Source organism: Cajanus cajan, chromosome 1, assembly GCF_000230855.2.
Source record: "Cajanus cajan strain Asha chromosome 1, NIPB_CcT2T_4, whole genome shotgun sequence".
Lineage (NCBI taxonomy): Eukaryota > Viridiplantae > Streptophyta > Magnoliopsida > Fabales > Fabaceae > Cajanus > Cajanus cajan.
Window position 1 is genome coordinate 18,455,766 of NC_138517.1, and position 72,089 is coordinate 18,527,854.

At 33.2% G+C, this 72,089-nt stretch overlaps 3 protein-coding genes and 1 long non-coding RNA gene across 14 annotated transcripts in view; 3 read left to right on the forward strand and 1 right to left on the reverse strand.

The window, feature by feature from the left end:
* Nucleotides 1–30,249: 30,249 nt before the first annotated feature.
* On the forward strand, nucleotides 30,250–32,668 carry LOC109791036 (receptor-like protein EIX1). The gene is made up of 3 exons (XM_083063043.1): nucleotides 30,250–30,732; nucleotides 30,929–31,161; nucleotides 31,441–32,668. Exons 1-3 carry the CDS (start codon nucleotides 30,250–30,252, stop codon nucleotides 32,666–32,668), a joined length of 1,944 nt encoding a protein of 647 aa, XP_082919169.1.
* Nucleotides 32,669–45,615: 12,947 nt separating this feature from the next.
* On the forward strand, nucleotides 45,616–48,378 carry LOC114915284 (uncharacterized). Of its 2 annotated transcripts, XM_083076190.1 has the most exons (5): nucleotides 45,616–45,754; nucleotides 46,106–46,217; nucleotides 47,210–47,738; nucleotides 47,832–47,878; nucleotides 48,150–48,378. In XM_083076190.1, exon 3 carries the CDS (start codon nucleotides 47,318–47,320, stop codon nucleotides 47,735–47,737), a length of 420 nt encoding a protein of 139 aa, XP_082932316.1. In that variant the 5' UTR covers nucleotides 45,616–45,754; nucleotides 46,106–46,217; nucleotides 47,210–47,317; the 3' UTR covers nucleotide 47,738; nucleotides 47,832–47,878; nucleotides 48,150–48,378. The 2 variants fall into 2 exon arrangements, with proteins under 2 accessions (XP_082932316.1, XP_082932312.1); XM_083076186.1 differs by having other exon boundaries at nucleotides 45,620–46,217.
* A 3,600-nt stretch (nucleotides 48,379–51,978) lies between these two features.
* Nucleotides 51,979–57,491, reverse strand: LOC109791038 (uncharacterized). 10 transcript variants are annotated; one of them, XR_014434363.1, is made up of 8 exons: nucleotides 57,243–57,472; nucleotides 56,367–56,454; nucleotides 55,000–55,106; nucleotides 54,884–54,926; nucleotides 54,151–54,277; nucleotides 53,458–53,516; nucleotides 53,130–53,239; nucleotides 52,722–53,038 (listed from the first exon to the last, which is right to left on the reverse strand). It is a non-coding gene; the product is annotated as an uncharacterized LOC109791038 (long non-coding RNA). The 10 variants fall into 10 exon arrangements; XR_003803249.2 differs by lacking the exons at nucleotides 54,151–54,277; nucleotides 54,884–54,926 and adding an exon at nucleotides 51,979–52,421 and having other exon boundaries at nucleotides 52,976–53,038; nucleotides 57,243–57,469; XR_003803247.2 differs by lacking the exons at nucleotides 54,151–54,277; nucleotides 54,884–54,926 and adding an exon at nucleotides 51,979–52,421 and having other exon boundaries at nucleotides 52,758–53,038; nucleotides 57,243–57,469.
* A 10,920-nt stretch (nucleotides 57,492–68,411) lies between these two features.
* The window catches only part of LOC109790937 (uncharacterized), a 9,208-nt gene continuing 5,530 nt past the window's right edge, over nucleotides 68,412–72,089 (forward strand). Inside the window, exon 1 of the mRNA XM_083063093.1 lies at nucleotides 68,412–70,171. Coding sequence (XP_082919219.1) covers nucleotides 68,858–70,171 — 1,314 coding nt within the window. The 5' untranslated portion in view covers nucleotides 68,412–68,857. The remainder of the gene's footprint in view (nucleotides 70,172–72,089) is intronic.

The window sequence follows — 72,089 nt, forward strand, 5'->3', positions numbered from 1 at the left end:
TTTATTATAAATATTTTGTTAGTATTTATAAAAGAAATTAAACATAAAAAATAAATTGAGTAAAATACAAAAAAAAAATGTACTAGTGAGAAGAATGTATATAGTTATATGAGGGAGTAGAAATGGGGATAGGTGAAACATTAAATAATAGACATATAATCTGACCTCTTTAAAATTTAATCTGATCTAACTTATTTAATAAAAATGTCAAATTTAAACTTAAAAAAAATTATTTATACAAAAAAGTTAGGATTAATAGGTCACTTTATTTATTTATATAATATAACAAAAAAATTAATTAATATATATTATTAAAATATAAATAAACAAATAAATTCACAAAATAAAAATAAATTATTAATATTTAAAATATTTTTTATACATTTCTTTCATTATAGATTTATAATTGTGTATGAATGTATATCAATATACATGATTACATATGAATTGTCCCTTCAATAAAAAAAAATAATTCAAATTTTCTTCTATATTTTTTAAAATTAAATTTTAATAATATTGAGTAAATTATATTTTAAATATAATTTATTAATTTTTAAAAATTAAATTTATTGATCTAATTCACATTAATAACTTAAATAGACATTTTAAATAAGTTAATAGATTAAATATGACTTTAAAAAGATTAGATCATGCCTATAAAAAGTCTATGATAGATTATAAATCAAATTTAAACTTTAATTTTATAAAATAGATACAACCTATATACTTTAAATTTAGCAAAATTTGACCTATTTCTATCTCTACCAGAGAGTGAGAAATGTAAATTTAAACAGTACAATCTTATATAAATAATTATTAATAAAAGTTACTTAATTTTAATATAACAAGAGATATGCATGGATTTGATGTTTGTGGATGCATGGAGAGAAGAATTTTATGAATTTTTTACGATTACTTTAGGAAATTATGTATTGATAGATGTGACAACCTTGTATATGAAATATTTAGAGGTTGCTCGGATTCCAATTCGCACGTACAACTTCTTGGGATATCTATAATCAGATATATTCTCTTATTAGAATATATAATTTAATTAATCGATTAAATTGAATTATAATATATGATTTTTTTATATTGTTGTATAATTATTATAATTAAATATATTTGTGTATTTTGTGAATTAAAAAAATTATTAAATATTTAGGTAAAAAAATATATAGTGTAGTCATGTGACATTTATCTATGAAATAAGAAAAATACATTTGGTAGATTGTTGCATGTGATATTTTTGTTTATTAGAACAATCTCAAGCTTTAATTGAAAAAAAAATATATAGAGAGAATTTAAATAATAATAATAATAAAAAGTTGTGAGATTTTAATGGAAGAAATTTTTATCAATAAAAATAAAGTTAAAAATTCACATTAAAAAAATCCATTCCAGATTTGTGTAAATGGACAATATATAGATATTATTAAGAAATATATATTCTTTGATTCTTTTAGAAAGATGTAAGAAACAATTAAGTTGGTACGGGTAGAATTGAATTAATCCTTCTTAAATAAAATATTAAATTTAAATGTTGTAATGACCTTTTATAGTCACTATACCCGGTGAAATCACTAATACTAGTAACTGAAGTTAAGTTACTAAAATGTACAAGATTAATAAAAGAAATTATACTATACATATAAGTATCATGAGTATATAAGAAGAAATCAAACAAATATAAACATGATATATATATATAGTCATCCCAAAATAATCCTACATCTTAGTGCTGGTCAAGCACACCTATACATGGTACATCAGTAGTATTGCCATCAAAAAAATCACAATCTCTATTCGCATCAGCTCTTCAAGCCTAGCCCTGATCTGTTCTCATACAACGTATGATCATCGCAGTCCAACCACCATGGAAACAAAAAGGATAAGCTAGAGTTTAAAAATATATCTACATGTAGAAATAAGTCTATCATATACAACAACACACAGATATCTTGTATGAGACTAATCACATCACAACCAAACATGTATCTCACCCAATCATGTCCCAAAAGACATCAAATGCACATGAACACATCTCAACATACATCATATGCAAATATATTGACTAATGCGTCGTCACGCATTCACCTACGGAGATTTCCTAACAACATGAGTAGTCTAAGTGATTTCCACCCTACCGAACCAACCTAATCGTTTTCACGCCCAAAGCGTCGGCTCGATCACAACAAAATGGGATACCAATCCCTCCTCTGATTTCTCGAGTCTCATCACTTACACTAGGAAAGTTCGGTTCCACCGTTAGGTATACCATAGCTGGGTACAGGCTTACCACGACCTTGACATGCATTACCAAGTCACTTATGGAGTTCGTCCACCGAAGGAACCACGCAACCTTTCCAAGTACTTGGTTAAGGGTTGTAGCCCTCAACCTCCTACCTTACTCAACCACTAACTAAGGATTTGGAGGAGACTCAACACACCTCAAAACCTACTCCAAGAGACACACCTACTCAAGGAGGATTTTCCAAATAGTGGCCTACCTGAGCACCACTCCAAGATACCCTATGCGGGATCTTTAATTTTCAAAATAGTTTTCTCTCCTCAAATCCTACGTTAGCTATCATGCTATAATGGCACAATGCATTCTTAGCATCCATACCTTATCAAACATCTACTATATACATTACATCCAGTCAATGCATATAAAGATCAACAACATCAATCATGTACAACATACCAATGCTTAACATCTCAACTAATAACAACATACCAATGCTTAACATCTCAACCAATAACAACATACCAATGCTTAACATCTCAACCAATAACAACATACCAATGCTTAACAATTTATACAATGATAGCATATCAATGCTTAACATATCAACCAAGAACAGCATGCCAATGCTTTCACCATTTGAAATACACTAGGACAGCATTCCAATGCTTATTATCATTTCAAGTACACAAAGATAACATATCAATGTTCATTCTCATCATCCTATAATGCACAACATGCAATAAACACAAGCATTCTATTCACGTTCACCAATTTCACCAATCATACAACATGTACCACATGCAATTTATCAAAATCACATATTTCTACACTAACAACCTTCACCTAAAACAACCCATAGGGAGTTCTACTGCTCCAATCATTCTCATCCTTATCTCATATGAAAGATAAGAAGATTTTATACAACTCTCATGAAGATACCAAGTCCTAATTCCACCATATACCTTGTCAAAAATTGTAAGAACCGCAACCATTTTACTAAATATTGACCACCTGACCTTTTTCTCACTAAAAAGGTCATAACTAGAGTTATAGACCTCCTTTTTGGGTGATTCCAGCGCCATTGGAAAGATAATATCCAAGGCTACAACTTTCATGAAGACCTAGAGACCAAATTCGGTCATCTAAACTCACCGCTGCAGCGCTCAAATCAGCACTTTTGCTTTCGATTTCTGTCAGCTCAGTTCCTTTCCACGGTCATGGCTGCAAATCCACAACCATGGCTACAAGTTTTTGCCACTCCAATTTTTTTTTTCCACAGCTATGGCTGCAAATCCACAGCCATGGCTGCAAGTCTCTGCCATCATGTTTTTCCCTCCCACGGCTATGACTGTTGTAACGACCTTAGTGGAATCGCACCACTACTAGTGAACTAAGAGAAACATTAAGTTGGATAACTCATACATACAGGTATAGATAAGAATAAAAATAACTAAATTTCTTAAATACAAAATAGAATGCCATATATGTACAGTCATCCCAAAAATAATATTCCCTAGTGCCGGTCAAGCACAGACAAAACGTTACCCAAAATGGTAACCCTAACACGAGGATCAAACTCCCCGTCTCGCAGCGGTCACCTCAACTCCAAGCTAGCCCTGACCTGCTGCCATACCAAGTATGATCATCGCAGTTCCACCCACATGGAAATAGAAGGGTAAGCTAGAATTCACAAATCAATCATACAAGTATAGAACAATAATCTATACTACACAATCGTCCAACTATCAATCATATTCATAGAGTCTCACCATACACTCTATCCAACACTACTCATGCATAAAATACAATCCACCAATCATGAAGTCAAACACCACACTTCATCATATTAATAATCATGCAATAAATGCATCTTATGATAGATATCAATGCATATCAATCATCTAATGCGTCGTCATGCATACACCTAAGAGATCTCCATAACAATAGAGTTGTATGAGTGACATTCCATCCTACCGAAACCACCCCAACCGTTTTCACGCCCAATGCGCCCGCTCGGTCACAGCTAAACAGGATATAATCCTCACTCGGGTTTACTCGGATGATGTCACTTACACAATTGGAAGTTCAGATCCACCGTCAAGTATACCATAGCTAGGTACGGGCTTACCACGACCTTGACATGCATAACCAAGTCAATTGTGGAGTTCCCCCACCGACTATCCGCAAGGATCCACGCATCTTCCCGAGTACTTGGTTAAGGGAATAACCCTCGACCTCATACCCTGCTCCAACACTAGTTAAGGACTTAGAGGAGACTCACCCAACCTAGTGGCCTATCTGAGCACCACTCTCCCAAATCTAGTGGCCTCCCTGAGCACCACTCTCATATATCAGTGGCTTATCCAAGCACCACTCTCAAGAGACTCTATGTGAGCTCTTCCAATTCGAAAATATTTTTCCTCTCCTCAAGTCCTAGGCTAGACTCATGCCATAAGGCATCACATGCAATCATGCATCATACATCATACATGGTCTGCCCACCATCATGATCAACAATCATACACATGTCATAAGACATCACATGCAATAATGCATCATACATTATAAATGGTCTACCCACCATTATGATCAACAATCATACTCATATGAACATATACACATGTCATATCATATTCAAACATTCATACGTATCATCACAAAGCATACATATGAATCACACCTCACCATACATCATATATCATACATGCATGATCTAAAACTTTAACTTTAAATATGCATAAGCATCAATTTAAAACAATTATTTATAAACTTATTCACGCTCGGTGCAATCAGCTCGCGCCTAGCCTAACACCAACCCGAGAGCTCTAAGCTCTTCCACGCCCGGCGCGCTCAACCTACGCCCGACCTAAATCCCAAATCAGAGAGTTCAAAAACTCTCGTCCAAACCAACAAATCCAGCCACATGCAAACACAAAACACAATGCATAGGCTTCATACAATTAAATAAACATAGATCTCACATGCATCCAACTTATGCATCAAAATCATCAAAATCCTCCTTTTTCTCAAAATCCCAAAAAATGAGATTTTCTTCAATCCATCTATGGATTCTCAACATTCATACATCAATTGAGTTTCTAAACTCACATGCAACCTAAACAACAAACATTCGAGCTTTCCTCAGCTGAAGATTGGCTCAAAATAGCCAATAACTGAGAAGAATTAGAATTCCCTTCCGAAGCTCAATCCGGAACTTCAATCCTCCCAAATTAAGCTTCCTAATCTGAATTTCAAGGAAAGACAGAAGACATTAGTAATCTAGAGAAGAAAAGGAATCATACAGAGAAATTTGGGAGAGAAAGGAGCTCACAGTCCCAGAGTCCTTCTCTCTAAAACTTCTCTCTAAAAACTCATTCTCCTCAACTGCCCCCAACCCCTATTTATAGAATTTCCAGAGTGGCCAGAACGGCCTGTACTGAAACTAGAAAGGCCCGTTCTACACTCCCTCAACACGTACAAAAACCATATGCAGAACGACCCGTTCTGAAATCAAAACGGCCCGTTCTGGTATTCATCCAGAACGGCCCGTTCTCCATCCAGAACGGCCCGTACTCCCTCCGGAACGACCCGTTTTGGAATTTGGAACGGTCCGTTCTCCTTCCAGAACGACCCGTTCTCAACTACAATTTATAGGTCATTTTAGTAGTTTGGAACGGCCCGTTCCAGTTTGGGAACGGCCCGTTCTGGCTACTAAATCACCCTTTTTTTAACTACTACGTTACAATACTCCCCAACAAACAGGAATTTTCGTCCCCAAAAATATGTCTACCTGAAAAGAGGAATGGATACTATTCCTTGAACTGACTCTCCACCTCCTAGGTAACCTTACCAGTAGCTGCATCCCAAACGATCCTCACCAAGCTGATGGACTTGTCACGAAGCTTCTTCAACTTGTGATTAATCACAGTTACCAGTCTCTTCTCATAGGTCAAGTTCTCTCTAACTTGCACATCATCCATCTCTATCACTTGACTTGGGTCTCTGGTGTAGTTCCTCAACTGTGAAATGTGAAACACATGCTCTCCCTCTTCAAATTCTAGAGGTCTCCTCCTTCTATCAGCATAGGACTTTCATCGACTTTGGGTAGCCCTTAACCTTTCCTGAATCTATCTCACCATCTTCGTAGTCTAAAGAACTAACTTTGGACCAACCACTACTGACTCACCCTCCTGATTCCAACATAATGGAGTCCTACACCTCCTGTCATACAAAGCCTCAAAAGGCACCATGCCAATACTCGAGTGATAACTATTATTATAAGTAAACTCTACCAATGGTAACACCTCCTCCCAGCTACCCAAATGATCCAACACACAAGCTCTCAAGAGATCCTCCAATGACTGAATTGTCCTCTCCGACTAACCATCTGTTTGTGGATGATAAGCGGAGCTCACCTTAACCTCGTCCCCAAAGCCTGATGCAGATTTTGCCAACCTGGGAGTAAACCTTGGATCTCTGTCAAAGATAATACTGGAAAACACTCCATGCAACCGTACTATCTCTCTAATATACAACTGTGCAAGCCTCTCCAAGGACCACCTCTTGACAGGAAGAAAGTACGCACACTTTGTCAAGCTATCAACAATCACCTAGATAGAGTCACTGTTCCTAGTTGTCCTAGGCACCCAACCACAAAGTCCTTAGTGACACTATCACATTTCCACTCGGGAATCTCCATCAGCACTAAGCTCAAAACCAACTGCCCTCTCAGTACCAAGCAATCCCAAAATTCTCAACAACTCTGGAACCTGTAATTGCTTAGTTCCCACCTGTCTCAAGAACTCATTAGTTATGGTGATCATACCACAAATAATGTGATCTTGAACAACCTCCACCTCTAGTCTCAAATCTCTGAACTGCTCAATCAGCTCCAACTCCCTAATCATCATAGGCGACATGTGAATGGATCTCCTAATCAATACATCTACTACCACACTCGCCTTCCCAGGATGATACATCAACTGGAAATCAAAGTCCTTTAGGAATTCCATCCATCTCTTCTGCCTCATATTCAGCTCCTTTTGATCAAACAGGTACTTCAAACTCTTGTGATCATTGAATACACTAAATCTCGCACCATAGATAGTGCCTCCACGACTTCAAGGCAAACACCACAGCTGCAAGCTCCAAATCATGAGTAGGATAATTCCTCTCATGCGTGTTAAGTTGCCTCGAAGCATACGCTACTACTCTCCCTTCCTGCATCAACACACAACCCAACCCCTGGTGAGAAGCATCACAGAACACATCAAAATACTCACCAGTGTCAGGTAACACCAAAACTGGAAAAGTAGTCAATCACCCCTTCAATTCCTAAAAACTCTGCTCACAAGTGTCCATCCAAACAAAAAACTGATCATTCCGAGTCAGTTAAGTCAAAGGAATTACTATTCGAGAGAAACCCTCTATGAATCTCTAATAGTAACCTGTTAACCCAACAAAACTCCTAATCTCCATAACAGTCCTCAGACACTCCCACTGAATCACAGCCTCCACCTTGGCTAGATCCACTACAATCTCCTCTGTCGATATCACATGCCCCAAAAACCTCACCTCAGACAACCAAAACTCACACTTGGATAGCTTGGCATACAACTACCTCTCCCTTAGCACCTCTAAAACCAACCTCAGATGCTCACGGTGATCCTTCAAAGATCTAGAATACACCAATATATCCTCAATGAAGACCATCACAAACCTGTCCAAGAATGACCTGAAAATCCTGTTCATGTAATCCATGAACACTGTTGGAGCATTAGTGACATAGAAATGCATCACTACATACTCACAGCGACCATACCTAGTCCTGAAAGCAGTCTTCAGTATGTCACTCTCCTTCACCCTGATCTGATGGTATATGGATCTCAAATCAATCATCAAAAACATCGAAGTTCCCCTCAGCTGACCGATCAAATCATCAATCCTCGGAAGTGGATACTTATTCCTTTTCGTTAACTTATTCAGTTGCCAATAATCAACACATAAACGAGCTCCACCATCTTTCTCTACTAACAGTACCAGGGCACCCCAAGGAGAAACATTGGACCTCACTATCTATTTTCCAACAAATTCCCAATTTGTTTCTTTAGCTCTACCAACTCAGCTAGAGTCATCCTATAAAGAGCCACTGATATCGGTCTTGCACCTAGTACCAGATCAATGCTAAACACAACATCACGCATAAGTGACAATCCTGGCACATCATCTAGGTACACCTCAGGAAACTCACTGACAATCTCAATCCCAGTGATGGCCCTCTCTGTCTTAACACTCAAAGCGGCAAACAACATGAAGCACTCACCTCTATCCCTCATTAACTGCTCAGCCTGACCCACTGATACCAACACCTCATCCTCCAATTGAGGAAATACCAACTCTCTTCGAGTACAATCTATAAGGATGTGATGGGCAGATAACCAATCCATCCTTAAGATTATGTCAATATTTATCATGAGCAACATAATCAGATTCACTCGGAACCTCCTACCAAACACCACTATCGGGCATCTCACACACATCTTCGATGTCACCAAAGAAATTGAAACCAGAGTAAGTCTTAACACTCAAAGCGGCAAACAACATGAAGCACTCACCTCTATCCCTCATTAACTGCTCAGCCTGACCCACTGATACCAACACCTCATCCTCCAATTGAGGAAATACCAACTCTCTTCGAGTACAATCTATAAGGATGTGATGGGCAGATAACCAATTCATCCTTAAGATTATGTCAATATTTATCATGAGCAACATAATCAGATTCACTCGGAACCTCCTACCAAACACCACTATCGGGCATCTCACACACATCTTCGATGTCACCAAAGAAATTGAAACCAGAGTAAATACATACAAATCAACGTGCCCTGCAGACACCGACAACCCAATCTCCCCACACAATCAAAAAAATAAATAAATGTGTGGCACTAGAATCAAACAGGAACAAAACATCCTCACCTGCTACTTTCCCCTTCCTCTTCACCAAATTTGATGAAGTGGAAGTCTCTACACTTGATAAAGCATACACTCTCCCCGCAATCGTAGGCCTAACTGGCCTCGGGCACTCCCAGATAAAATCGGTGGCATTTGACAATCTCTGGAAATGTGGCCCGACCTACCACATTTGAAAAAAAAATTCCCCGAATGGGTACAATCTCTAACCATGTGGCTTCTCCATATCTGTAACATTGCACCGAATGTGCTCCATTCTAAGGAGTAGTAGGACGAGGTCCCCTACTAACAACACCCCTCTGAGACTGAACAGGCCTGTCATAGGGTCATGGGGTCCTATCTGCTGACCTCTTTTCCTAGATTCTGATGATCCCTCCTGAACTCTGGCAGCCTTACCACTGTTACCACCACTCTCCAATCTCTCAACAGTCTTTGCCTTCTCAACCAAGGCAGGAAACTTTTTTATGGACATAGGGACTATGACCCTCTTCAGCTCATGCTTCAACCCCTCTGCAAACTTTCTACATCTTCTCCAAGCCTTAGATATGGCCTGAGAATAGAAATGAGCCAGATGCTCAAAACTCATAACATAATTCGAAATAGACATGCTCCCCTGCTGCAGTCTCATGAACTCTATCTCCTTAGCATATCTAACGCTATCCGAGAGACACTTCTCTAAGAAAAACTCTCTTGAAGCAATCCCAATCTACAACCACACCTCTGCTCTCTATCATCTGCCTGGTGCCTCTCCACCTGTACACAATCTCGCCGCCAACATGCATACTGCATAAGCCAACTTCCTCTCCTCAGAAAATTCCAAAACAGTGAAGATCTTCTCATCTCACACAACCACAAATCTGTCACATTGGGATCAAAATCCCCCTTGAACTGAGGAGGCTAACATCTCCTGAAATCTACTAAATATCTCTCATCTTGAGAGACCACCGGTCTAGCTGCCTCAATCGCAACTCTATCCGCCTCCATCTGAGCAAAGTGAGCACTTTGCTGCTACATCACCATGGCCATCATCTCCATAGCCCTAGCGATCTGATCAAACTGAGGCCTCACCACACTAAAAGAATTCAAACATTCTTTTACTAACATTTCACCACTACAACTCACCAATACTAACACATATCAGAGATATGACACAACAGAACCCTAGAAGGATCACTCCCCACAGAGTATCATAAAAGACTCGACCAGCTCTGATACCATAAAAGTGTAACGACCTGCCATGATCTCTACACTTAGTAGAATCGCACCACTACTAGTGAACTAAGAGAAATATTAAGTTGGATAACTCATACATACAAGTATAAATAAGAATAAAAATAATTAAATTTCTTAAATACAAAATAGAACGCCATATATGTACAGTCATCCCAAAAATAATATTCCCTAGTGTCGGTCAAGCACAGACAAAACGTTACCCAAAATGGTAACCCTAACACGAGGATCAAACTCCCCATCTCGCAGCAGTCACCTCAACTCCAAGATAGCCCTGACCTGCTCCCATACCAAGTATGATCATCGCAGTTCCACCACATGGAAACAGAAGGGTAAGCTAGAATTCACAAATCAATCATACAAGTATAGAACAATAATCTATACTACACAATCGTCCAACTATCAATCATATTCATAGAGTCTCACCATACACTCTATCCAACACTACTCATGCATAAAATACAATCCAGCAATCATGAAGTCAAACACCACACTTCATCATATTAATAATCATGCAATAAATGCATCTCCTGACATATATCAATGCATATCAATCATCTAATGCGTCGTCACGCATACACCTAGGAGATCTCCATAACAATAGAGCTGTATAAGTGACATTCCATCCTACTGAAATCACCCCAACCGTTTTCACGCCCAATGCGTCCGCTCGGTCATAGCTAAACAGGATATAATCCTCACCCGGGTTTACTCGGATGATGTCACTTACACAATTGGAAGTCCAGATCCACCGTTAGGTATAGTGTAGCTGGGTACGGGCTTACCACGACCTTGACATGCATAACCAAGTCAATTGTGGAGTTTGCCCACCGACTATTTGCAAGGATCCACGCACCTTCCCGAGTACTTGGTTAAGGGAATAACCCTCGACCTCATACCCCGCTCCAACATTAACTAAGGACTTAGAGGAGACTCACCCAACCTAGTGGCGTATCTGAGCACCACTCTCCCAAATCCAGTGGCCTCCCTGAGCACTACTCTCATATATCAGTGGCCTATCCAAGCACCACTCTCAAGAGACTCTATGTGAGCTCTTCCAGTTCAAAAATATTTTTCTTCTCCTCAAGTCCTAGGCTAGACTCATGCCATAAGGCATCACATGCAATCATGCATCATACATCATACATGGTCTGCTCACCATCATGATCAACAATCATACACATGTCATAAGACATCACATGCAATAATGCATCATACATCATAAATGGTCTACCCACCATTATGATCAACAATCATACTTATATGAACATATAGAAACTTGGTGAAGATTTTTCACAAACCTACCACTTGGCAAGTGAACCAAGTTTCGAAGTAGTATCTAAAGATCGTCCTCAAGGATTTGCGTGTTTAGTAATTCTTGCTCTAATGATTTAAAAGAGAATGATTTTAAAATTGCAATTGAATGAAGATAGATTCGAACAACATAATAAAGTAAATGTAGTAAAGACAATGATTAGGAAACAAGGATTGGCTCAGAAGTACTTGCTAACTCATATATCTTCTTAAAATAAATGCGATTCTAATTCCATTATTTTCACGTTCATTAAATAATCCAACAAGATTCCTCAAGGTTGAATCCTAAAGTCATTAAGCTCAAAACATGATTCCTCAATGTTTTGAGTTTAACACTTCGCATTAAGAACAATAACTTGAAATGTGACTAACCAAATCAAGTCTATTCCTAGAACAAGAAGTGATTAGGTGCAAGATTCAGTTCGGGTTTTCGAAAGCGTTTGGATTCAAAAAGCCAAAAATCATACAACGGTTGATCAAGCCGATATAAGCATTAAGTGAAGAATCAATACACAAATAATGAGATCAAAATGCATATATTTAAGAAGAAGAAGAGTTAGTAGTTACATCCAACCAATCCTTTAAGGAGTTTAGCCACACATGGCCATGACAGAATCAAAGAGTGAAAAGAAGAAATTACAAAGCAAGGGATGAAGAAATGGAGTTGATCTTCGTTCCCAACGGATCCAGCTTCCAAGTCTCTGTTCTTCCTTCGTTCTTCCTTCCTCACGAGCTTTTCCCCTGTTTTTCTCTGTCTAATTCGTGTCCCCAGTTTCCTCCTTTTTCCCCTTTTATATGAGCTTTAAAATAGGGGCAAATAGTGATTTTTCCTCCCACGGCTGCAGCTGTAGATCCACAGCTATGGTGTGGAGAGTCCTTCAGGGTGAAGAAACCTCCAAAGCTGCAGCTGTGGTTTCACAGCTATAGTTGTGGCAACTCCTTCAAGCTTAAGGAACCTCCAGCGCTGTAGCTGTGAAGCCACAGCTATGGCTGTGGATCTCTGGAGTTTTTTCTGGGTCCTGGGTGCTCCATGGCTTTAGCTTTGAGTTCACAGCTTTAGCTTCAACTCTCTGGAGCTTCAAATTGTATTTCAGATTTCCATAGCTCGAGCTCCAGATCCACAGCTATAGCTTCAAGTCTTTGGAACCAAAAATGAGCATTCCAGATTTCCACAGCTATAGCTGCAGAACCACAGCTATAGCTGCGAGTTTCTGACCTTCAAAATTTCTCCCCAGATTTCCACAGCTCGAGCTCCAGATCCACAGCTATGGCTGTGGATCTCTGCCTTCCTAAAAAACCTGCAAAAAATAAGGAAATTCCTTAAGATTTTGCTACTACTCCTCTACTCTTTTAGTATAACTTGATTCTTTAAATAAAGGGGGGTAAAATAACATATATAATATCTACAATTACCAAAAAGAGTACCAAAAGTTGAGTGCAAATCAAGCCTAATGATCAACAATCATACTTATATGAACATATACACATGTCATATCATATTCAAACATTCATACGTATCATCACAAAGCATACATATGAATCACACCTCACCATACATCATATATCATACATACATGATCTAAAACTTTAACTTTAAACATGCATAAGCATCAATTTAAAACAATTATTTATAAACTTATTCACGCTCGGCGCAATCAGCTTGCGCCTGGCCTAACACTAAACCGAGAGCTCTAAGCTTTTCCACGCCCGGCGTGCTCAACCTGCGCCCGACCTAAATTCCAAATCAGAGAGTTCAAAAACTCTCGTCCAAACCAACAAATCCAGCCACATGCAAATACAAAACACAATGCATAGGCTCCATACAACTTAAATAAACTTAGATCTCACATGCATCCAACTTATGCATCAAAATCATCAAAATCCTCCTTTTTCTCAAAATCCCGAAAAATGAGATTTTCTTCAATCCATCTATGGATTCTCAACATTCATACATCTGAGTTTCTAAACTCACATGCAACCTAAACAACAAATATTCTAGCTTCCCTCAACTGAAGATTGGCTCAAAATAGCCAATAACTGAGAAGAAGTAGAATTCCCTTCCGAAGCTCAATCCAGAACTTCAATCCTCCCAAATTAAGCTTCCTAATCTGAATTTCAAGGAAAGACAGAAGACATTAGTAATCTAGAGGAGAAAAGGAATCATACAGAGAAATTTGGGAGAGAAAGGAGCTCACATACCTAGAGTTCTTCTCTCTAAAACTTCTCTCTAAAAACTCATTCTCCTCAACTGCCCCCAACCCCTATTTATAGAAGTTCCGGAGTGGGCAGAACGGCCTGTACCGAAATCGGAACAGCCCATTCTGCACTCCCTCAACACGTACAAAAACCATGTAGAACGGCCCGTTCTGAAATCAAAACGGCCCGTTCTGGTATTCATCCAGAACGGCCCGTTCTCCATCCAGAACGACCTGTACTCCCTCTGGAACGACCCGTTCTCCAACCAGAATGACCCGTTTTGGAATTTGGAATGGCCCGTTCTCCCTCTAGAACGGCCCGTTCTCAACTACAATTTATAGGTCATTTCAGTAGTTTGGAACGGCCCGTTCCAGTTTGGGAACGGCCCGTTCTGGCTACTGAATCACCCATTTTTTTTAACTACTACGTTACAACTGTGAATCCACGGCTATGTCTGTGGGTTTCTACAAGTTCATTTTTCCTCCATGGCTATAGCTGTGGGTTTCTGAACTTCTAAAACTTCATGGATTTCACCTTCATTTTCACTCAAATCCTCCATGAACCTGCAATCCAAGGAGATCCAATCCATGCTACAACTCAAACGCACCACTACCAACAACATGCAACCCAAAAACATCAAGAATCACAACATGTATGCATCAAGTTTCATGATCACCCAATTTTTACCCATCTCATTCAAGAACAACCACAAGGTGTCAGCTTTCAACATGCAACCAACCTTAAATCCACCCCCAAAACTCAAATTTTCCAAGAATTCGGTCAATATTATGCTTCGATTCAAACAACATCTCAAGATTCTAGCTTCCTTTACCTTAATCCCAAGATCTACGAGGAAGATGAAGAGAAGAACGAAGGAGAAGAATGGAGAAGGTGAATCTGTGCGACTCCAATGCTCAAAGTCCCCAACTTCCCTTATTGCTCAATACCTTGGTGAATCAAAATGAGAGAATGAGTTTAGCAACAAAGGAATTTCAAGAGTGAAATCGTTTTCCAGCCCAACAAGTGAACGTAAGTGAGTGAAGGAAGAAAATAAGAAAATGAGAAGAGAAAGAAAGAGTAGAAGGATTTGGGTCTCACAAAAAAAAAAAACACTAATAAAAATCAGATTTCAATAATTTTATTTATTTATTTATTTATCAATTTTTATACATAATTTATCTATCAATTGATGTCTATGCTATAGCTAACATTTATTTATGTAAATCTTAAGTTTAATTATAATATATGAGAAAAAACAAGTTAAGATTATTCTTGTAATTTGATCATCGAATTTAGTCAAAATAATGGAAATCATGTTTTCAAAATTTTTAATAAAAAATTCTTCATCCTAATATTCTAAAAATCTCAGTTTTAAAACTCTAATCGATGCAATATAGAGAAATTCCTTTCTCTATATTTTATAATACTTAAAAATTATCATGATTTAGAAAAAAAATGAAACACTCCTAATTTAAAAAGATGCAAAATAAATTAAAATTTAAAATAACAATAATAAAACATAAAAAAAATATCAATCTTACCTTCATAATTAATTTGATATTTGCAACCCATGCTTCTCTAGTGAAAACATCAAGAGAGAAGAAAGAAAAAGAAATTATAGGCTTAACCCAATATTTTTTAGAATATTGTTACATGTACAACAAAAATTATACAACAATTTATATAATATTATTTTTATATCTATTTCTTTTCATCACTTCATTTATTATGAAGAAGGATATTATTAATGGTGGAGAGAGATAAATACCAACTGTTATACAATTTTTTGAGATGGGTTTTTGAGACGAAAATCATATTGTACACTAGTCGTCTTAGGTTCATATTTGATAATAAAGCCACAAGGTTGTTTTCTCTATTAATTGCACCCCTTGTTTTGACACTAGATGAAGTTTCTCCGATGATCAATTTTGGTGGATGAGATGTTGCAAATCTCCAACTTCTTAGCATAACAACTCTTTCATTTGTTACTATTTACAACTCCTATTTCTGAGTTGGTGTTAAAGGTCTTCCTTCTATAGCAACATTAGAAGATTCCTTATCCTTCTAGTGTACCTTTAATTTTTCTAGTTCTTTTTCTAAATCTGTGATATTTTCCAGCTCAAGAGTATTATCTTTTTCATCAAATATAACATGCATACTTTCTCAGTAGATAATGTTTTCAAATTATAGTTCCTATATATATACCATAGATGTTGAAGAATATTCTAGAAATATTTCCTTATTAGATTTTTCATCAAACTTTCCTAGATTGTTTTTGTTATTCAGAATGAAACATGTACATGCAAAACACATGAAAATATAGTATACTAGGCTTCTTGTTTTTCCATAACTCAAAAGGATTTTTAAGGATATTTCTTAGAGTTAATGTGTTTAAGATATAGCAAGTTGTACTCACATCTTCAACCCAAAATTTTGAATTCCTGCGTTCTAACCATTTCTTGAAGTGATCTATTCTTTCTTTCCACAATTCCATTTTGTTATGGTGTTTTAGGACATGAGAAGTTGTGATTGATACCTTTATCTTCACAGAAACTTTTAAATAAAGCATTTTCAAATTCATCACCATGATCACTTCTTACATAGACAAATTTCAAATCCTTTTCATTTTGTACTTTCTTACTAAAAATTTTGAAAGCTTGAAAAGATTCATCTGTGTGTAAGAAACAAAATCCAAGTATACCTTAAGAAATCATCAACAATAACAAAATCATATTTCTTTTTTCCAAGGCTAAATGTTTTTGTTGGACCAAATAAATCAATGTGAAGTAGTTCAAGAGCTCTTTGAGAAGACACATATTTCTTAGGTTGAAAACTTCATTTTGTTTGTTTTCCTTTTGTACAGACTTCACATACTTTATCTTTCTCATATCTAATCTTTGGAAATCTTCTAACAAGGTCTAGATTAGATGACTTTGACAAGGTTTTCTTATTTGTGTCCTACTCTTTTATGCCACAATCATTTATCATTTTCAATCATTGCAAGACATGGATGATCAAGTATATCTTCTAGATATACATTATATAGATATTATTTTCTCTATTTATAGAAAAGAGGACTTTCCATGTAGTTTTTTCTCTAATGAACATGTATTAGGCTCAAACATAACCTCATAACATAGTTGGTTAATACTTAGAAGTTTATGTTTTAAGCCTTTCGTATAATAAATGTTGTCTATCTTAACAGATTTTATGTTACCTATTTTTCTAATGAATTTATTGATACCTTTTTGTTGTCTCTAAATGTGACAAAACTTTTATCTGGCTTATTCTCAAGAGTTAAGAATTATTTGGTTTTATCTCATGTCATATGTTTTAAACATCTATTGTCCAAGTACCATTGCCATCTTTTACTTTTATGCATGAGACATTCTTACATCAAAAATTAAAAGATATTTTATTACTCATACTTTGTTAGGTCTAGGACTATTCACATAAACTGAAAACTATGAACCTACTTATAATTGAACTACAATAAATCACTAATAATTAAACTATTTATAAATAAAACTGCACTAAACTATCTCTTTTAGTTATGTTGTTCACAAAAATTGAACCAATGTAAGAGTCTATTTCACTGAACTGCTGGACCTTAAGGTAATTAGTAACTCAACATAAAGTGAGGAAGTCAAGTAGGTTTATGGATCTAAGGACGTTAATACTTCATTCCCAAGAAGACAAGAATTTTGTTTCGACGTTGATTAATAACAAATTTAGTTTTTTCACTATAAAATAAACTTAAGTAAATTAAACTCAATTTTTTTTAAAGAAAAAATATACGAAGCAAGAATAAAAATAGTATACGCAATACGTTAGCTAGCAATAAATATTAAATGTATCAGTTAATAAAGGAATTATTAATTCCAAATATTCCTATATTCTTTTTTATGAATATTACTTTTTTTACTTTTATTATTTTATTTCTATTAAATTTCTTCTTCCCCACTCACTATCCATTAATTATATTTCTTATTGATTATTAATTATTAATTTTCATAAATAACCAACTGTCAAAATTATCAAATAGGTATTATTTATTTTTATTATGAGTCTTTGTAAAATTATTTCGATAGATAAAAACATATTATAAGTATCTAATTAAAAAATATTTTAATTAAGTTGAGGAAATAGTTTAGTTCAAACTTTTAGTAATAGTTAACTAAATTTAAAAATAGTTTAGTTTAGTTTTCTTAAACTATTTTTATTTCAATTCAATCTAAGTAAACTATTTTTTTTTAGTTTAGTTTAATTATCATATAGTTTAATTTAGTTCAACTCTTTTGAACACCCCTAATTAGGTCCTCTCATGTTAGTAACCTTTCTTCTGACCATATTCCTTCTCTAATAACAATTAGAAACACCATGTCCCCATCTATTACAATTGGAACATCTTTTCTCGGCATTTTTCTGAATTTAGGATGATAATAGGCAACCTTCTTTTGATTTTCTACCTTGAATCCTAACCTTGTTTATCTTGGAAATGCTTTTGATCATCAATTAGCTTATCCAAACTTCTTTTGCTCAAAATTTCATTATCTAGAGAGACTTTCTCGTTTTCCTTTTAAGCAATTAAAAGTTTCCCTTTAAGAGAGATAGATTTATGAGCTAGTATAGGCTTGAATGTTTCAAAAGATTATCAAAAGCAAATAACGTTCTTTGTTGTAACGTAGTAGGTTAGGTGATTCAGTAGCCCAGAACGGGCCATTCCCAAATTGGAACGGGTCGTTCCAAACTACTGAATTGACTTATAAATTGTAGTTAAGTTGTGAAGTTATTTACAAGTTGTGTTGATCTATGATATTGTTGAAGCTAGTTAAAATTAAGTTGATAAAGTTGCTATATGTTATGTGTGGACATGTATAAGTTGTGAGGTGCATGATGATAATATTTTTAAGTTGTTAGAAAAAAGTTGCATAGTTGTATAATTGAATAAGAAGTTGTATAATTACATGGAGATGCATGTTGAGTATAGAGTTGTATGTTGCTATAAAGTTGTATGTTGTGCCATGTGTTGAAATTATATTATTTTATGATGATTAAGTTGTAAATTATGAGTTGAGCTAATAAACTGTTTAGTTGATTGTGTTGTTTAAAGTTGAAATGAGATGTTTTGTTGTTAAAATGTGTTGTTAAATAATTTGTGATGAGTTGTTGTGCTGATAAACTATGTTGTTCAAGTTGAATGTTGATTTAGATGATGAGTTGAAAAGTTGTATGTTGTTTAAGTTGTTAAGTTGATTAAGTTGTGATGATAAGTTGTTGATCACTAGGACTAGAGGAGATGTTTTCGAAGTTGCTCATCTCATTGTGCGGATTGAGATAGTTGTGGTGCTCTGAGAGCCCAATTTGTTGAAAATCCTCCTTGGGAAGTTTTCCCTTGGAGTGGACATTGTGTTGTTCTTCTTTAGGACTTAGTTGATCCTGTGTGTGGGCAAGGTCGAGGCACACGTGTATAAAGTGACCACGGTATAGGGGTCAGGTTGAGCTATACCGATTACAAGCAGCCAGATGTTTATTGTTTTAAAGTTGAAAAGTTGGGGACATATGGTGAAGATATATGTCCTATGTTGAGATACATAGTACTAAGGTGATAAGTTGAAAGTTGTTTTAAAGTTGAATCCCTTAGTACTATGTGGGCGACATGGAAATAGTCGATCAATGTCATGGTTGAATGACCAATTTGAGTAAGGTATCTAGTTAGATATGTAGTCTTTGACTAGGTACTGGAGGGTGCGTGGTACTTGGAGGACAGTGGGTGGGCTAACTCCATATGTGGATTGGTGATGCTAGCCAAGGCCGTGGTAGGCTCATACCCAAACCCTTCTATCCTGACAGTAGTACTGGACCTCCGAATCTAAGTGGCACACTTGAGCAATCAACTATTATTGTCTATACCTGGTTCTCTTCGGAGTTCCTAACGTTGTTCTATACCTGACCTGGTTGAGATAGGTCAAACGTTGGATTCGGTAGGGTTTATGACACCTAGACTACTCAACCTCAGTTATTGGAGATCTCCGAGTTGAAATGCGTGACGATGCATAAGTTGTTGATGAGTTGATTTGTTGTTGATAAAAGTTGTATCTATGTTGTTATGTTTTTAAGTTGTGATTGTGTTGTGTGTTGATCCTGTTGAGGATGATGATAGTGTTGTTATGTTGTAAGTTGTTTTAAACATGTGTTGTTGAAAGATGTGTAATATATGTGTTGTTTATCTTTTGTATTGGATGTGAAGATGATTATATAGTTGTGTTTCTTATTTGATATTTATGAGTTGTTTATTGTCTCTAACTTATCCTTGCGTGTTTTCATGTGGTTTGGACTGCGATGATCATACGTTGGTATGGGAGCAGGGCAGGGATAGGCTGGGAGATAGCTACAAGAGGCCACAGGAGGTGCCTGGAGAGGGATATTTTTTTTGTAGGCTACCTTATAGTAGCATATTTTGTTGTATATAATTGGTTGTCGTTAGTTGCTCGATGAGTAACTTGTGTTGTAAATATTTTATTATACTATTTTAGTATATATATTTCAGTAGTGTGTAATATTGTTCGTAGTGTGACGGCCATGGCGGGTCGTTACATTTTTCATTTTCAAACATCTCAAAATTTGATTCACGTACCTACTCTTTGTTTGAGTTTGCCATTAGACAAAGATTTTTTGTTTGTTCTTTTTCACCATCAAAAGATGATTCTTTTGAGTTATTCCAAGTGACCATCATGACTTTCTTCTTTTGTTTTCTCTCATATTTCTTGAGTAGAGGACATTCTGTTTTGTAATGTCCTAGTTTATTATGTTCATAACATTTTACACCATTTTTTAATGTCTCTCCACTTGGTGATTCTTTTATAAATGAGATTCTCTTCATTCCCTTTCTTTTTCTAAGTAGTCTTTGGACTCTCCTTGTCAGAAGTACTAACTCATTATCTTCTAAGTTTTCATCAAAATCTTCTGAATTTGAATCTTCTTTAGTTTTCAAGGCCTTATATATTTTACTAGCTTTAAGTGCTATTGTTTTCCCTTTAGGTTAAAGCTCTTCTTACAGTTCTCACTCATGTACCTTGAGTGATCCAATTAGTTCATCCATCTATAACATCTTCAAGTCTTTGGCTTCTTGGATAATTATAATGTTTGATCTCCATATTTTTGGTAAACTTCTCAAGATCCTTTTTTTCTTTTGATGTGTGGTAGAATTTTCTGCCATATCATTTAGCTCGTTCATCATAACAGTAAACCTATTATACATGTTATTTATGGATTTTTGTTCCCACATTTTAAACATTTCAAATTGATGAGTCAAAATATTTACTTTGGAATCCTTTACATGATCTATTCCTTCATGTGCTACTTTGAGATTTTCCTAGATTTCCTTTGTTGTAGTGTAATCTTTCACTTTATCATACTTAAATTTGCTGAGTGCACATGTGAGATAGAATTTGACTTTAGCATTTAGCTCGCATCTAGATTTTTCTTCAACATTCCATTCTTATTTTGGTTTGCTATACTTCGAAGTTTTCTTTGGTACATATAACCATCCTATGAATCTAGGAATAACTTTATTCAATCCCTCCAACAATAATAGTCCTTTCCACCAAAGCCTAGAGGTTTGTTTGTTGAAGCACCTATTGGAATGAACATTGTTGGATGTTAAATAACCATTTACTTCTTCAAGATCTTTTCTCCTCCATTATTAAGTGAGCTCAACTCTAGGAGTCAAGCTTTGATACCAAATGAAGAAAATGTTAGCTAACAAGAAGGAAGGTTTTTATTGTGTTTCTTAAAAATCAAGTCTTTATAAAATTTTGATACTTAGATGCAAGTGCTTCTGAAGGATTTTACCAACTTAGTTTTGCCAAGGTATGTTTTGAATGATTTTCTATTAAATAGTTCTTCAAAAGTTGATGTTTTTGATTCTACAAACTTGGTTCTTTCTTTATAAAGTCCTTTAACATATTTTTACACAACAATTGAATATGCAACATAGATATAATTAATAATAAACAATTGAAATAAGTAAAAGAGATAAGGTAAGAGAGATTGTAAATATAGATTTATACTCGTTCACCCAACCATGGGCTACACCTAGTACTCACACACATTGTGAGTTTTTTCACTATGATCAATATCAATTGCTCTTATTATAAACACCATCCACTTGTTGGATTTACCCTACACAAACTAGCTACCTGTTGTTTTTATAGAACCCTTTGCCACCTGTTAAGTTACTTCCTTCTATAGGCTCCAAAAATAGGTTCATTGGAGTTGTTTTAACTTTTAAGCAATGTTGACATCATCTTGTATTTTTATTTTGGTATTGTAAGCATATCCTTCAGAAGCAGTCTACTTCTAAAGCTTCCTTCTAAGTGAGCTTCTAACTAACCTTTTAAATAAGGTCAGCAGTATCGGTCTTTTAAGAAGTCAAGTTTGAATGGAGACTTGTTACTTGGAGGCTCTACCAGAGATGCTAATGTACTAGAATTTCAAGGCATCTTCCTTGAGAGAAGATGATCAAACTTGAATCCCGTCGAAACATTAGACTCATGCACATATAGGATAACTATAACCAAGGTGTTTCATTTAATTTCAAATCATGATTGTACTTTTGACTGTTATTTTGAGCTAAAACTCCTACAATTAATATTTTTTAGTACATTACAAACTGAATCTAAAACACTTAAGCAAAATTATTAATATTATTTATGAACATTCTCCTATGATAGAAATATGGAATTGAATATTGTCATTATTAAAACATTCATTTGGTAGGATTCAACACGAATGTCAAAGAGAAGGTTTGGGTTCATGGATATTAAAATTGATCGGGAGAAAACTTATGATAATATTAAGTGGGACTTCGTCATGGACACCCTTCGCGATTTGGGTTTTGATGACTAGCTTATTTGAATTATTTATAACTGTTTATCTTCTATCTATATTATGCAATCAAATTCAAAGTTGAAGCCAGGACACCATTCCTACGATGCAAATGAGAGTCACTGATTCCGAAACCTGCAAGGGCATTGAGGGTGTGTGGAATGTTGTAGCAAATAATATTTGGTGGGTTGTTGGGAATGGTTGCAAGGTTCGGTTTTGGAGAGATGTGTGGCTTCCTTTGAACTCTGACCTTCTCTCTATGGCTTACCACAAGCCACCAACTTTAGAGTGCGTGACTATGTTAAAGTGAATGGTGAGTGGGATGTATCTCATCTAGCCATGGCAACGAGGCGGGGTGGGAGCGAGTTTTACGTTCTCCGCCCCCGCTCCCTCAAATTTAAATCGTCCCTGCTTCCGTTCTCCTATTTTTTTTCTTTTTTTTTTAAAAAATAAATATGAATAATTTCAAAAAAAAAATAAAAAAAGTAAAATAAATAAATATTTATAATTTTGGTTTATATATATATATATATATATATATATATATATATATAATTTTTTAATTATATTATTAAGTGGAACGAGCACGGGGGCGCGTATGAGGGCGGGAGTGGGGTAGGTATTAACACCTCCGCCCCCGTCCCCAATTTTATCAATCGGGAAAAACTCGAACCTGATAAACACAGATTTTCCCCATCCAAATCAGGGCGGGTTCGGGTGGGTACCCACGAGAACGGGTTAGATTGTCATGCCTAATCTCATCTCCGAAGGTTCCTGTCTTCGAACATTCTTGGTGTTATTCTGGACAGTTTTTAAGGGTGCATTGTGGACTTGTTGATAATAATCTTTGTGCGATCGATCGATATGCAAATTCACCCTATTTGGTTTATCTTAAGGAGGGAATATGGCAATGGATTCATCTTTTTTCTCGGCAACAACTCAGATTTTTCTCTTTTTGACGACCCTTCGTCTGATTCCATGCCCTTGGGTGGCTAGAAGTGGTGGTAGATTAAACTTTCAGTTCCCACCTTAGTCACTCCTTTTTATCAAAAAAGAAAAAAATCTTATGAGGAAGAAATCACCTAATTTAATAAATAGTTATTTTCTTTTTAGTTTGATAACTATTTTTTTTTAATTTTAAATAAAAGTCATAAAACTTCGTGCAACTTACTCGTACCTTCTATTGTTAGGCTATTCCCAAAATTTAGCTAGTTGCCTGTTTCACCTTTTTGATTATTTAATTTGGGACCAACTTCTTGCAAGTTGGGTTGTAGTTTTCATATATAGTTGACGCTTGTATATAAATATTTATAATTTTTTATAAATTTTTTTTTATGAATTATTTTAGAAACTTTAGATGAGTGGTGGAATATTTAGAAACCTACATCATTTATATTTGAGACAATCATAACCCATTTCATTATTATTTGATAGAAAATTAAAATAGAAATTAAAGTACGAGTGTCCTAAACAACAGGGATGGAGGCAGCTTGAGGGAGTTAATTTTTGTTTATCACATCTATGCAAATATTTTAATATTATAAATAATTTATTCGTCTTTGTATTTTTTTATTTCTCGTTTTACTATATTATATATATTTTAATCTTCTAAATGATTTATTTGTCTTTGTATTTTTTATTTTTCTTTTTATTATATAATATATCAGTCATATATCTTTTTTTTTTCTCTTTATTTCCCTAGTGTAAACTAACATTAAAAAAAACTTATCAAGCAATTTATAATATATATTTTTTAAATTTTAGGACGCTATAAAAATATTTTTATAATGATTTTAATACATCTTAAAAAATAGTGAATCCCGATCCTGCTGAAGACTTTTAAAAGTTTTAGGAAATTATAGTTCTTATAATTTTCACTTATTTTAAATTTAGTTTATATGATTTTAGTAGAATTTTTTTTGTCACACCTGCAAGCAATTTTAAAATAATTTTCACCAACCACCGAACGAGGAATCAACCAGCACAAATTGTTTCAATTTAACTTGGTTTGAGTTTTAGTTTTGCTTATGACTGTGTTATTTATTAGGAAGAGTTTTATTGCCTAAATTCTATCCGCATCAACTCCCATCATAGTAATCTGTCTTATTTGAGAAATGTCATCCATAAAGAGAAAAAAAAAAAATCACTACAACAATAGATAAGTTTTCTTTTTATAAAAGGTTAATGAGTAGTTATTATTTTCTGTAACTAAATCCAAATACATTTACTTATTAAGGAATTTTTTATTTTAAAAAAGGTAGTTATTTTTTTATATGCATTTTTTTATCCTTAAATACATGTTAGTGAGAAAAAAATATAAAAATATAATTAGTTTTGAAAAGTGAATATTAAAAAGAGGTATCTCCTTTTTATATATTTTAATCCGATGTGTTTCACTCTCCATATTTAGTGTTCGTTAAAAGAACCACAAATATGGGCCTGAAGATTAATAATAGATGCATGTTTTTTTTTTTTCCCTTCATATTTTTTTGTATAATATTGATTAGGAATTAATTAAGATGAACATATCCAGAAAATACTACCAGGGGAAAAAATAAGAAAACTTAGAGACACACAGAATTAATTATACTACCTCCTCCAATATTACCTATAAGTAACAAATTAGATTTTTTAATACTAATTATAAACAATAATTATTGATTTTTAAAATTATTAAAAATTAAATTTATTTTATACATTTCTTTATTAAATTCATTTTCTATATATTACTTATTATTAACATTAAATATAACAATCACTTAAAATAAAATGTATATATTTAGAATACAACTTTAATTTATATAATAGAATTAACTAAATGTAATCGTAAGTTCAAGTTTTATTATAAATAAAATGCTAATTAATGGTGCCATATGAAAATATTACTGATTAAAAATATAAAGATTGAATTTCAAAATAAGTATAAAAATATAAAGAATAAATGTTCACCGGCTTTAGGTTGATAATACTTTAGTTTGGACGTGGCTCATTTTCTACATAAGGGCAAACCTTGTTAACAAATGCATAGGATTATTTATTTATTTATTTTTATTATGATATTGAAATATCTCCGAATAAATTACTTTCTTTTAAAATTCTAAACTATATATTATTTTTTTTTCAATCAAATTCAAGATTCGAATTTATGATCTTAAAACTTGAAAATCAATTATAACATCAATTCAATCAATAAACGTTAGCTGTATAGGATAATTATAAATAAATAAATAAAAACTCTTAATTTTTTTAATCTAAAATATTAATAATTTTTAATAAGTTAATTTTATTTAATATTTTTAATCTAAAAATATTTTTAAAATAATAAATGAGATTACTATTTATAATAAATATGATTAAAATATTTTGAAAAATATAATATATTTTATATATCTCAGGAGGGAATGAATTTTTTTTTATATAAGTAATTTCTTGACATTTATTTCTGTATTTTGGTTAATACGTAGTACTCGGTAGTATGTTTGTTGAGAAATTATTGATAGCATTTACTAATTCGGTCAAGTGTTCAACATGGCCGGCCATGTGGGGAAAATTATGGATAGCAATTAATATTTTTTTGGGTGTATAGTGTAATACCTTATTTTTTATTATTATTATTATTTATTATTAAAATGGCATTTTCGTGAATTTTATAAAGGTATAGGGGTATTATTGTAATTATTGATGGCATTTTCGCAATTTTCAAAAAAATTTGAAGGGTGTTTTGGTAACTTGGAACGGGCCGTTCCAAAAGCAAAACGGGCCGTTCCAAGCTTTAAAATTTAACTAAAAATCTTGAGTGAGAACGGGCTCAGAACGACCGTTCCGACAAGGAGAACGGGCCGTTCTGATTGTGAAACGGGCCGTTCTAAAGGGAGAACAGGCCGTTTCAAAAGGAGTACGGGCCGTTCTGCTGGAAATTGGGAACGGGCCGTTCCGGATTTTGAACGGGCCGTTCCAGTTCAAAAATTTGCGTAGCTTTCTCGAGCCCAGAACGGGCGTTCCGCTTTTTGGAACGGCCGTACCGGGTAGGTGAGCCAGAATTGCTATAAATAGGGGCTTGGGGAGTTACGAAAATTCATACCTTGGGAAGAGAAAATCCTTAGAGAAAGAGGGAGGAAAGGAAAGGAGGAGAGAGAGGAAGAGGAATCCGGTAGAGGTGGTTCTGTCAGAATAAAGAAAAGAGGAGAAAGAGGAGGAGGTTCTGCTCAAATTTCGGTTCCTATCTAAGGAAGAGAGAGGAGGAGGTTCTGCCCGAGTTTCGGTTCAGGATTATCCAAGTAAGGGAAGTTAGTTTTTGAAATTATTTGATGATTAATAATAAATGAATATTTTTGAACTGTGTCAAATTTTGTTGTTGAGTCGAGCTGAATTATATGTTGATTTATAACAGTATTGTACTATAAGGATGTTGAACTGAGTTATGAGTAGTAAGTTGTGGTGAATACTACTTAGCTGTGTTGTATGCTGATTTGTTGTACTATATAATGTTGAGCTGTATGCTGATTATACCCACTTGAGGTGGTGTTGTTGCTGCTGTTATAGCCGCTATGTCGGTGTTGTTAGCCACTATTGTGGTGCTGTTATAGCCGCTATGTCGGTGCTGTTAGCCACTATTGTGGTGCTGTTATAGCCGCTATGTCGGTGCTGTTAGCCACTATTGTGGTGCTGTTGTTGCCGCTAAGTCGGTGTTGTTATAGCCACTAGAGTGGTGCTGTTGTTGCCGCTAAGTCGGTGTTGTTATAGCCACTAGAGTGGTGCTGTTATTGCCGCTAAGTCGGTGTTGTTATAGCCACTAGAGTGGTGCTGTTGTTGCCGCTAAGTCGGTGCCGTTATAGCCACTAGAGTGGTGCTGTTGCTGCTATTAAGCAGTGTTGATATAGCCTCATTGCGGTGCTGATGTTGTTGAGCAGTATAAGCTGTGCAGATGTGTTGATAATTATAACGATGAATTTATTTACATTGCTAATTCTTTGCTAGTATGTTTTGATTTTTAAAGAATACTAGCTTACCCTTGCATGTTTTCCATGTGGTTGGAACTGCGATGATCATACTATGTATGGGAGCAGAGCAGGAATAGGTGGGCTTCTTGGGATGAGTCTCCGGCGGACTTTGGAGCTAATTTGCTTGTGTGGATATTTTGCTTGTAGCTACTTGGGATAGTAGCATTTGGTTGTAATTTTCCTTGGTACACTTTAACTCTAGTCAGACTGGAATCTTGTATATTTATATATTCTAGATCCTATATTTATATACTTGTTCTATCTGTCTGGTGTTTTAGTGTGCTATACCGTGTGAGTGACCAGCCGGGTCGTTACATATAGCAATTAATATGTTCGTATCCACCATCCTTTTCCAATTTAATATTTAAGGTTATGCATAAAAATTAAAGATTATGCATAAGAATTAAAAAAATATTGATATTTTAATATTTCAAAGTATTTATTATTTATTTTTTTATTATACTTTTTAATAATTAAAAAAAATAAGTATATTGAAAATGAATAAATAAATTATTTAGTAAATATATATTAATTATTAATAGTGAAAATGAAAATTTTTTAATAAATTATTAATTTTATAAAAATAACAATAAAAAATATTAAAAAAAATAGTGTCAAAATGTCTATAAAAAAAAAAAAAAGAACGGAAGGAGGATCGGTTAAAAGCCAAAGCAAACTTTTTGGAAGATCAACACGAAAGCAAGACATTTATTTCACTCGTCACTCTATTTAATAATACACCCTCATTTAAAAAAATAAAATAAAAATTCTAAACTACTCTTACTTCAATATTCTGTGTGACAAATATATCAAGAGAAAGAAGAAGGCTCTCCATTTCAAAAAGATAGATCCAAAATACAGTTTTAACATTTTTAAATGGATATGATACATATTTTTAACATTTGGGTTCATTGTTTCAAAAACACATTTACTATTTTAGATTAGGTAGTGTTTTGGATTTAACATTGGATATAGATGTTTTAGAGCACATTTTTAATTTAGGATTTGAGTATTTTGGATTGGAAAAAATTGAAGGACATTTTAGGAACTTTTTATAAATAATAATGGGCATATCTTTTATATTCTTAAAAGATATGATGACGACAATAAAATTTGAGTTAATCACCTATATATTGTCAGTGTAAAGTTTTTTTATACTGATACTCAATCAGAGTTGTTAATAGTGTCTTTGCATCTGCTTATTTAATTAAATTAAAATAAAAAAAAGTACTATTAACGGTTCTGATTGACTGTTAGTGTAAAAAACTTTACATTGACAGTGTATAGGTGATTAACTCATAAAATTTTGCCAATACTATTTTAACATTTCTCCTTCAAACTGATTCTATGATTTTGTTTCACATATTAAGAAATCATTCTAAAATATGTGAGGATGAAAATGTAGAATTCCCATGCTTGTTTTGAGTTTTAGAAACATATTTTTAGATATTATTTATTCTTGAGAAAGTAATTATGTTATGATTTAAATCATTTTAATTTTCATAAAATAGGTGGAACAATTATATTTTAGTGAGAATAATGATGAAAGTTATTATCTAACTTAACTATAACTTTCATTAATTTTAACTTTTATTTTACTTATTTTAAATTATAAAATATTCTTAAAAGTATTTAAATTTAACCAAGGTTAGGAGTTCGAATCCTGCCTTGTGTATGCAGCTGCATTAAATCTTAGGACCAGCTATCTTTACTTTTTGAGGTGCCTCCAACGTAGCGAGAAAATTAATCACTGCTATCAGTGATGAATACTCCAAGGACAAAAAAATTTGTTTTAACCAAACATATTTTTTACACACATAGAAATAACATTCCTAATTATATTTCATGGAAATATGTTGTTTAAATAATGGGCACATGAAATAAAGTGACGGCTGCGTGAAGCAACTGTAGACAATTGAATGCTGAGTGGGTGCAATCTTTTACAACAATAAATTTTCATGATTTTTTATTTTTATTTTTTCAAAAATGGTTTCCCCTATAACCTTTTTACATCTACCAAAATTTTTGATGTATTAATTAAACCAATAATTTTTATAAGATTTTAAATATTTTTATAAAATAAAATATTAACGAAAATCAATATAAATATACTATATATCCATTAAAGTTCCATTATAATACATCTAAAACGTTCCTCCGTTTTTTTTTTTTAAACGTGGTAGTCAATCCAACCCATATCATCTTTTCATTTAAATAATTGTTGTTGCTTTCTTGACATGGAATAGTCAATGAATTACAAAGGTCTTACTATCGTACCAACTCTCTAACTACTTATAAACCCTCTTGCCGAGTTTCCAATACATCGCAAATCATATTTTATTTTTCACACTCTTTGTTCTTCTACTCTTATCAAAATTTCATATCTAGAAGATTGTGATGGGCACTTCCTTTCTTAAAGTCTTGTTTGCAGTGTTAGTGTGCTTTTTGCATACAAAACAATCCATTCTTGGACTCAACTCTCCATCACATGTGAAATGCATTGAGAAAGAGAGACAAGCACTCCTCAACTTCAAACATGGCCTCCCAGATGACTCTGGCATGCTGTCTACATGGAAGGACAATGACTATAACAGTGATTGTTGCATATGGCAAGGCATTCAGTGCAACAATGAAACTGGTCACGTACACATGCTTCAACTCCCTGGTCAGTATCCTCAATATTTGAAAGGTGAAATCAGTATCACTTCATTGTTAGAGTTGCAAAATATGGAATGTTTGGATCTCAGTTACAATCTTTTCAGTAGCAGTCAAATCCCACAACACATGGGTTCCTTCAAAAGCTTGAGATATATCAATCTATCATACTCGAGTTTTGGTGGAAATATTCCTTATAAAACTGGGAAATCTCTCAAAGTTGGAGTATCTTGATCTTAAACAAACTTCTCTTGTTGGAGTAATCCCCTCTCAACTAGGGAAGCTTACAAGATTACGTTATCTTGATCTAAGTTACAATTTTGATATCTATGGAGAAATCCCTTATCAACTTGGAAATATTTCACGGTTGAGGTATCTTGATCTTTCGGGAACTTTACTTTCTGGAACAATTCCTTTCCAGGTTGGGAATCTTCCTAACTTGCATACTGTTAAACTTGCTAGCAATGTTGATCTTAAAATTAGTGATGCAAAGTGGTTATCTTCTCTCTCTTCATTAAAGGCTCTAGACTTGAGTTCTTTGCCTAATCTTGTCTCCTCTCGTCAATGTATACAAATGATTAGTGACCTTATTCCACACTCGAGAGAGTTGAGGCTAGCTGGTTGTAGACTTTCTGATGATAATGTTTCATCTTTGTTTCCTTCTCTTTCAAACTTTTCCACTTCTCTTTCCATCCTTGATCTCTCTTACAATATGCTCACGTCATCAATATTTCAATTGTTGTTGAAATATAGCCTTAATCTCCAAGAGCTTTATCTTTCTCAAAATAATATTATTTTGTCTTCCCCTCACTATCCAATCTTTCCTTCTCTTATGATCCTTGACCTCTCTTTTAATAATCTGACATCATCCTTGTTTCAAGGATGTTTCATCTTTAGCTCCAAACTATGAGAACTTCATCTAGCAAATTGCAGTCTTACTGATAAAAATTTTCTTGTACCATATGCTTCCATTAAGAAACGTTCATCTTCTCTTGTCACCCTTGATCTTGCTTACAATTTATTGAAATCATCAGATATATTTCACTGGATTTTCAACTTCACTCCCAATCTTCATAGCATTTACCTTGATCAAAACTTGTTAGAAGGTCCCATTCCGGATAGATTTGGGAAAGCAATGAACTCTCTTGAAGTTCTTCGCCTTGGTACTAACAAACTGAAAGGCACGATTCCAGCTTCTCTTGGGAATTTATGTACATTGCAGGAATTACACCTTTACAATAACAACTTGAGTGGGGGAATTTCCAGCTTCATTCATAATATTTCATGGTGCAACAGACACAAATTTCAGTCTCTGAATTTATCTCATGATCTGGCTATTGGCATGCTACCTAATCATTCAATTTTGAGTTCTTTGAGAGCATTAGATCTTTCCCGTAATCAGCTAACTGGAGAAATACCTAAAAGCATTGGGTTGCTGCATGATTTGGATTATCTTTACCTAAATGGCAATAACTTAGAGGGTGATATCACTGAAACACATTTCACAAATTTATCCAAATTGAGGGTTTTAGACTTATCAGACAACTCATTCTCTCTAAAGGTTGGTACTACCTGGGTTCCACCTTTCCAATTATTTCGTTTGGGACTAGCTTCTTGCAAATTGGGTCCTACTTTCCCAAGATGGCTCCAAACTCAAAGTCAGATAGAATTTCTAGATATTTCTGACGCAGGGATTGACGACTTTGTACCGGAATGGTTTTGGAACAATTTACGGTCTTTATGTCAGATGAATATGTCTTGCAACAATCTCAAAGGTACAATTCCAGATTTACCAATCATGTTTGCTGGTGGAAATAGAAATATGTTAATTCGAAGTTCAAATAAACTTGAAGGTGGAATTCCCACCTTTCTAAAACAAGCTGACTCATTGGATCTTTCCAAAGATAAGATTACAGATTTAAAGACATTCTTGTGTGGAAAAAACATAACCACAGAAATGCGGACTTTGGATTTATCAAAAAATCAAATAATGGGACAATTGCCCGACTGTTGGGAACACCTAACTTCATTAAGATATCTTGATCTAAGTAATAATAAATTGTCTGGGAATATATTCCACAATCCTTGGGTACTCTTGTTTATCTGGAAGATTTGGTCTTACGTAACAACAAATTATCTGGAGAACTACCACTCACATTGAAGAACTGCACTAATTTAGTTAAATTAGATGCGAGTGAAAATTTCTTGTCTGGTCCAATACCTCCATGGATTGGAGAAAGTCTAAAACAATTGAGAGTCTTGAGCTTGCGAGTAAATCACTTCTTTGGAAGTGTTCCTGTTCATATATGCTATTTGAGGCAAAATCATCTTTTGATTCTTTCAAGGAATCACTTGTCAGGAGGAATTCCAACATGCCTGACAGTGTGTTTGGATAGAGTAATTTTTTGAAGTAATTCATTTATTTAAAGAATTTTAAATACTTCATGATTAAATGATTTGTTTGGATAAATGATTTAGAAAGAAATTCAAATTCTGTCATTTTTACGGAGTATTTTAATTAATTAAATTTGTAGAATTTGAAATTCCGTAAAAAAGTGGAGAATTTGAAATTTATCCACTCACGCTCGGTCATTCGCAAAAGCACACAGGCTCTCACACTCTGGCTCACACCCTCTCACTCTCTCGCACGCAATGCTCGTGCTCACTCGCTCTCGTGATGCTTGGAGTCTCTCTCGTGACGCTCTTCTCTCGCAATGTTCCTTTCTTGCGATTCTCGTAATCTAAGCTCACTTTCTTCCGATTCTCTTACTCATGATCATGGCTTTCCCTCTCGCTTATGATCCTTGCTTTTTCCCTCTTGCGCGGTATTCTTGATTTCTCCCTTTACTCAGGTTCATTTTTTCTCTCTTTCAAATTAGGGTTCCATTTAAATTTTTATTGAATTCGTTGTTGAATTTGTTATTGATTTGGGTTTATAAATGTTCTATATATATAGATATTACTATTATTGAACAGTGACTGCAAGTGGTAGACCACGTTTAAGGATTGATATTATTTTTCTGCTATATATTCCAGTAGGAACAGAGTTGGAGCTGTAGAGCTTCCTTACCTTATGAATGAAGATTGACATTAGAATTATTTTTTTTGCAGGTCAAATTTCAATTATCTAAATTGTAGTGGATTCATTACTGCAATTTTAGAGACAGTTGATTAGATCATTTGTGCTGCATTTATCAGGTGGATTTCTACTTGAACTTTATATTTGCTTAATTATGTTTTATAGAATAGTTAATAATTAGCATATATGCAGACTAAAAACTGCATATAGAATTCCATATTTTGTAAAGATTTTTATCTACTGAAGGTATACATTTCATTTCCTGAAACTTACCAATAATATGGTTAAATTTACTTGGGGCAGATTTTGCAGCAGAATTATCAAAGGTATTGTATATTTCTGCTATACAAAAATAGGTTCATGATAGGTATTTTTCAAGGCAGAGGAGAGTTATTATAAGGTGTCACCTTGGGCAGCTTCATCTTTTTTCCCCAACTTTTATCTCTGCTACAAATTGGTGTTGGTTGCTTTTTGATTCTTTAATTAAATAAAATCATTATATGCTCTTTCTCTTCCCATGTCTATACAATTGCCAAATTATGAATTATTGTCATGTTTATCTTGCATGCATGTAGCGGAATGACCAGATGTGATTTATGTTAATGATTTCATTTAACAGGACAAGGCTTTTGTTATTCTTCATCTTGTGTGCCAATTTTTGATATTTTTGTATTAGAATTGAAAAGGATTATTGTACATTACCCTTGAGATTTCAAATAAATATGAAATTCTATGATATGAGCGCCATCTTCATGAAAAAACACTAAATTCAGTGCTCAGTTTTTGTGACATCATTGATAGCAGTATAGTGATGTAGCAGCTATGCAAAATTGGAAAAATCTGATAGAGAGAAGATATACTAATACTTGAGGTAAAAAAAAAAATAGAAAAAGAAATCAATATAAGGTTCAACCTTGAAGATTAACATTACAATGCATCCAATATAAAAAAAAAGTTTCAATAACTATTATAAATAAATAGAGAGAAATCTATGTTATAGGTCCCTCAAATTTTAGTCAAAATTGGTCTTAGTCCTATACTTTTAAAAATAATGACTTTCATCCTCATATTTATTATAATCAGTAAATTTAGGAATTAAAACAATTTATCCATAAATAAATCACAATTATTAATACTTATATATATATATATATATATATATATATATATATATATATATATCAGAGGAACAAATTAATAGCCTAGTTTTTATATATGTATGAGAGTGGAATGGATTGATTTTGATCCTGCACGTTAATTTAGTGAAACGAGTTAAATGCACAGTGAAATCATTAGTCATATCTATGTATGTCAAATAAATGAATATACACTAATAGTTAAATATTAGTCTTATATATAATATATAAGACTATCAACAATATTGGCTTTTGTACTTTTATCTTCTTCGTTAAGCATATGCTAGAGATTTTGCTTTCCCATTAATATAGTCAAAGAAGAATTCTAGTAGAGCTATAGACTTGGTAGAAATTTCCCATTAATGCTCAATGCTAAAAGGCAATGTACTGTTTCACCTACAATCAATCATTGGTATTCCCTGACTTGAAAGATTACTTATGCATATAGATATAGACAAGAGAAATATTAAAATTATGTTATACTCTTGATTCTTCGTATGGAAACAAAAGCTAAAATATTTTTTAACATAAACAAAATGCATTCATGACATTTTATGTTAGTTTCATTTTAATTATTTTAGTTTTCTCTCTCTTATATTAGTTTGACAGGGTGTAGATTGAGAAGAAATGGATGTTAGCATAGTTAATACCGGAATTACATCAAGAAAACGTAAAAGAGAAGAGTTTAAGGAGATAATCATATTTGTTGTTGCTTGCGTGGTTTATATGCTTATGGGTGTAGTAGCATGGTATCATAATAATTATTTTGTTAAGGAACCAGCTCATAATTGGGAACTGGAGCGGCATAGTTTCCTTAATCATCTTTATAGAGGGGCAGAAAAAGATTGCATTAAACAGTTAAGGCTCAGTAAGAGTGCATTTTTCAAGCTTTGTAGAATTTTGCAAGAAAGAGGGGGGTTAGTAAGAACAAGAAATGTTCGAATAACTGAAGCGGTGGCAATGTTTTTACATATCCTTGCTCACAACCTAAAGTACAGAGTAGTGCACTTTAGTTACTGTAGATCTAAAGAAACAATAAGTAGACAATTTAATAATGTCTTAAGAGCTGTAATGAAAGTGAGCCAGGATTATTTGAAGTTTCATACTTGTCTAGAAGGTCCCGATGAAAATAAATGGAGATGGTTTGAGGTAAGTTTATCAATTGTAAGGCTAGTCAAACTTACAATAACCTTTTTGAAAAACTAAATATATAAATACACTTGTGTTGTTTGTAGAAATGTGTTGGAGCACTTGATGGGACACATATTCCGGTAACAGTTTCTCTTGAAGATAGGCCTAAATATCGTAATAGAAAGGGTGATGTCTCTACAAATGTGTTAGCAGCCTGTGGTCCAGATTTAAGGTTTATTTATGCGTTACCTGGGTGGGAAGGGTCAGTAGGAGATTCTCGAGTATTACGAGATGCTTTACGTCGTCAAAATAAACTTGAAATTCCAGCTGGTAATATCATGTACATAGTATTTTATTTAATTTTATCTAGTTCTAAGTTGTAATTTTTATTTTTAAAAATTGTAGGTAAGTACTTTCTTGTGGATGCGGGATATACTAATGGTCCATGATTCTTAGCACCATATCGAGGGACTAGATATTATCTGAATGAGTGGATTGGAAACACCCCTCAAAATTTCAAGGAATTATTTAATCTTCGTCATTCAAGTGCACGAAATGCAATAGAAAGGTCTTTTGGAATACTGAAAAAAAGATGGAGTATATTAAGAACTCCTTCATTTTTTGATATAAAGACATAAATAAGAATTATTAATGCTTGTTTTGTGTACACAATTTTATAAGAGATGAGCAACAAACTGATCAACTTTTAGAGGTTCAAGACTTGGAGCTCTTATCTATTGTTGATGAGGAGCTAACCAGCCAACGAAGAGAAAGAGTTCAAAACAATGTTATAAACGAGGTTGCAACTATTCAAGTTACTGAGGAGTGGACAAGATTTCGAGATACATTAGCGATAAATATGTTTGCTAACTACCAAGTTAGAAGAAACATTACTTAGGGAGAGTTTTTTTTATGTAATTTTCTATTGAATAAAGACTTTTATGTACTTGATGGACTTTTTTGTACTTGATTGAAGAAAACTTTGTTTGAAATATTGTCTTTTGATAGCTTCCATTTGTTTACAAAAAAATATTTACATGATCTAGAATTATGAATTGGATTGATCAAGTTACTTTTGTGGGTTGTATGTGACATTTTTTATAAATAGGTTAATAGGTGATATTAACTTCAATGGAGTCATCCAAAGAGAACTTGAAGGGAAAGCGAAAGATGACAGAAAGAAATAATGAAGAAACAAGAAGTTATTTCTCATGGAATTTGGAGATGGAGCATGTATTGGCTGATGTATTACGAGATCAAAGAAGTTTGGGCAACAAGAGTGATGGAGCTTGGAAAAGGGTAGCATACAATGCTGCAGCTGTAGTTGTAACACCCCAGTTTTCCAAAATGGTTACTATTATTATTATGATATTTGGTAGTTATCTTTTATTCCAAATGTAGCTAATTCATACTCCATTTATGCTTAATTATAGGCTTTAGAAATATATGTATATTGTTGGGCTTAATTAGATAGTTGTAAACTTTCTTTTCAATAAAATCGTTTTCGCTGGGCTGACTGGCAAACCTCGGTGTTTAGGGCATAACTTGGGCTGTGATGGTCCAAATGATGCAAAATTGGTGTCAATGGAAATCTAAGAGAAAAACGCACAACTTTTACAGAAATAGCCATTTGCAAAATCGGTCGTTTAGGAGGTCAAAATTGGAATTTGATTGATACAATTGTTTCTCGCTGGACTGATTGGCAAGCCTCGGTTTGTGGGGTATAACTTGGTCGGTGGTTGTTCAAATGATACAAACTTGGTGGCTATGGAAAGATAAGAGAAAATCCTACAAATTTCATGAAGGAAATATTTTCAGATTCGGCTGTCTATAAGGTCCAAATCAGTAGCTAAAGTCGGTGAGGAAAAGAACATGGCACCAACTCCATTAATTCATCCCACCAACTTTAATAATTCATCTCACTAATTCATTCCACTTAGTTTTGTCTAAGATTTTTTCATTATTTTCCATTTTTTAATGTGTCTTGAAGGCTATAAATAGCCCTTCACTTCTCCATTGCAAACCATCCCTCAATTCTCATTCTCTCTTCTCTTATACTCTCTTCTTCTCCTCTTCTTCTCTTTGAAGACCTAGAGGAATCCATAGGAGGTGGTTCTATCCTAGTAGAAGGAGCCTAGAGGAGGAAGCTCTTCTTTAGTTTCAGCGCTTGTCATCCAGGTAAGGGGGGGAGTGAGAAACCTCGCTCTGGGTGTGGGATTGTATGCTGGGTAGTGGGATTGGCTCCCAATCCTGTGTTTGTTATATGTCATATTGTTTGTATGTCCTAATTGCTTGGTTAATATACGTGTATGAATAGAAACTATGTTGAGACTATGATTGTGAAAGTTGTGAATATGATGTGATAATGTGAATGTGATGATATGATATGATGATAATATGATATGATGTGATGATGAAATATGATGATGTGAAATGACCATGAGATAATATGAAATATGATTGAGACATGAGATATGAAATGTGATAATATGTTAATGAGATATGAAATGACCATGGAAAGTGATAAAGTAATATGAGAATGCATAGAGTCTTGTTTGACATGCATCATATGCATACAATACTCCAGGTGTGCCGCTGAGGCCGCATACCCACGACTAACAAGGTGTACCTTTGAGTCACTCACGATATGATAACTAGGTGTACCTTTGGGTCACCCACGATATGATAACTAGGTGTACCTTTGGGTCACCCACGATATGATAACCAGGTGTACCTTAGGGTCACCCACGATGATATGAGAATCTTCCGTATGGCGCCACATGCATGCATTTGTGAGTCTAGTCAAGAAAACCAATGCATGATATATGTGCAAATATGAGATATTGTTATTTTACGTATGTATTGTTTGTGTTTGGCTATCTAGTATATATTCCTACACTGTGAGCCGAGTGAGATGTTTTCTCACTCCCTTTTTCTTTGTGTTGTTTTTTTCTTTAACCGTTATACAGGTGATTATCAGCATGAGGCTGAGGATGTTGGTGGTGAAGCTTAGGCTTCTTTATGGGCTATGCTCTGATAGGACATGTGACATCGGGGTATAGATAAGATTAAATTAGGTTGTTAAGGTTATTTTAAATTACTTTGAAAACTTTGAGATTTATTTCTTTGTAATTTCCGCTGATTATGTTTGTTAAAAATGTGATACTCTGTAATCATGTTTGATTATTAAAGTTATATTATTTAAATTTATTGAAGTAGGATATGCGGGGTAGAGGGTGTCACATTTAGTGGTATCAGAGCCAGGTCGATTCTATCGGCCGTGAGTTATGTTTTTAACATGTTTATTTGATAAATGAATTGATTGTGAGATCTATTATGTTGGTATGATGCTTGCCTATGTCTATTAATTGTATTATTTCTTTAGAATATGGCTGGTAGAAATGATCGTGCGATTGCTGATGCTCTCCAAGCATTAGCCCAAGCTATCAACAACAATAATATGAATGGAGTTGCTCCTAACTGGTTGGAGCAATTTCAGAGGAATATTCCACCCACTTTCAAAGGAGGTTATGACCCAGATGCCGCCATGAATTGGTTATCAGAGATCGAGAAAATCTTTAATGTTATGGATTGTCCCCTTACAGAGAGAGTGAAGCTAGCCACCTTCATGCTGACAGCTGATGCTTACTTTTGGTGGGAAGGAGCACTTCGGAGGATAATTGATGGAGGCGTGCACTTGAATTGGGAGAACTTTAAAAGAGTATTTCTTGAGAAATATTTTCCCGATGATGTGAGAAGTAGGAAGGAAATGGAATTCCTTGAACTCAAACAAGGAAATGATACTGTGGAAGCTTATGCTGCCAAATTTGATGCTTTGGTCCGCTATTGTACACACTACCATGGTGAGAATGGTGAAAGGGCCAAATGCATAAAGTTTGTAAATGGTCTGCGTCCTGAAGTGAAAACAGCAATTAACTATCAGGAGATATATCATTTTCCCATTCTGGTCAATAAGTGCAGCATTTATGATCGTGACAACCGTGCTCGTGCTGCTTTCTATAAAGGAGCTGGAGGTCCTACTCGTACAGTGAATCCTAGTACTTCTGGTAGGAGTAAGCCTTATTCCACTTCTACAAGATTTCAAGGGAGTATGTCTACTACTAATAGAAGTAAACCCTTTACTAAAGAACCCACTGTGAATACTATTGGAAGTGTTGGAGGATCTACTTTTTTAGGGAGGTGTGGGAAGTGTGGACGTGTTGGTCATAACAAGTCAGAATGTCGTGACAAGGAGATTACCTGTTTCAACTGTAGTGGTAAAGGACATATTAGCACTCAATGTCCTGAACCACCAAGAACACGTGTCGTTGGATCAGGATCGCAAACCGAACGACCAAAGACTGTAGGAAGAGTATTTGCTCTTAGTGGTGTTGAAGCTGCTCAGTCAGAAAATTTGATACAAGGTACTTGTTTCATAGCTGAGACTCCTTTTGTTGTACTATTTGATTCTGGTGCAACTCATTCCTTTATTTCCATCTCTTGTGTCCAAAAACTGAAATTGCCTGTGTCTTTGTTAAATTTTGATTTAGTTGTTGAAACCCCTACTAATGGTTCAGTAACTACATCCCTAGTGTGTTTAAAATGCCCTTTGACAATTTCTGATAAACAGTTTCTAGTTGACTTAATCTGTCTGCCTCTTAGTCAATTAGATGTAATCCTTGGTATGGATTGGCTATCTTCTCACCATGTTCTTTTAAATTGCTTTGATAAATCCATTTCATTTGGTGAATGTAAGAGTACGGAATTTCTTAGTGCTTCTAACATTAAAACTTGTTTAAAGGAAAATGAAAGGGTATACATGATCTTATCTTCATTAACAGTTGAGACTGAGAGTAAGCTAGATGAGATTCCCTTAGTGAGAGAATTTCCAGAAGTATTTCCTAAGGATGTGTCTAGTTTACCACCTGAGAGAGAGATTGAGTTCAGTATAGACTTAGTGCCAGGTACCGCACCCATATCTATAGCACCCTATAGGATGTCTCCTAAAGAGTTAGTTGAGCTTAAGAAACAGATAGAGGAACTACAAGAGAAACAATTCATTAGGCCTAGTGTTTCACCTTGGGGAGCGCCTGTTCTATTGGTCAAGAAGAAAGATGGGAGCATGAGATTGTGCATAGATTATAGACAATTGAATAAGGTAACCATTAAGAATAAGTATCCATTGCCTAGAATAGATGACCTTATGGACCAGCTAGTTGGGGCTTGTGTGTTTAGTAAGATAGATTTGAGATCAGGTTATCACCAAATCCGAGTGAAATCCGAGGATATCCCAAAGACCGCTTTTAGGACCCGCTATGGGCACTATGAGTATTTAGTGATGCCTTTTGGTGTGACTAATGCACCTAGTGTTTTCATGGACTACATGAATAGGATCTTTCACCCTTACTTGGATAGATTTGTAGTGGTCTTCATAGATGATATTCTAGTATATTCTAAGAATAGGGAGGAACATGCTGAGCACCTTAGGATCGTTCTTCAAACCCTTAAGGAGAAACAGTTGTATGCTAAATTGGCAAAATGTGAATTTTGGTTGGAGAGTGTAAATTTTTTAGGACATGTGATATCCAAGGATGGGATAGCTGTAGATCCTTCTAAGGTAGAGGCGGTTCTTGAATGGAAAACACCTAAGTCAGTTTTTGAGATTAGGAGTTTTCTAGGACTAGCTGGGTATTATAGGAGATTTATAGAGGGTTTTTCTAAATTAGCTTTACCTTTGACCAAATTGACTAGGAAAAACCAACCTTTTGTGTGGGACTCTAAGTGTGAAGAGAGTTTTCAAGAACTTAAGAAAAGACTAACTAGTGCCCCTGTGTTAGTATTACCTGACCCTAGCAAGACTTTTGAGGTATTTTGTGATGCTTCCAAATCAGGTTTAGGTGGAGTACTTATGCAGGAAAGAAGGGTAGTAGCCTATGCATCTAGATAACTTAAAACCCATGAACAGAACTATCCTACTCATGACCTTGAGTTAGCTGCTATAGTTTTTGTACTTAAGTTGTGGAGGCACTACTTGTTTGGCTCTAGATTTGAGGTGTTTAGTGATCATAAAAGCCTTAAGTACTTGTTTGACCAAAAAGAATTAAATATGAGACAGAGAAGATGGTTAGAGTTTCTTAAGGACTATGACTTTCAGTTGAACTATCACCCCGGCAAAGCTAATGTGGTAGCTGACGCTTTGAGTAGGAAATCCTTGAGAATTTCTTCTTTAATGATGAGGGAATTGCACATGATTGAGGAATTTAGGGATATGAGTTTAGGGTGTGAGCTAACTCCTAAGAGTATTAGGTTGGGAACCTTGAAGGTGACTAATAACTTGATAGATGAAATTAGAAAAGGTCAGAAGGTAGATCCTTTCTTATTGAGTCAAGCTGAGAAGTTGAATCAAGGTGTGGAAAGTGAATTTAGAATTGGAATAGATGGAGTATTGAGATTTAGGGATAGGTTGTGTATTCCTGGTGTGCCTGAACTTAAGAGAACAATTCTTGAAGAAGGACATAGGAGTAGCCTTAGTATTCATCCTGGAGCCACTAAGATGTACCAAGACCTTAAGAAGATGTTTTGGTGGCCTAAGATGAAGAAGGAAGTGGAGGAATTTGTGTATGCCTGCCTAGTATGTCAAAAAGCTAAGGTAGAACACCAAAAACCTTCAGGTTTGATGCAACCTTTGGATGTGCCTGTATGGAAATGGGATAGCATCTCTATGGATTTCATAGTTGGATTACCTAAAACTACGAAAAACCTAGATGCTATATGGGTCATTGTAGATAGATTGACTAAGTCTGCCCATTTCATTCCCATTAACATTAGATACTCTTTGGAGAGACTAACCAAGTTGTACATAAGTGAGATTGTGAGATTGCATGGGGTTCCTACTAGTATAGTTTCTGATAGAGATCCTAGGTTTACTTCTAGATTTTGGGACAGTTTACATGAGGCTCTAGGCACTAAGCTTAGATTGAGTTCAGCCTACCATCCCCAAACAGATGGCCAAACCGAAAGAACTATTCAATCTTTGGAAGACTTGTTGAGAGCTTGCATCTTAGAACATGGGGGTAGTTGGGATAGTTTCCTACCTTTGATAGAATTTACCTACAACAATAGCTACCATTCCAGTATTGGGATGGCACCCTATGAAGCTCTATATGGTAGGAGATGTAGAACACCCTTGTGTTGGGTAGAACCTGGAGAGAATGTTATCTTAGGACCTGAGATAGTTCAACAAACTACTGAACAAGTTAAGATGATCCAGGAGAGAATGAGAGCAGCTCAGAGTAGGCAGAAGAGTTACAGTGATAAGAGGAGAAAGGACCTTGAGTTTAATACAGGTGATCATGTATTCCTTAAAGTTACTCCTTGGACAAGAGTAGGCAGAGCACTAAAATCTCGTAAGCTTACTCCACGTTTCATTGGTCCTTATCAAATCCTTAAAAGGATTGGTGAAGTAGCCTATCAAATTGCCTTACCCCCATCTCTTTCAAATCTTCATAATGTCTTTCATGTTTCCCAACTCAGAAAATATGTCCATGATTCTTCCCATATCATTGAGTCTGACAACGTTCAATTGAAAGATAATCTCACCTATGAAACAGTTCCTTTAAGAATTGATGATACGAGGGTGAAACAACTAAGAGGAAAGGAAATTCCTTTGGTTAAGGTCGTTTGGGGAGGAAATTTTGAAGAAAATGCTACCTGGGAATTAGAAAGCAAGATGCGTGAAGTTTATCCATTCCTATTTTCAGGTAAATTTCGAGGACGAAATTTCTTAAAGGAGGGGAGAATTGTAACACCCCAGTTTTCCAAAATGGTTACTATTATTATTATGATATTTGGTAGTTATCTTTTATTCCAAATGTAGCTAATTTATACTCCATTTATGCTTAATTATAGGCTTTAGAAATATATGTATATTGTTGGGCTTAATTAGATAGTTGTAAACTTTCTTTTCAATAAAATCGTTTTCGCTGGGCTGACTGACAAACCTCGGTGTTTAGGGCATAACTTGGGCTGTGATGGTCCAAATGATGCAAAATTGGTGTCAATGGAAATCTAAGAGAAAAACGCACAACCTTTACAGAAATAGCCATTTGCAAAATCGGTCGTTTAGGAGGTCAAAATTGGAATTTGATTGATACAATTGTTTCTCGCTGGACTGATTGGCAAGCCTCGGTTTGTGGGGTATAACTTGGTCGGTGGTTGTTCAAATGATACAAACTTGGTGGCTATGGAAAGATAAGAGAAAATCCTACAAATTTCATGAAGGAAATATTTTCAGATTCGGCTGTCTATAAGGTCCAAATCAGTAGCTAAAGTCGGTGAGGAAAAGAACATGGCACCAACTCCATTAATTCATCCCACCAACTTTAATAATTCATCTCACTAATTCATTCCACTTAGTTTTGTCTAAGATTTTTTCATTATTTTCCATTTTTTAATGTGTCTTGAAGGCTATAAATAGCCCTTCACTTCTCCATTGCAAACCATCCCTCAATTCTCATTCTCTCTTCTCTTATACTCTCTTCTTCTCCTCTTCTTCTCTTTGAAGACCTAGAGGAATCCATAGGAGGTGGTTCTATCCTAGTAGAAGGAGCCTAGAGGAGGAAGCTCTTCTTTAGTTTCAGCGCTTGTCATCCAGGTAAGGGGGGGAGTGAGAAACCTCGCTCTGGGTGTGGGATTGTATGCTGGGTAGTGGGATTGGCTCCCAATCCTGTGTTTGTTATATGTCATATTGTTTGTATGTCCTAATTGCTTGGTTAATATACGTGTATGAATAGAAACTATGTTGAGACTATGATTGTGAAAGTTGTGAATATGATGTGATAATGTGAATGTGATGATATGATATGATGATAATATGATATGATGTGATGATGAAATATGATGATGTGAAATGACCATGAGATAATATGAAATATGATTGAGACATGAGATATGAAATGTGATAATATGTTAATGAGATATGAAATGACCATGGAAAGTGATAAAGTAATATGAGAATGCATAGAGTCTTGTTTGACATGCATCATATGCATACAATACTCCAGGTGTGCCGCTGAGGCCGCATACCCACGACTAACAAGGTGTACCTTTGAGTCACTCACGATATGATAACTAGGTGTACCTTTGGGTCACCCACGATATGATAACTAGGTGTACCTTTGGGTCACCCACGATATGATAACCAGGTGTACCTTAGGGTCACCCACGATGATATGAGAATCTTCCGTATGGCGCCACATGCATGCATTTGTGAGTCTAGTCAAGAAAACCAATGCATGATATATGTGCAAATATGAGATATTGTTATTTTACGTATGTATTGTTTGTGTTTGGCTATCTAGTATATATTCCTACACTGTGAGCCGAGTGAGATGTTTTCTCACTCCCTTTTTCTTTGTGTTGTTTTTTTCTTTAACCGTTATACAGGTGATTATCAGCATGAGGCTGAGGATGTTGGTGGTGAAGCTTAGGCTTCTTTATGGGCTATGCTCTGATAGGACATGTGACATCGGGGTATAGATAAGATTAAATTAGGTTGTTAAGGTTATTTTAAATTACTTTGAAAACTTTGAGATTTATTTCTTTGTAATTTCCGCTGATTATGTTTGTTAAAAATGTGATACTCTGTAATCATGTTTGATTATTAAAGTTATATTATTTAAATTTATTGAAGTAGGATATGCGGGGTAGAGGGTGTCACAGTAGTGTTATCTACCAACTTCAAAATCCAAGTCACTGGGAGAATGTAAAAAATCGTATCAAACTTTGGAGATCATGGTATGGAGTTGTTAGTGACATCCATAGTCAAAGTGGATTTGATTGGGATGGTACAAAACACATGATTACAGTTGACAATGAAAATGCTTGGAATGAGTATGTCAATGTAAGTAATCTTATATTTTCATTTTTTAAAAGTAATGTAAATGTTAGTGTCTGGACTAGGTCTTTATGATTTATTAGATTGTGGGTTTCATTTATATAGGGTTTGTCAGATTGATAATTGGCCTCTAATTCTTGGACCTTTCAAAGTTGGATTTTTTTATGTTATAACAATTCAACGTATGGTATTATGGAGTTTGAGTGTAGTATATAATCTTTGTTCTTTGTTAACTAGTTAGACAGACGCAAAATATAGATGCGTTTCTGGGCTTTTTGAGGTATACCCTGGGGAAAGTATTTTTATTATTTCGGGTTTTAGTGATTGAAATTTTACCGGGTTTAATTTGTGCTAAAGAGAGAAAGATCGTTTTGCGCATCTTTGAGCTGTGATTTTTTGGGAGGTGCAACTGTGACTGAGTGACAGCATTGGGAAAATTCAAGTTCAACTCTAAATCATCCTTATACAGGTGAGGAACTGGAATGATAGTTGTCAAAATCATTTTCCCCTTGTGATTATGTTCTCTGTTCTGAATTTATAATCCATCTTCACATTTTGCTATGTTGGTGCCTTGTTTGAGCATTCTTTGATTTAGTTTCTCTTCTCTGTTCTGATCTTGTGTCCGTGTCTTTGCTAATATTTAACTTTGTTTTCTGCCTTGCACAACTTATGTCTGTTTCAAAAGAATAAATTTTTTTAGAGTCAAACCTTTATAATGATCCTGATGCTCCCACTGCTAGCAGCTCTTGCTTTCATACCAAAATGCATGATCATCCTTAATAGAATTGCAGTGGGATTATTGAGTTCATAGCTAGTCTTAATTACACTGCCCCCACCTACTGCTTCCAAAGTAGGAATTAATTTTGTATCAAGTTGCATTGAAAATTGAAATTGGATGTGACATTGAGAGAGGAGCAGAAGAGTGGGTTGGGGTGGAAGATCCACTGAAAGATAGTGGTGGATTCGAAGATTGAAAAGGATTCAGTTGTGAAGCCATGGAGTGGAAGCGGATCCAAGAATTTGTGTGGCTACTCTAATTTCAGTCAAGTAACAATGGTTGACATTTTATGCTACTTGGTGTATATTGATAATTTGATAAGGTGTCAACATGTGTGCTTCCGCACCCTGCTCTTTGTATTGTTATGAGCACTTTGCATTCTGGAGCATGTGTTGTTTAGTTATCTGAGTTTTGCTAGCATCTGCCATATTTTTTAGATGTATTATATATTTAGTCAGCGATTGGCATTCTAGCATAGCAATAATATACGATATTGCATTTGAACAAAACTTCTTTTGATAGAATGTAGGCATTTTCAGCTTTGTATTTTTTACTAGAGATGTTTCTAAACTAGATTCTGTTACATTGTAGACATGTCACTTTCTGGTATGACTTCAGTGGGAAATGATATGCATAATTATATTGATTTTTCTATTATTGACTTGTTTCTTTTTGTTTTTAAGGCGCATAAAGAAGCAAGACAGTTTCGATTTAAGGTGATTGTAAACTGGGATGATATAGTGGACTTGTGTGCCAAAGATAGAGCCACTGGACATGGAGCTGAGACTGCTATGGATGCTGATGAGGTCATGAGCAGAGAGATAAATGAAGGGGAATTAAGTTTAGAGGGTGCTAGTGATACCATATATTTAGATGAACCTGGTTTTACTACACAAAGAAGGGGTCAATCTTCAGCTTCTACTAGTACACAATCTCAGAGGAGAAAGACAGGAGAAAAAGATGGAATAGCTAATTCGTTGAAAGAAGTGGCTGAATCTTTAAAGCGACTTGTTCAAGCATTTGATATTACGATTGATAAAGATGCTTTTATTCAAGAAGTGTTAGCTGAAGCAGCTTTGATACCAAACCTTAATCAACACCAATGGGCTAAAGCTGTTAAATGGTTATCTGACACTCCAAAACAGTTAGCTACTGTGAAAGCTCTTCCAATTGAGAAAAAGGCAGCTTATGTTTTAACACATATTTCTTGATGTAATTTTTTTTCATAACTTATTAATTTTAATTAATTTGATTGATTGTTGGAAGTTAGCTTTCTAACTTTTTCATGTATTTTGTATGTTTCAGGTTTGGAGCTTTTATGCATTCCATGAATATTTGGATTTTATCATCAGGTCAGTTACTTACTTGACTTGATTTTTGACCATTTTCTAAATCCAATCTGTAAACTAATCTAAACCATTATTTCATGTTTAAGTTTTGCACCATGTTCCATGTGGCTCTTCATTGTGTTTAGATTAAACTCATGCTTAACATATTATTGTAGTTTATCATATATTATATATTTGTGTAAATTTAAAGTGTGATAATAAAAAAAAAGTCTTGTTATTTGAGTTTTGATCCTTGGTCTTATTATTATTGTTATTTGTTTTTATTCTTTTGTAGGCTTTGCTTTTATGAGGAGGTGAAAATCTTTGGACTTGAAGTTGTGATTTTGATATCTTCGACAAACTATCTTTTATTTTTGTTATTTTAATATAGACATAAAATACATTTGAAATTTCATTAGTATTTGGTTTAAATTTGTATGAGATATTATGATTTTGAACCACCTATACTGAAAGTTAAACATTCTTATTATTTTTTTCTTAGTTTAAAATGGACTTATTTCGTATCGTGAATCAATGTGTATTAATTGTTTTATATATGTTAATGGTATTTTGAAGTTTTTAAATATGTTGTGAATTTAAAATATTTTTTAAATTTATAAAGAAAAAATTGATTAAATATAATGTCTAATACTATTTTTGAATTAATTAAAATTTTCTAATATTAAAATTAATTTCCAATTATTAAATATATTTAAATAAAATTTAATATTAAAAACTTTAACTTTTTAATAAATATTTAAAAATGAAATTTTACTTAGTAGAATTTGAAATACTTTATCCAAACAAGATAATTGAAATATAAGATATTAAAAAATGCTCTATCCAAACAAAATATTTAAAAAAGGAAGGGAATTCAATTGAGAGTAATTCAAATTCTAAGAATTTGAAATTCCTTGAATTTTAGAAATGATTTATCCAAACACAACATGAGAAATTTTACTGCAATGAATGAAATTGAGGTAGTTACACGTACAAGGGCAATGTTTCGAAAAGTGTCACCTGTAGGGACTAGTGGTGAAATTATGACTCTAACGTGTTATTGATGTGGAAAGGTCAGGAGTATGTGTTTTTGAATCCTGAGTATTTTTTGAAGAGCATTGATCTCTCAAGTAATAATTTAACAAGTGAAATATCAAAAGAGATAGGATATTTACATTGGACTAGTTTCATTGAATTTATCAAGAAACAACTTAAGTGGTGATCGAAATTCCTTCTGAGATTAGGAGTTTAAATTGGCTAGAATTTCTTGACTTGTCAGGAAATAATTTATTTGGCAAAATTCCTTCCACTGTTTCAAAGATTGATGGTCTTGCTATGTTAGATTTATCAAACAACCTGTTGGGATGCAAGTAAAGTCTCACATTATTTAAACAAGAGGATGGACATGAGTTTATATATATACAGTTGTCTCCATTGGTTGAGAGACTTTTTGAGTAATGTCCAAAAGCAAAAACTATGAGGACTTGGGCTCAAAGCGAACAATATCTCACCAATTTGGACACATGTGTATATGTGTGGTAACCCCCTCGATGCACAATAAGTGGTATCAGAGCCCGGTGATCTGATCAGGTGACCGGCTCGGCAAGTATGATGACTGACAAGTGGATCCAAGTTTGGGATCCCTTGTGTCAAAAGTCTTTCTAATGGTGGGTCCATGTGGAAGAGAGGCTTCCTGGTAACATGGAGGGTTAGGAGGCGTGTCCCGCTGTCAAGGGTGCACAACAAGTGGTATCAGAGCCCGATGATCTGATCAGGTGACCGGCTCGACGAGTATGATGGCTAACAAGTGGATCCAAGTTTGAGATCCCTTGTGTCGAAAGTCTTTCTAACGGTGGGTCCATGTGGAAGAGAGGCTTCCTGGTAACATGGAGGGTTAGGAGGCGTGTCCCGCTGTCAAGAGGGAGGTCATGATGGAATGGTGGTGCAAGCACTCAGAGCGTAAGTGACTTTTGTGGGCCACCATCAGATAATACTCGTAATTTTGAGGGGCGAATTGTTGGGATACAAGCAAAGTCCCACATTGTTCATACAAGAGGATGGACATGAGTTTATATACACACAGTTGTCTCCATTGGTTGAGAGGCCTTTTGGGTAATGTTCAAAAGCAAAAATCGTGAGGGCTTGGACCCATAGCGGACAATATCTCACCAATATGGAGACATATGTATATGTGTGGTAACCCCTTTGATGCACAACACAACCATTTCATTGGAAGAATCCCTTGGGGAAGATAGTTGCAAACCCTTGATGCTTCTAGTTTTGAAGGAAACATTGGACTTTGTGGTGAACAACTCAACAAAAGTTGTCCTGGAGACGAGACACCAACAAAACCACAAGTACCAAAAATTCATGGTGAAGATGATAATTCATATTTCCTTGAAGCATTATACACGAGCTCAGGGTTAGGATTCTTCGCTGGCTTTCGAGTCTTGTTAGGGTCAACACTACTTTGGCCACCATGGAGAAATGCTTATATGAAGTTCTTGGACAAATTGCCAAACTATATATTTGTAATGCATAGTTGAAGAAGCCATAAGTGGCTTTAAGGTTAGCAGGTACGTAATTCCAATAACTTCTTTCACTACTAGAATTTTCCTTATTATTTGAGGATTTTCTTGCAAATTTTTCTCAAAAACTCGCTGGAAACAAGTTACTTGGAAAATTTTCTACAAATTAAAGTTTGCAGGTAAAACTTTCGTGGATAATTCATTTTTCACGGATTTAAAAATTCGTAAGAAATTGCTTGCGAATAATTTTTGCATGAAAATAATAAATTTTGCAGGAAATTTTGGCAAGAAAAATTATATTTTAAATATTTCTTGCGGATTTTGCTACAAAAAACATCCGCAGGTAACCTTTCCTAAGAAAAAAATTGCAAGAAAATGTGTAAATACTTTTCTACATACCTAAAATTTACAGCAAAGTTTCCTGCGAATTTTAAAACAGTAAGAAAAACCGTAGAAAAGTTACCTGCCAATTTTTAAAATGGCAAGAAATTGTTGCAAAACTGAAAATTTGCAGGAAATTTTCCTGCAAATTTAATCCGCAGGAAATTTTTGCAATATAAATAAACACATTTTCTTATAAGCCACATCCAATATTTACATTATTTTCAATATTAACTTCAAATTTTATTTTATGTAAAAGGTTAGTGATTTTGGATTGGACATAATAGATATATTAGTCAATTTGCATAATTGGGATCGCTTCCTTCTTGACAATTGGCCTGCTGCTGTATTATGTGCCAATCTTCGATTTCATGGTTTTTTTTTTGCCAAGTTTAATGGGAAGCTTATGCTGAAGGAATTGGAGAGTGAATATGAATGTGTATGAAAGGAGGATTCCTAGGTGCCCGCTTGTTTGTTGCAGATAAAATCTTAAAAGTTGTTGCAATATAAATAACTAACACAATAAATAAATTAATAATGTTAGTTAACTATACCTTCTTCATTGTTGCCTAGCTTTGCTCATAACCTAACTATACCTTACCTTGTATTTCACTGTAATTGTGGGTTTGTGGCACCCCTAGTGCCACATATTCAATATATTATTGACCGTTTCAAAAAAAAATGTATAAATATAAAATAGATATTTATTTACAAAATTTTAGTTTTTAACGATGATTTTTTATTTATCAATATAAATCAATTTTAATGTAAATTGATTTATATCTACATTAAACTTAAAGATTATATTGATAATTGGTTTTACCTATTAAAGTGGCTAATTTGATAATGTTAAAACACTATAAATATTAACTCTAAAAGCTAAATTAAATATTACTTGGTGAAAAAATGCAAATTAATTGGAGTCTAACTGGATAATAATTTTATTCGTTTAGACAAGGAAAATAGATTTTTAAAAAAATAGAGTGATTTGATGGAGATATAAATATACAGTGCACCGTGGATTGATGCGTGTTAAAGTGAAACGTACCTATAGGTTTGAATTTTGAGTTGTACGTCTCTCTCAACAAAAAGATACATATTTTAATGGATTAATGCATATTAAAGTGAGTACCGAAGCATGAAAATGAAAGAGAATACAAAGGTTGAACTAAAGTCGTAGTTGTTACTTTTGAATAAGCATAGGAGTCCAATAAATTAAACATAAAGATGAATATATAGTATATAATGTGGGCCCATAACCCATAGGTCCCTGGATCGAACCAGGCTGTGATACCAGGCTGTGATACCCATAGGTCCCTGGATCGAACCAGGCTGTGATACCAACTTAAATCTGAATAATTTTCATGTTATTGAATTGATGGATACAATAAAATAAATAGGCATAAAACATAATCAATCCCTAAAGTTTAGGAATTTAGATAAAACTGACTAAGGAAACTAAACTAAAAATTAGGAGAGAATAAACTAGTATATCTAAACTATATCTTATAGAATTATCTTAACATAGGCAAATGAAGTGATTAGCCTATGTAAAAGTAGACCTTAATGGAGATCAAGAACAAACAAATGAGACCAAAGTAGAGGAGAGAATGAACGAGAATGGATGCACCACTTGTCTAAAAGTTTCCACCAGGCACCTGAAAAAGCAAGCCTGGTATCAAGAGCACGTATAGGATCACAACCACAAACACTACCCCACAGTTCAATTCCTATTGCTTAATTAATGTGTTTCATTATATATATAGAGCAACTATTGAACCCAAATATAACAATCGTTTCCCAAGTTCATAGCAAGCTAAATATGAATTCTTCTGAGAATGAGGTCTAGAGTAATAGTAAATGATAAGCCACAATAATAGAGTATAAATTGTTACTATGCCTAGGTGAGGAAACTTTGCCAAAGTCTCAGCCATTGATAAACTTATAAATACCATGTATGAAAAAATAAAAGATATACCATATGCATGATATACCATGTAGTAAAATCAACTTGTATCTACAATCAACCATTACTTGTACCTACAATTAACCATGCCTTGCATAAAAATAAATGAAAAAATGAAAATGTCAAGGCAAAATCCATGTACTAAAAAATAAATGATAGATCCCTATGGCGTCGTTTGATCCATATAGCCGACCCCACCTAGTGGGATAAAGGCTTGGTTGTTGTTGTTGTATATGCATGATATACCATGAACTAGAGTCAACTTGTATCTACAATCCACCATAACTTGTACCTATAATCAACCATGCCCTACATAAAAGTAAATCCTCTTTCATTAAAAGAAAATGAAGATATTAAAGCAAAATCCTCTTTCAAAGAATGAAAAGGTATCAAATATCACCTTCAATATGATCACTATATTCATCACCATTGTCTTCATCATCTTCGTCATCACTTTCATTGTTATGTTGATGTGTAGACATTTCTATGTTCAAATTGACTCCAAAATGACTAGGAGACAAGAATCAAACAATAATCTCAAAAGGTTAACTCATAATAATGAAAAACAACAAAATTAAAAGAATAACTCTAACAGAAAATAAAATATATTTTAAAATATATTATTGAATATTTATATCTAATAATAACAATTAAAAAAAATAACATACAACAAGAGTAAATAAATTAGAAGCAGGACTATAATTTGGAAGTTAAGGAGGGAAACATACCTCTAACAGATAATTAAAAGTATCTAAACATCCAAACTATCACAAGGCACTTCATGGTACTGCATTATAAACTTAGATAATTAGAACATTATCTTTGAGTACTACATAAACAAAATAAAAATGACCTAGTAAAAAGGTTAATGACATAAGAAATAGAAAATAAGTAAACACTTCTTTTAATTACTCAATTTAAAAAGATGTTATTATATTAACAAGAAGGGCAGTGTTTTAACAAGAAAATTTATTGCCATATATTTTTAAAAAATTACTTATATCTAGAAGTATAAAGAAAAGAAAAGAAAAACGACTTAATATAATTTAACAACTTAAAATGAATAAGTATTCCATATTTTTGTTATTAAAATTGTGAATAAAATGATTAAATAAAATTTATCTTACGTAAATTGAAGAAAATTACGTAGATATTTTATATTGACAGATTCTAGCTTCTACTGCTCAATACCCTGTTCCCTCTGTTAGGCTTTCCAAAAATACATTCAATTAAAATAAAGCAGAAAAAGAAAATCATGTTACCAATAAGAATCAACTAGAACGTATAGGGAGAATGAAGAATAGTCATATATCAGCAAATCCAGAAGTCAGAAACAATATATCACCTCTCAAGTATCAATTAAATGTACTAGTCTAACAGCAAACTATCAATCTGTAATCTTAACAGTAGAAGCTAAGTACTTGACACCAATGAGCATCCAATATGCATAGAGAAATTCATGTGCCTTATTCTAAACAAATTTGGATCAAGTAATTCCAGTCCATGTCTGTCGTCACCTCTTTCATATGCATAAAGTGCCTCTGCAAGCTAAGTTCAAACAAGAGAAATGGAGGAAACAATTTTGACTAAGAAAAAATACATTTCCTCTGAATAAGCAAAGCAAAGCAAAAGCATGCTAATGAGAACCTTATTATAACAGCAACATCAGTAGAAAAGAAAACAACGCAGTTGTATAGGTTTTTCATGCAGTTATTTATTGCTGGGAAATAATCTGGTTGAACCATCCAAGTACGAGTATGAGCATGACACACAATATCTCTCAATTTTTTTAACTCAACAAAATGCAAACAATGAATCAAGAATGTAGAACCAAAACTGACTCAATAAGGACTTATTTACTAATCCAATCCAACAGTAATTAATTTTTTTAAACAAGTAAAAAGAGCCACAGCACCCAACCTAGAATCTACCCATTTGTGCAATATCCATCCCTACTTCTGAATGACCCGTAAATGATAAATTTCCGGTAACATTATTGGTTAAGGTTGTATGTGACAAAGTGAGTGCAACAAAGAAAGGTTGTCATGTCTCGTACTCCAACAGAATAAAGAATAAGAGCTATGAACTAGACATACTATCTAACTACATTTTCATATATTCATGGAAGCAGCTACTAAAGCATAGCATCATTACTCTCTGCATGCGTTGTTGTTTCTTTTTAGTCATCCTCAGAATCCTATAGTAAGATAACATGAATATGTCAGAATTATTGTATCTCAAATGCCTTATGCAAAATAAAACACTTTCACCTGTTTTTTAAGCCCTTTAGAAGATCTTCTGCTTTAGAAATTTCTCTGGTCTTTGCCAAAGTCCACACTATCAATACGTCGAAGTGCCACTCTAGGTACCAGTTTTCCTGTACATATAATATACATCCAAGAAATGCACAAGAAACATGTAGAGTGAATATACTTAAACTTCCCAAAAAAGAAAATTTTTCCAACATCATACTTGAGCGAGTGCTCAAAAGCTGCATCAAAATCATCACTAAGAAACACAGACAGTACATTTTTAAAAGTTTTTAATTCAAACTCATGTTTTATATGTAATGTGCATTCCTTCTTGAAAATTATAAATTTATGGGCTTTAAAATAGTTTGATATTGTTAAATATATATATTTTTCTTATTTGGTAACTTGGTACTTAGCATTCAATTTGCAATTTTTTTTTAGAAATTCATGTGCCTTATTCTAAACAAATCTTAGAAACAGAATTTCTAGAATCATTGCTGAGACAATCCTAAACTTCTTGACAGATTCTAGCTTCTACTGCTCAATGCCCAGTCCTCTATTAGGCCTTCCAGAAATACATTCAATTAAAATACAGCAAAAAAGAATTTACATGTTACCAATAAGAATCAACTAGAACATATAGGGAGAATGAAGAATAGACATATTTCAGAAAATCCAGAAGTTAGAAACAATATATCACCTCTCAAGTATCAACTAATGTACTAGTCAAACAGCAAACTATCAATCTGTATTCTGGATATGAGTGCACTTCAGCAATTTTAGAGTTTGAAGGTTTGGAGTATGCATTTTAATTTGCTATAGTAGGATAAGATTCTTCACCCATGTTCTGTAGTCTACAGAGTAATTTTTTTTTTTTTTCCAAAAACCAGAGCATTTTCTCTTAAATTTGATATCCGATTATGTTAAATGGTCTACTAACATATTAGATTGCAATATAGCAATAACAGTTGTTCACGTGTTCTTATTCAGCTACACAAAGAAAAAATGGTCATTTTTTAAAAAGGTAGAAACTCTAGAATCTCTAGTAATAAATTGTCATTCATTCTTGAGAAAACTCCACTTTCAATAGGGTTGAAATACATATAATGAATAGTTCATTCTATGAAAGTAGCATTAGAAGAATTCTGCACTCACATACTTGATAAAATTCAAATCAAAATCCACCAAGCCTAGCCAAATTGAAATTTAGTTAATAGTTCTACTATAACTGAAGAAGTTGAAGCCTGAAGACAGTGTTATTTGTGATATATATGAAACATTGTTAACTTTGTCAGACCTATAAGAATATGTTCGGGTGAAAGAGTTTTGATGAAAGGCAGCATACATTTTCATTTTAGAATGAAAGGAACAAGAATAGATATTACCTTGTAATCTCCCGGTCACCCCTTATTCATTTTCGTAAAAGAATTATAACTCTTACAAAACTGAGAAATTAGCATTCCCTTCCCTCTCCTGATTTGATTTTCAAGAAAAAAACAAAAATTAATATATAGATAATTGTAAGTTTGATTGAATTAAAATCACATGCAGCTGAGTGACTTATAATTCTCTCTGATTCCTTGTGAATATGAATATGAATATATCTAATCTTTTATATACTGTTTATCTTGTGTTCTGAGCTGAATGAAGTGAACTACCCTAGTTTCAATCAAATAAAAATTCCTTAATGTATTTTCAGTGTACAGAGATGTCTTCCATAGGGAAAAGCATATTCATAAGGAGCACAGGGGATGTGTGCAAGAACAATAATAATACGGTTTTGAATGGGAAGAACAAGTATGTGCAGTGGCAGTTTCAACTTAGATCAAAATCAAACAGGTTCAGAACATGGAAGAAAGCAAGGAAATCATATCAACCTTCAATTCGAAGCCAAGCCATCCTTACCCCAGCAACCCCACCCACCACCAAAAAGGTACTCTACACTGAGATAGCTTTTTTTACAGGATCTAGTTAACATTGTCTAAATTTTCACAAATACATTAATTACTCCATAAAGTGCAAGAAATCAAGCATACATTAAAATGAGAGACAAACAGAGACACACGTGATTAAATAGATAGACATCACAATAACAACAAGCACACACTCCTCTCCCTTGTTTCTGCTTTGTTCAGTCACTCCTCTCCCTGCATTCACACTTTCACATGCTATCAAATCCTAGCTAGCTCTTAACAAACAAAAATGTGGTTTAAAAAGGTATGCAATCAATAAACGAGACACATATCCAACCAACATCTTACCTTCAGCCAACATCTGCTTCTACATTTTTTCAGATTATAAGCATTGTCTTCTATCTCATTGAGTTGGTACTTCAACTCTACATTCAAAAGCACACAAAAAATGAAGTGTTATGCGGTGAGAAAAATTAGGAAAAGGAGAAAAAATGAAAACCCTAACAGATGTTGTGCAGTGCGAGGAAAGGAGAGAAGTGTTGTGGATGTGGCACGGTGGAGGTGATGAGGAAAATATTTTCAGTTTTTAAATTCATAAAATAATCGTAAATAGGAAAATTTGGAGGAAATATTACTTAAAAAAAAAACAAATTACCTGTAAATTTATATTTAAAACAAAATTTGTAGGAAAATAAAAAAAAAATCCTACAAATTTTTTTAAAAATTTTATTTTGTGACAAAAAAATTCATATAATTAATATTTTTGTAGTAAAATTTGCAAGAATTTTCTGCCAATTTAAAATTACAAAAATATTTGGAATAATTTATTGGAGATTCACATTTGCAAGAATTTTTGTAATAATTTCCTACAAATATTTTTGCATGAAAATTCTTAGGTAAATGACATATTTTTAGTAGTGTTTGAACTTAGTTATTTTTATTTCTCTGCCTTATTAGTAAAATAAATTAGTAACTCCTTTTGATATGGAAAGGGAGAATACATTGTTTTTTATATAAAAAATTATCTACATCTTGGGAAGAAACTGAATTTAGAAATTTACTTATTAATTTCATTCTTTAATCTTTCAATCGCTAATTCCGAGAAGTACCATTTCACTTCATTGTATCCGTTGCTTATATTTTGCCATACGCATATATTATGTATAATCTGAATTGTAGCATAAAATTAAATTTGCAGTTTATGGCGGACTAGCTTCAAAATTCCACACTCGAATGAAAGCATCATGCATTGTTGGATGTGTTGGATATATGTGTAATATTGATGTGTACAATTAATGTAAAGCAAATCATTGTTTGAAGAAATTTATTGATCTGGTTGACTTTTATTGTATATTCTATTTGTAATTTTATATTTTATTTTCTTTTTAAACGGAGACCTTGTAATATATAAATTAAAATGTAAAGGTTTATATTCCTTGTTTTATGATGAGGGCGCTGCTAATAGTCTGTCACATTCAAATTGTTATCCAAATTTGTACATGACAACAAAAATGTCATATGTCCAAATAATGCTGGTTGATCTTATTCCTGGTATGTTAATGTCCATTGAGTTTTAATTTGATCACAATTTTCATAAGCCAAAACTGAAAAATTAGAAAAGGCAGATTCGTCTAATTAGTCTGTAGTCATTGTTTAGCCGGAGTTTGACAAAACAGGTCAAAACAAGTATGAATAATTTTTTACTTGGTCTAATTTGGTTTCACCAAAAAGAATAACATTACAAAAGTCAAGTGAAAAAGTTTGTGCCCATATAACTGAATTGGTATCCAAAGCTCATGATCAATAGATAAATTATCAAATGAAACCGAGGATCCTTGCATAAAAACAAATAAAGGAGACAAAACAAATAAAAGGGTTAAGACAAATAAATTAAAATATATATTTGTTATAAGCATTCAATCATTAAAAAAAAATTGAGATTGTTATGGATTTAAATTGCATAATGGCTCAATGGATATATATGGTTAATTAAGCTACTTAAGTGCATATATTTGAATTCTTAATCATCAATATACATACCAAATATTCACCATTAGACATGATTATATTGAATTATAAAGTACTCCTATTTTTTTTTTTTTTTGACATTTAACACACAAAAATTAAGAAAATGACTGATATTTTAGTTTTTTTTTAAGTATTTATTATTTATTTTTCTAGTATACTCTTCAGGTGGTTGGAAAAAGAATAAGTACATTGAAAATGAATAAACACATTGTTCAATAAACACACATTAATTATCAAGGGTAAAAATGAAAAAAAATAATAATAAGTCATTAATTTTAAAAAAAATGATAATAAAAAAATAATAAAAAAATAGTGTCAAAATAACTATGAAAAAAAAATGGAAGGAATATTGTTCTATACTCCTAATTACTATATTAATTAACTGCACTCTCAATTATAATGACCCTTCGTCATGAGAATGACCATATTGCTGTGTATTTGACACGCATATTTTAATGCATTAATTTGGATGATTTGTTATTTAATAATGTGAATAATTGATAGATTATATTTGATTTGTATTAATGATTTTAGTTAGTGATGATTGTAAATTCTAATTAATTTTTGCAATTTGACATATTTTTACACTCTACGTAGACTATATCTAGAGCTCCTAACATCGCACTTGATCGTTCATGATGTTCCTGGATAGATAAGAAAGAATTCTACAACTTCTTTATTGGAAGCAAAAACCAATTCGAATATTAAGTGCCCAAAAATGCATTGCAAAGTTTCGATCCTGCATAGTATTTTTTCTTAATTATTTTTAGAATGTAATGTTATAATTTGTTTAATAATGTAATTAATTGATTTAGTAGGCTAAATATTTAATTACTCTAATTACATATTAGTGTAGTCTATGAATAAGTGTAACAGATATACACTTCATATGATATTCCTGATTTTTCAAAAATTAAGTTTTTCTTTTAAATGACTCTCGAAATTCTCTCTCTCCCTGTCTATTTCTCTCTCTTCGATTTTCTCTCTTACTTACATGAATTGAATTGCGACAACATGATTATCATGCGTGGCTAATTCATTTATCTATTCTAGGTTTCAAGATCTACAATAAATTCGAGTTTCCAATCTTTTTACCGAATGAATTCTCTATTTCTCTTCTTCTCACTTTTAGGTTTAATTTTCATTCTTAATGATTGTAAATTTCATTTTAGATTTACAATAGAGATTGAAGATTAATTTTTAGATTTAAATTTAGATTTAGATTTACATATAAAATAATCTAAATTACCTAATTCAAATGTTCACCATTCTTGAATTTTATTAAAATTGTGAGATTGTGATTACATTTCATACTTTGATAGAATTAATAGATCTATATTTACATCTACGTTTTTTTTTATTAAGTTTATAATGAATTAGGTTGATTAAGAATTTATATTTATTGTTGAACTATAACAATTTTACTATACAAATTGGAACCTTCAATCGATACTTCTTCATTTAAATTTTTTATTCTTAATCCACTATTTTATTGATTAAACACTGTTTTGAAATATTACATTTTTTTTACTAATTTTATGTGATAAAATATGGATTAAATGTGTTTGTGTCTTCGTGAAAAATGACTTAATTATTTCTTATTTTGTACTCCCAATTATAATTAATGTCTTATCATCACGAGAATGACCATACTACACCTTAGGTTGGGTATGACCTTCAAATTCAATCTAACCATAAAATATTTGTCTATAGAAAATAATATTAAAGAACTTTAAATAATGGTTAGAAACCAAATAAGTTCAACAATTAGGGAGATAATAATATTTTCTACATAATTTTTGTATAGGTGTGATAGGTAAGTTTTCATGGAGTAAAGCAAAGAATATATAACAAGAGTTGAACGTATCCAAATCAAGTAAATTTATGTTCATCACGCATATGAACAATACATATTCGATGTATAATTATACTAAATTTATATAAATATAAATTCTGATTATAAAAATATGTATCTCATCTAGTCACCATAAAACCTCACGGATCTGTATCTCATCTTCAGGCTAATATGTTTTACCACTGCTTTCTGCCTCTCTACTAAAACACAACTGTTGTGCTGTGTGTCAAATAAAATCTGTGTCAGTTTGGCATCTATCTCTTCCATAATGAAATGTGGTACGCTCAAAACATGCATTTTCAGTGTTTGAAAACCAAACTGCATATAAAATTGGCGAGAGCCCGTTATAATTGGATTTGAACAAAAAATATAGTCAATTAATGACTCAATTATCAGCATAGGATTTGAATATTCGAATTGAAGTTATACTTAATTGATTGAGTCTAATTCACAAAAACATTGCTTATTGGTTTGGTTGGTCATGGAAATTAGATGTGCAAGTATCAATGCAGTGCAAGTAGGGTAAGGATAATGATATTTGAACACCTATACTCACTGCTTTATGGTCCATGTATGCTTCTGGTGCTGTCATAGATTAGAGTATCATATGCATACTCACTCCATTTTTAAGAATAACTATTGTGCAGCGTCAAATAAAACCTGTCTGGTTCGAATATGATACTCTAATATCTCTTCCAAATTCCCATGTTTGGCTTAGGCATTACGACATCCAAATATACACTTGCAATGTTTTCAAAACCCAAGTGCATATTAAATTGGCCGGTGAGATCCCATCATGATTGGATTTGTTCAAACAATTACATTTGCCTTATTAATTTAATTGCTTGATCAAACCAATAATTGAAAAAAAAATAACACTCCTAGATTCATATATACAAGTTAAAACGTACCTATTTTTTTTATCAATTAAATTAAACAAATTTGAACTAATTTTACAATATTTAATGTTATCATCTAAAAAATACTATTTAAATAAATATGATTATTGTTTTCAATAAATATTATTTAAGATAATTTAAAAATAAATTTTAATTTTTATATAAAATAGAATATATTAAATCAACTTAACTAATTTTCTTAATATATACATGGTCAATTAATACTCAATTAATTTGGTCCTACATAGTATTTGCTTTTTACAACTTCTATGTTAAAAGCATAGACCAATTTGAATATTAAATGATCTAAAAATACATCCCAAAGTTATGGTCCTACGTAGTATTTTTCTTTTTATTTTTAGAATATAATGTTATGATTTATTTGGTGATATAATAATTAGTTGATTTAACATACTGAACATTTAATTACTCTGATTAGGCCTATTAATGTATTCTATAAATAAGCGTAACACGTATACACTTCATATGATAGATATACTTCACTTTTCAAAATTTGAGATTTTTCTCTTAGAAGTCTTTCAAAATTCTTTCTTTAATTTTCTCTCTTACTTACACGAATTGGATTGCTACAACATGATTGTTATGCGTTACTAGTTTGTTAATTAATTCTGGGTTTTAAAAATTATGGTAAAATTCAAGTTCTCAATTTTTTTACTGAATGAATTATTTGTTTCTCTTCTTCTCAGTTTTAGGTTTATTTTCATTCTTCATGATTGCGAATTTCATTTTGGATCTAGAATAGAGATTGATGATTAATTTTATATCTAAATTTAGATTTAGATATAAAATAATCTAAGTTACCTAATTCAAACGTTGACCATTCTTGAATTTTATTAAAATTGTGAGATTTTGATTATGTTTCATGTTTTGATTAGGCATGACATTATTCTAACCTAGCCCTGTTGGTTCCCACCTGAACCTGTCCTGATTTAGATGGAAAAACCCGTGTTGACCGAGTTTGAGTTTTCCTCGATTGGTAATACCCACCCCACCCGCGCCTTCACCCCCGCCTCTTTCAATAATATAATTAAAAAATTATCCTTATATATATATAAACCAAAATTAGAAACCTTTATATGTAAACACTTATATTATATTGCTTTTCTTTTATTTTTTTTTAAATTTTTTTTCATAATTATTAGAAATAGAAGAAAGAAAAGATCCAAGAGCGAGCACGGGGCGGGGTGGGGAAACTCGAATTCCGTCGATGACAAGGATGAATTTCTAGATTTTATCCCCAGCAGGTATCGCGGTGGGAAACATAAACCTCGCCACGTTGCCATGCCTAGTTTTGATGGAATTAATAGATCTAGATTTATATCTACGCTTTTTTTATTAAGTTCATGTTAAATTAGGTTGATTGAGAATTCACATTTATTGTTAAACTATAAAAATTTTACTGTAGAGATTGAAATTTTGAATTGATACTTCTCTAATTAAATTTTTTGATTCTTAATTATTTATTTTATTGATTAAATACTATTTTGAAATATTACATTTTCTTGCTAATTTTATATGATAAAATATGAATTAAATATGTTTGTGTTTTCGTGTATAATGACCTAGATTGTTCCCTATTTAGCACTCTCAATTATAATACCCTTTCATCACGATAATGACCATATTACACCTTAAGCTGGGTATGACCTTCAAAATCAATCTAACCATAAAATATTTGTATATAAAAAAATAATATTAAGGCACTTTAAATAAATGGTAAAAACCAAATAAGTTTGATAATTATGGAGGTAACTATTTTCTACATAATTTTTGTATAGGTGTGATCACTACTAGAAATTTACTGTTTAACGTCGTCAATTCTATGCCAGTTTAGGTAAAAACGATATAGAAATCAAATGTGGTGGCATTTTTGTAAATAAGTGTAAAATATAAAACATATTTGCATCGATTATGACTAGGATCGATGTAAATATTGAGTATTTTACATCGTTTTTACTAGAATCGATGTAGTATTGAATGCGCGGTAAATTTTTTTTGAATAATTATAAATAGATCTACATCAGTTCACCTAATAATTGATGTAGTATTGAGAAGCATTTGCAAACCTGCATGAGAGCCCTTTCTCCGCGAAGAACTCTCTATTGGAGCTTAATTTTTTGCATTATTTTTTATTTACTTACTTTTTAGTATTTTTTTTATATGTATTTTTAATTCTAATCATGTACAAATTTTATTTGTGTTGCAGCAATGGCGGATGAAACTCAAAATGAGATGAAGGAGGAGGTTCTAGAAGCGAGTGTATTTTCTTGTTAATATCTGTAACGAAAATATGCTTCCTCACTGTGCTTTTCTTGATTGGGTGTAAGGCCATAAAATCAGTTTTTTGAAGTTTTGTTTTCGTAAATTGCTAATTGTTATGATGATATTGTTTTGTGCATATCTTTGTTACCAACCACGTTGATTAGTTGACCCTCCAATTTGTTGTGACAATACCATCTTATGCCTGAATTTCTAAATTATAGATTGCACCTATTGAAATCATCAGTAACTTGAATGATGAGAGTGGAGATGCCATTGAAGATTTGGATGGTGAGCAGCGTATACCTGTGTAAATATTGTGTGTGAATATTGGATCGTGTTTGTTATGACAACAAGTAATGTCTTGAGGAAAGCTTATTCAACATTGATTATTAGATAATCCTTTTTGGCATTTAGATCACGCTAAAGATGATGAAGGAGAAATAATTGCTCCCTAGGTTCGTTATCCTTAGGAAATTAAGGAGTGATCGTGATTATGAATACGAGGAGGTGTGTTTTATGTTAATTCCTTTTCTGCAATGCTTCTATAGCGACCTCTGTGATTGAAATGCCTATGTGAAGCTTGTTTTATGTTGATTTTTTCTGCATCACTTAGTTGAAAAGTTTTGCTGAGTTGGTTCTAATTTTTATCCCTAATTCTGATTATTTATTATTTATTTTGTGGTTCCTGTGGATCTATCCTTTTACATTTCCATATATGTTTCATAGGGTGGTTGGGGGGTTTGCTCTTGATTTTATAGTTTCTTTTAAATGATTGAAATCTTTAATTTGATAGCATTTTATTTAATGATTTGTGTGTCTTGGTTATCTTTATTGGATCAAGAAATGTTGGTTTTTTTGTTTTTATTAACACTAAACCATCTAAATGGAATTTTTGTTGGCATGGTGTCCAATTATAAAGTCATAATATATTGTCTAAATCATTGATGCTATATTTTGTTCTTTCTTTACTTGGAGGCTGCTTATCTTGCCTTACCTTTTCCAAACATTTCTATCATGGATCGTGATGTGTTATTGTGTAGCTTCTTATTGGTAGGGTGTTTAACATTATACGTGAGCATTTATGTATAACTTTTTAAACTTCTTGAAAATTGTTAGTTTTTAACTAGTTTAAATTTTAAAAATTATATAAATGTAACTAGTTTAACTTGAAAGGGGGGAAAAGGTGTGGCACCATACAATATTTGATAAATTGAAACTGATAATTTGTTTGTGTGATTTTTATTATTGTAATTTGGTGACCAAGTTAATCTTGATTGACAATATTTATCCATTATATATAGACGAAAAATTTGTCTAAGATTTATATATGTTCATTACAGGTAATAAAAATGAATCAAAAAATAAGCATGATTTTTTTATATAAATAAATGCAATCTACATTAGTTCTCAAGAAAATCAATGTAAATTTATGGTTAAATCTACATCAATGATGTAGATTTAAGCTTAAATCTATATCGATTTTCCTGAGAACCGATGTAAATTTCATTTTAGATATCTACGTCGATTTCAGAACCGATGTAGAAATGTATACATTTTCTAAATTGCTCTATTCTACATCGGAACCGATGTAGAATATGCATCTTGTAGTAGTGGATAGGTAAGTTTACATGGAGTAAAACAAAGAATAAGAATTAAAAAGAGTTGAATGTATCCAAATCAAGTAAATTTATGTTCATCACGCATATGAACATTATATATAGGATGTATTATTATATTAAATTATATAAATATAAATTCTAATTATAAAAATATGTATCTCATCTAGTCACTATAAAACCTCACGCTTTATGGTCACGTACGCTTCTGGTGCTGTCATAGATTAGAGTATCATATGCATACTCACTCCATTTTTAAGAATAACTGTCGTGCAGCGTCAAATAAAACCTGTCTGGCTCGAATATGATACTCTAATATCTCTTTCAAATTCCTATGCTTGGTCTAGGCATTACGACATCCAAATATACACTTGCAATGTTTTCAAAGCCCAAGTGCATATTAAATTGGTGAGATCCCATCATAATAGGATTTGTTCAAACAATTACATTTGCCTTATTAATCTAATTGCTTGATCAAACCAATAATTGAATAAAAAATAATGCTCCTAGATTCATATAATTCAAGTTAAAAAGTACCTAATTTTTTGTCTTATAAATTAAATTTAACAAATTTTACCATATTTAATGTTACCATCTAAAAAATACTATTTAAATAAATATGATTACTGTTTTCAATAAATATTATATAAGATAATTAAAAAATAAATTTTAACTTTTATATAAAATAAAATATATTAAATCAACTTAACTAATTTTCTTAATATATACATGGTCAATTAATACTCAATTAATTATCCGTCAAAGTCAAGGACAAATAATTTCTAGAAACAATGATTTAAATATTCGAATGAAAGAATACTCGATTGACTCAATTATGTTTGAAGCTCAAGTGATAATCCGGTCAAATCTACAAGAACATTGCTTACGTTTTCAAGAAATTATTTATTAATAAAAAGACATTGAAATCAAATATAGCATTCAAAATAACATATGCATGAAAAAATATATAATTAATAAAATTACTAATATCTGTAACATCTTATATGTTCGAACCTTATTATAATTTTTATCTACCAATAAAAATAATAATTAAAAAAACACAGTGATTGGATATTGAACCGACTTGTATATCACCCATTAATTCATTTTTTTTATATCATCCAAATTATCCCATCAACTCATTACATAAAGATCAAATTAAAAGCTTCATTTAGTTGATATTTTTTCTTGACGTTGTTCATTTTCTATATGAGAGTATGAGACATACAAAAATGATGAAATCTTTGCATCGGAGTCTAATGCATAGTAGCTCTTTTAATTTTGATTTTGTGGCTTTTATTTGACGTTGTTATTTGCTTGTTATTTTTTAAATTTCATGGCGACAACAGGATTTATTGGTCAATCACATGTAGAAAATAGTACAGCGCACAGAAGAGTTTTAACACAATAATTTTCCTTTGGCCAATAATAACTTGATACAAAAGATTTGAAATATGCAAAGCCAAAATCATGAAAGCTAGATATGGGTGTATCTTTTCCAACAATAAATCTTCATAATTTTAAAATATTCAAAATTCATTTTGTAAATCTTTTAATAATTAATTTATGAAATTTCTGATGACAAAAGCTATTACATTTAATATTTTTTTAGTAACATTTGTCTATTTACATTTATTAAACTATTACTATAGATTAAATTAATAGGTTTTTGCAACATTTATTTTAGAAAATATTATTCTAGATATGTTAATATTATTTTTATCTCAATATTTTTTTATAATTATTTTCTAAAATTAAGTATATATATAATATATATATAATATACTTCTTCCATTTATAATTGTATTCTTAAATTAAAGTCTCAGTACAATAATAACACATAAAAAGTATATATAATTATAAAATAAAATTTAATATAAATAAATTTTGATACGTGATTATAAATTTAATGGCCACTGATCTAGGATGTATTCTTTTTATGTATATATAAAAACTTAAGTTATATTCAACTTTAAAAGAGTTGTAAACTAGAGTGATAAATTATAAGTGATAGTACAATCTAAAGTTTATAAATACTTAAAAATATTATTAAAATATTATAAAATACCATAATTAGTAACTTTTCAAAAATGTCATCATTAATTTGAAAATGTTGCTAAAAATCTTTAGTAACATTGATTTTATTTTATATTAAATAAAATGTTACAAAATATATTTGTAACATTTACTCATAAATTACTCACATTTTTCTAATGTTAATAAAAACACATTTTGTTGTACTATATTAAATATTTAGGTTTTAGCTAAGTTAATATTCATAGTTCTTGCACATATTCCTCGATGACCTAAATTTTTTTATGTCACACACATATAATGTCTTTTCCATTTTAATTTTCCTTTTTTTTTTTAAATAACTACTCATGTAACTACCTATTATATGATTTATTTTTTACTTAGTTTAATTTATTTAAAAAATAGAGACTCTAAGTGACATTTTTTTAGTGTATATATATAAGAAACAGTTAGAAAATTTCAGAATGTCCAGCTTACAATATATATATATATATATATATATATATATATATATATATATATATTAATCAGTGAGAAACAAACTCATATATGTTTATTTAGAAAATAAAAAAATAGATATTTAAAGATAGAAAAAATAGTTATAAAAACTAGATAATAATTGATGATTTGTTTTTGGAGATTAAATAGTTTAGAGTAGTTCATAAAAGTACAATGGTATAAAAAAACTATTTAATTTGTCAATAACAATTTAATTTATTCTTTTATTTATAAAAAAATATAATGATAGTTATAAGATTCGAACTAGACAGATTCAACATATTATTTTAACTTCTCACCACAATTTTAATTAGTTAGGAATAACTAATAATGTTATAATTTAAAATTGTATTATATTATAAATTTAAGTGATCTATGTAATATTTATATTAATGAAATTATAATAATAAATTAATAAATATTTTTTAATAAATACATTCATTTTCATAAAAAAAATTACTAATAAATTAAAAGTGTAGTTTTTAACAATAAATACGTTCAAAAAAAATTATATTTTTTAATTAGAAACAACATAATGTCTCGTGTTGACTTAAGGAGTTTCCTTTAATTTTCTTTACATTTAAATAATTTTATGGTTGAAACTTTCTTCATTCTTGCTAGCTAGCTTTGGAGTAGAAAATAAGGTGTGCAAGTTATATAAAGCATGCTGCTCTGTTTTCAGACATCGCAACTCATAATTCTCAGCAATTGATTGTTGTTTTCACAAAATTTCATTTCTAAAATATTGCAATGGGCACTTACTTTCTTAAAATCTTGTTTGCAGTGTTAGTGTGCTTTGCGCATACCAAATTATTCATTGTCGGATTCAAATGCATTGAGAAGGAGAGACAAGCACTCCTCAACTTCAAACATGGTCTCGATGATGACACTGGCATGCTGTCTACATGGAAGGAGGGTGACAATAACACAGATTGCTGCAAATGGAAAGGCATTCAATGCAACAATCAAACAGGTCATGTAAGGATGCTTGATCTTAGACAACCAAAAATACATTATTGGGCAGGTGCAATTAATCTCACTTCTTTGATTGTCTTGCAAAATATGGAATATTTGGATCTCACTAATAATCATGGTCTCAGTGGTAGTCAAATCCTAGAACACATGGCCTCCTTCAAAAACTTAAGGTATCTCAATCTATCAGGGTTGAGATTTGGTGGTAGGATTCCATATGAACTGGGAAATCTCAAAAAGTTGGAGTATCTTGATCTAAGTGACAATTATTATATTCATGGAGAAATTCCTTCTCAACTTGGAAATCTTTCAACGTTGAAGTATCTTAATCTTAGATATAACGCTCTTGATGGAGCAATCCCTTCTCAACTAGGGAAGCTTACAAAATTATGTTATCTTGATCTAAGTTACAATTTTGATCTCAATGGGAAACTCCCTTATGGACTACGAAATCTCTCACACATGAGGTATCTTAATCTTTGGGCAACTTCACTTTCTGGAGCAATCCCTTTCCAGGTTGGGAATCTTCCTATCTTACACACTCTTAGACTTGACAGAAAATTTGAATTTACAGTTAACAATTCAAAGTGGCTAGCTTCTCTCACTTCACTAACCACTCTTAGCATGTCACATTATAATCTTAGCTCCTCTCAACACTTACAAGTAGTTATTCGTGAGCTCATTCCAAACTTAAGAGAGTTGAGGCTAAGTGGTTGTGGACTTTTAGATGATGATGTTTCATCTTTGTTTCCTTCTCATTCCAACCTTTCCACTTCTCTTTCCATTCTTGATCTCTCTTTTAATATGCTCACGTCATCAACATTTCAATTGTTATACAACCATAGCCTTAATCTCCAAGAGCTTCATCTTAAATATAATAATATTGTTTTTTCGTCTCTTCACTTTGCAAACTTTCCTTCTCTTTTGATCCTTGATCTCTCTTCCAATAATCTGACATCATCAATATTTGAAGCGAATTTCAACTTCAACTCCAAACTTCGTGAACTTCATCTATTAAATTGTCATCTTACTGATAAAACATTTCGGGTTGTTATGAAATGGATCAAGTCAAGATGGCCAACAACAACACAATAACGAATGTGAAAGCGATAAAGCGATAAAAGACACGAATTTGTTAACCCAGTTCGGATAAAAATCCTATGTCTGGGGGCGATACCAAGCCAGGAGAAATCACTCAAAAGAGGAGGATAAACCGAGGAGTACAACTCACACACACTTGTATGAAACACTCACTCTCTCAACTCAACTCCTTTCTTATTTCTCACTTGGAATTTCTGCACACAAAATGAGGTTTGCCTACAATGGTATATATAGCCAAGCCAATGTCCCAAACTTGTTCAACCCCATTGGGATTGCTTTGAGTCTACACTAGGTTTTGGCATCTCCAAACTTGCAAGACTCCCTTGCATGGAGTACACTCCTCAATTTGTTATTGCTTTCTTCCTAAGTCTTCTATTATGCAATCTTCACACCTTAACAATCTCCCACTTGAAGATTGATCAGCTTTTCTCCTCTTCCTTCTTGGTACTACCGGGTCTGTCGGCTTAGTTGTCAAGGCCGGTCGAAGCTGCACACAGCTTCAACTTCTCCAAAGTCACCGCCTTGGTCAGCATGTCTGCAGGGTTCTTGTCCCCCTGGATCTTCTCGAGCTGCAGTGCCTTCTTCTCCAGAAGATGCCTGATGAAATGATACTTGACCTCGATGTGCTTCGTTCGTGAGTGAAACGCGGGGTTCTTTGCCAGATGGATCGCACTCTGGCTATCACTATATAGAGCCACATACTCCCGAGGTCTCCCAAGTTCATTCAGGAAATTCTGCAGCCAAACGAGCTCCTTGGCTGCCTCCGTCACTGCCACGTACTCAGCTTCCGTCGTTGACAGTGCAACAATCTTCTGCAACTTTGATATCCAGGATATGGCTGTTCCGCCGTAAGTAAACACGTACCCAGTAGTGCTCCTCCTCTTATCGAGGTCACTTCCTGCAAAATCAGCATCGACAAACCCAGACAGGGTAAGGTTACCCCTGCCAAACATCAATACCCGGTCCTTAGTACCCCTCAGGTACCTAAGGATCCACTTTACTGCCTCCTAGTGCATTACTCCGGGATTGCTCATGAATCGGCTGACAACTCCCACTGCATGTGCTATGTCTGGCCGGGTGCAGACCATAGCGTACATCAAGCTCCCAATGGCCGAAGCATACGGCGTACCCCTCATCCTTTCTCGTTCAGAGTCATCCTTGGGCGAATCTTTGTTGGACAACTTAAACTGGCTTCCCAGTGGCACTCCAACCGGCTTTGCAGCTTCCATCTTGAATCTGCACAACACCTTCTCAATATACTCAGATTGAGAAAGCCATAATTTACCAGTATTCCTGTCCCTCGTGATTTTCATGCCCAATATCTGCCTTGCTTCGCCTAGATCCTTCATGTCAAATCTCCTTGACAACTGATCCTTGAGCCTGTTGATCTCCATGACATTTGATCCTGCTATCAACATGTCATCCACATACAGGAGTAGAATAATGAAAGAGTCACCGAACCTCTTCACATAACAGCAATGATCAGCACTACACCTGGAGTACCCTATCTCCAGCATGAAGTTATCGAACTTCCGGTACCACTGTCGCGGAGCCTGTTTCAATCCATACAAGCTCTTCTTCAGGCGACAGACCTGCTGATCATCTCCCTTGTACCCCTCCGGCTGTACCATGTAGATTTCCTCTTCGAGATCCCCGTGCAGAAAGGCCGTCTTCACATCCATCTGCTGTAACTCCAAGTTCTCCGCCGCTACCATGCTTAACACTAGGCGAATAGTGGTTATCTTAACAACAGGTGTAAAAACATCGGTAAAATCAATACCGTATCTCTGCTGGAATCCCTTCACTACAAGTCTGGCCTTGTATCGCTTTTTTCCGTCTGATTCTTCTTTGACTCGATAGACCCATCTGTTCTGAAGAGCCTTCTTTCCTTGTGGGAGTTGACACAATT

What these genes read in the sequence shown, in the direction of transcription:
- LOC114915284 (XM_083076190.1), top strand. Translation starts at nt 47,318, where the DNA reads ATGGATGCTGATGAGGTCATGAGCAGAGAGATAAATGAAGGGGAATTA.
- LOC109791036 (XM_083063043.1), top strand. Translation starts at nt 30,250, where the DNA reads ATGGGCACTTCCTTTCTTAAAGTCTTGTTTGCAGTGTTAGTGTGCTTT. An exon ending in GGAAATCTCTCAAAGTTGGA is followed by an intron (nt 30,733 to 30,928) that starts GTATCTTGATCT and finishes ATTCCTTTCCAG; the next exon opens with GTTGGGAATCTTCCTAACTT. An exon ending in GATGATAATGTTTCATCTTT is followed by an intron (nt 31,162 to 31,440) that starts GTTTCCTTCTCT and finishes AGCAAATTGCAG; the next exon opens with TCTTACTGATAAAAATTTTC.